The sequence below is a fragment of the Artibeus jamaicensis genome, unplaced genomic scaffold (assembly GCF_021234435.1).
Source record: "Artibeus jamaicensis isolate MK-2021 breed Jamaican fruit bat unplaced genomic scaffold, CSHL_Jam_final contig_476, whole genome shotgun sequence".
Lineage (NCBI taxonomy): Eukaryota > Metazoa > Chordata > Mammalia > Chiroptera > Phyllostomidae > Artibeus > Artibeus jamaicensis.
Window position 1 is genome coordinate 1 of NW_026521853.1, and position 72,089 is coordinate 72,089.

The following is a 72,089-nucleotide window of genomic DNA, read 5'->3' on the forward strand; positions in this document are numbered from 1 at the left end:
AACGGATGAAGGGGGGATGGGACAGGAGGCGCGAAGAATGGCAGCAAGACAAAGGATTCTGATCAAGCTGCAAATTTTATTTCAAAATGGAGGGAGTTATATAGAGGAGGGTAGTAGGGGAAACGCAGTGGATAGGGGGGCTTCAAGGCGTGCTCTAGCCTACGATTGGGCGGGGGCGCACGGTGGGCGCATGACCAAGGCACTGATTGGTGTGCTACCTGCATGTCCAGGAGGGGGGTTTTTATGGCTCCTGACTGCAGCATCCTGCCATTCAAGGCGTATCTCTCAGGTCTGATTGTACCAGCCTGTGTCAGGCTTATCCCAGCCCCCAACATCTCCTCCCTTATTTTTATTTTTAAGGTGAGGAGTGGACATTAACCGGCTAGGGGAGGCAGAGGTCTGGCTCCTCCGGAGCTCGTCCTGAGCTCTGAAGCGCCCTTTTCGGAGGAGAGGGTTGGGGCGCTGACCTCTATGCAAGCCGACTTGCCTCTCAGGAGACATGGCAGGGCCACCTTCGGGGTAGCTTCTCCTTGCGATGCTTTGCTCTGCACCTAGCGGTATCCATTACAATTCATATGTAAAGTATAATGCCAAGAGTTATACTGTTCCCGTAGGAGGTGGGGGTGTAAAAGGGAGTTTATGCGCGGGGACATTCTCGGAGAAAACGCTGCGAGTCAGCGCCAGGTTCATTCATTTCTAGCTGGTGATAATGTATCTGGATAGGCTTGCCAAGAAGGGAGTTAAGTTGGTCTCGGATGAGGTTTGTGGTGCGCCTGAGAACCCAGGGAGCAAAGGTCAGGAAAAGAATGATAGCTATTAAAGGCCCGAGGAGAGGGAGAAGAAAGGGGAGCAGTCCGTTGAAGGCTGTAAGGAAAGGGCTCTCAGTCAGAGCTTTTCGCCGTTTTTCCAGGTCTTCTTGAAGGGTCTTGATCTTGTCCCGTACGATGCCTGACTTGTTGGCATAAAAGCAGCATCGTTCCTGTAAAGCTAAACAGATACCTCCCTGCTCTGCTGTGAGTAAGTCTAGACCTCGTCTATTCTGTAGGACTACTTCTGCTAGGGAATCTAATTGGTCTTGAATGTCAGTAATAGTATTTGATAAGGCTTGTACATCATCGACAAGTTGTTTGGAAAGTTTTGTATAGGAGTGAATTGCGACTCCTAATCCTGTAGTTCCGGTAGCTACTGCTCCAGAGACTCCTAGACCAACAAGCAGGGGAATAACAGCTAAGGCTCTTTTGTGTCGTCCTGCGAAGTGGTCAAAAGCAGGGACGGGGACAGGTTCATCTCCTGGGATGATGTCTATGTCAGGTAATAAGGCAGCTAAGGCACATAGCCCTGTCCAATTGGCGGGCAAGGCGGTGAAAGCTAGATTATTACCACACACGAATGCTCGCCCTGGGCCAGGACAGAGGGATGTACTGTAATTAAGCGTGTGGCTACAATTGGTAAAGCTGGCGAAACCAACAGAAATATCAAAAGAATTATTTTGTGAACTTTTATAGATACAAGGGGAGGAGTCAAAGAGCATAGGCTGAACTCTAAAGGGTATGCTGAGGGTGCAGTTTTGTTCGGTGATATTCAGGGCTGATATGTTGGTGGAGACAGCTAGAGGCATAGGGGTGCCTTGGCTTAAGCATAACCAGCAATCTTGGGCTAGCGTAGGGTTAGAAATATTTAGCGCCCGATGGGTGGCTGTCAAAATGTCTGTCGTTTGGGTATCTAGATCTACTCCTCGTGACTTGGGAAGAGCTAGAGGGTGATGGGTGAGTTTAGGGAATTGATTTTCAATGAGCTGCTCTATTTGGTTCTGGACGGTGAGTTCTCTTATAATATCTTGAGGCCCACCTCCATCAGAAGTGTGAATAGGGGGAATTTGTTCCCAGCACACTGACTGTCCTACAGTGCCTTGGCAGCCGGCTTGTAAGTATTTGGTAGAACTAAGGCCAACGGGTGATGAGTTATCTCCCCAGTCCCCTATGTTTGCAGCATTTTTCGTTTTTTGGAGTATGGCAGTAAAATATGCCTTATTGCCAAGGGTACACTCTTGAACCTTATTGTAGCAAGAAGAGTGCATTGTTGAATAAAAGGTGGTGCATGGGCATGGTCCTGGCTTTCCATTAATGGCAGGTATGATAGGGGGCTTAGGTACGCAGGTCCATGTGGGTTTGGACATCCCCCCTGTTACTGTGGGTGAATAAGCTAGGTAAGCTGTTTTCGTGTTGCAGTCTACTGCCCGAGTGTAAGACGAGGGGATGGCACGGTCGGTAGTAGTTCCTCCACGGCACTCACACGGTGGCCCAAAGAGGACGTGGTAAATATTGCCAGGCGGCGCTTGAAGCCCTCCATATGTCCTTGGGTGTAAGAGTGCTTGTAGTAGCAGGAAGAAGAGCCATTGGGAGAACATATTTTACCTGAAATAGAAAGAAGAGAAAATCTCCTCAGGGCATATTATTATTCCCTGGGATTTGATTAGGTTTAACTGGTGGGGTGGGGCGATGATTGACATGTTTTATTAGCCTTTCGGGGAGCCATCGTGGGCCACCTTCTTTTTGATCATAAATGCAGGCTGAGCCTCTCCCCCATATGAGAACGGGGTCTGGGCCTTTCCAGGCGTGAGTGAGGGGGTCGCGCCACATGACTGTGGCTTGTCGTGATGCGGTCTGTGGGTGCCAGTGGCGGTCGGCTGCCGAGCGGCCCTGTATGTCTAGTGTAAGGAAATTAAGTTGAAAGAGGGCATGATTTAGAAGATTCCGAGGTTGTTGTTTTGAAAATCCAAGAGGAGAGTGTGTTAGGCGATTAATGGCATTCTTTAAAGTTTGGTGGGCCCGCTCTACTATACCTTGTCCTTGAGGATTATAAGGGATTCCAGTAATATGCTTAATTTGGAGTTGTTGGCAAAAGGTTTGGAAGTTTTTTCCTGTATAGCCAGGGCCATTATCTGTTTTAATGGTGTGGGGCTTGCCCAAGGTGGAAAAGCAGTGAATCATATGAGAGATTACATTTTTTTGACGCTTCCCCTGTTTGGGGTGTGGCAGCTATAAATCCACTAAAAGTATCAACTGTAACATGAATAAATTTTTGCTTCCCAAAGGCGGCGAAGTGGGTAATATCCATTTGCCATATAGCATTGGGTATAAGGCCACGGGGATTAACGCCTAAATGAGGCACAGGTGCTGAGGTTATACAATGAGGACAAGCTTTAACGATGTCCCTAGCTTGGTCTCTAGTGATTTTATAAAGAAGGCGAAGGGTATGGGCACTTAAATGGTGCAAGGTATGGGCTTGCGTGGCCTCAGTAACTGGGTCTGTAAGAATAGGGCAGATGGCCTGTGTGGCAGCGTCAGCCAGGGCGTTGCCTTCTGTTAGGGGCCCAGGAAGGTCAAGGTGAGCACGAAGATGTCCAATATAGAAAGGGTGTTGTCTTTGTAAGATAAGGTTTTGTAGTTTGGTGAATAAAGGGGTGGCATTAGTGGAGGGTTTGATGAAGGGAACTGTTTCTAGTAGAGGGACTGACTGAGCTATATAGGCGCTGTCAGTATAGAGGTTGAACGGTTGGTTGGCAAGCGAGGTAAAAACTTCAAGTATGGCAAACAGTTCTACGAGCTGAGCAGAGGAGTAAGGAGATTTAACTGTAAAAGTCTGTTTGTTAATGATATAGGCAGCCGTGCCGTTTGAAGATCCGTCGGTAAAGACGAGGGTGGCTTTAGGAATTGGAGCTGCTTTGGTGAGTTTAGAAAAGATGAATTGATGAGTTTTGGCAAATTGAACGAGGGGATCACTGGGGTAGTGACTATCAAGATTCCCTGTAAAGGAGGATAATGCTATAGCCCATTCATCAGAGGTCTGTAAAAGCCAACTTGTTTGGTCCTGTGTATAAGGAGTGATTATTGAATCAGGGTCTTTACCAAATAGTTGGCGGCTAGTGGATCGCCCTTTAATAATTAGAGTGGCAAGAAGGGAGGGATAAGTGAATAATACTCGTGAGGGGGAAGCCGGTAGGTGGATCCAAAGAAGGGGGTGGCCATTTTTTGTGAGGTCTGTGGTTTTCGATTGCCAGAAAACTCCAGTGGGTGTATGGGCTGTAGGGAGTAATATGAATACTAGAGGTAGATTATAGGAAATTTGTTGAGTGCTTTGCCGCTGTATGGCTTCATTAATAATGGTTAAGGAATGTTCTGCTTCGGGGGTTAAGGCACGCGGAGATAGGGGATCTGAGTCTCCTTTCAGAATGTTATTGAGTGGGAGGAGCGCTTCTGTGGGCAGTTTTAAGTATGGCCGGAGCCACTGAATGTCTCCAAGAAGCTTTTGAAAGTCGTTGAGTGTTTTTAAATGATCAGTTCTGAGGGATATTCGGGGGGTAAATACTTGTTGGTGACATAGTTCAAATCCTAGATAGGAATATGGATCAGATGTTTGCACTTTATCAGGGGCTATCTGTAGTCCCCGGTTGGCAAGGCATGCGATCATATGGGCGTGACAGGCTCTAGCGATGTCCCTGTCGGGGCAGGCTAAAAGGATATCGTCCATATAATGGAGGATATAGGCCTGGGGCCATTGCTTTCTGACTGGGGCGATGGCAGCAGCAACAAACTTTTGACACAAGGTGGGGCTGTTGGCCATGCCCTGAGGTAGTACTTTCCAATGGTAACGAGGCATAGGGCTTTGGAAATTGATTTGAGGAACGCTGAAGGCGAAGTAGGGTCTGTCTTCAGGGTGAAGAGGAATGGTAAAAAAGCAGTCTTTTAAATCTATGACAATTTTGTAATAATTGGCAGGAATGGCAACAGGTGACGGGAGACCAGGCTGTAGGGCTCCCACGGGGACCATAACTTTATTGACGGCTCTAAGATCTTGTAAAAGACGCCATTTTCCAGATTTCTTTTCGATGATGAAAATAGGGGTATTCCAAGGGGAGTTGGAAGGCTCAATGTGCCCTGCCGCAAGCTGTTCCTGCACTAACGTAATAGCAGCAAGGGTTTTTTCCTGAGTAAGGGGCCATTGATCAACCCATAGAGGTTCAGCGGATTTCCATAATATTTTATCTGCATGGGGTGCAGGACTGTCAATGGCCGCTAGGGTAAATTTTGGGTATATCCTAGACCTGTCTTATTAAGCTTTGGATTAATAGAAATGGGTCGAGTGATGCCTTGATGGTTTTTTCCTAGCCCCTGGCCGGGTATGAATCCCTGGTTTAGCATTTGAGCCATGGCAATATCACTGGGGCTACATAAGACTACTCTCATTTGGGCGAGAATATCTCTCCCCCATAGGTTAACAGGCAAGTGAGGTAGTATATACGGGGTCACGAGGCCCTGGTTTCCTTCATTATCTTCCCATTTAAGGGTTTTAGAGCTCTGTTGTGGATTGGTAGACTGTCCTATGCCACGCAAATGTGTGGCAGCTATGGTTAAGGGCCAGTTTCGAGGCCATTGAGACTCGGAAATAACAGTGGCATCAGCTCCTGTGTCAATAACACCTGAAAAAGTTTTACCATTAATTTTGAGTTCGAGTAAGGGACGGCCCTCAGTGACCTGTTGTACCCAATACGTATCTGAAGAGCCGGGGGGGCTTGACCCTCGAAAGGGTTTTTGAAAATTAGAATTAAGATGTTGAAGGGGGGAGGATGATTATTTGGGCTAATCTAGTTTCTTTGGGGATGGTAATTAAATCTGAAGTGGTGGAGAGGATAATTTGGATTTGTCCTTCGAAATCATTATCTAGAATGCCAGGGAGGACTTGTATCCCTCGAAGGGTGGAACTAACTCGGCCGAAAATAAGCCCGAAAGTGTTAGGCGGTAGGGGCCCGAAAACGCCGGTAGGGACTATTAGGGGGCTATTATCTGAGGTTAGTACTGTGTCGGTGGCGGCACAGAGGTCCAGTCCTGCGCCGCCTGCTGTGGCTCTCCACAGGTCTGTGACGTGGCGGCGTGATCGATTACCGGGAGCGCAGGGATCTGTGGGTGGAGCGATTGGGGGGTGAGCTGCGTAGCCCCGGAGCTCACACCCGGAATGGGGCCCTGGGGCTGGGCCCTGTTGGAGTTTCCCTGCCTTGGGGGGATGGGCTGTCCATAGATGTCTGTCTTAGATCTGCACTCTGAGGACCAGTGAAAACCTCTCCTACAGCGAGGGCATCTTGTGGCAGGGGCTCCTGGACTATTAGTATTAGGTCCTGTTGGGTTTTGGATCTGAATTTGAGTCTGATTCTGGCTCCTCTGGGGGCAGGCTCGGGAAAAATGTCCAGGTTGGTTACAGTTGTAACAAAGGCGATTAGGGGGGCGTGCCGGCTGTGGGGGGCATAAAATTTTGTAAGGCGGCGCCGATGGCAAGTCCGAAAGCATGGGCAGAGCCAATGCCGGAGCAGAGGCGAACATAGTCACAGAGCTCTCCTTGGCGATAGGGGCGGATGGCATTTTGGCAAGCGGGGTTGGCATTTTCATAAGCTAAGTGTTTAACGAAAGCGTTTTCACTTTCGCCCGCGCCAAAGAGCCTCTCAGCTAATTCCTGTAAACGGCTTATAAAATCACTGTATGGCTCATCTGGGCCTTGTCTTATTTTTGCAAGAGAAGTGGTTGCGGTGCCTTTTTGTGGAAGGCGCCTCCATGCTTTAAGACCCGCGGACTGGATTTGGGTTAAAAGTCCGGGGGGAAATTGAGCTTGTCTCTCATTGCTTTGATAGGGGGCGGAGCCAAGAAACTTAAGGACGGTCCAATTTTTAGAGGAGGATTTTCGCATATTGCGCCGGACAAACTGTTTAGCGGTGTCTTCATATTCGCTTTTCCAAAGAATAAAGTCACCTCCGCTCAGCGCCGCCTTTGCTAGAAAGAACCAATCATTGGGCGTGAGCCAGCGCTCACTAAGATTTTCAATTAGGGCAAGGGAAAAGGGAGCTGTGGGCCCGTAGTGTGTTACAGCAGCTTTGACTTTTTCTAGTGTTTTAAGACTAAGTTTTTTATACGTGTGAAAATAAGCTTGGGGGGTCGTAGTGTCTCTTGTACTGGGCTGTGCTTCGTCTATATCAGAAGGGGAGCTGTCAGAGTCTTCGGGGTCATCACTGTCAGGAGGGGGGTAGCTGCAGCCGCAGCTGAACTATCTACGTTCTCGGTCTTATCTGGGCGAGTCTGGGATCTAGTAACAGGGAATGCTAAAGTTTCGTGGGGAGGGGGGACCGATCGTAAGAGCGGAGAGTTCATTGGCAATGGTTTTAATATCTCGGATGAAAGAGAGGGTTTCCTGAAGGAAAGGCTTTGGAAACGGAGTGAGTGCGGCGGTGGCCGCCAGCGGCAAAGCAGTGGGTGCCTTGCACGCCGCGGGCGGAATGGGCGAAATGGCGGCGGCGGGTGCGCGAGGGGGACTGTAAGGAAGCGGTTTAAATGGCGGAAGGACTGCCGCTACGAGCGGCGGCCAGTCAGGATTATTGTAGCGAGCGGCCTCGTACTCTAACTCTGCCTGTTCAGAGGGGTTTAACTGGTCGCCGGGGTCCTGGGAATTGGGGGGTGGAGCAGAGGAATAGAACTCCTGAAGGGGAGGGTACAGAGAAGGGACTTGAGGGTCTGTATCTATTCGGATGGAAACAGAAGGACAGTTTGAAGGCGCTCGTGAGGGAGGTCGCGAAAGCGAGTCAGCACGAACGTCGGGAAGGCCGTGGACTGAGGGGGCTTTGGAGGGGGCCGGGGAGTGACTGCGGAGAATTTCTTGCCCTTCTTTGCAAAGGCGCTGTATGTCAGGGGAATTATTGTGGTTTTTAAGGATGTCTGTTATGAGATTATAATAGTTAAAGGCAGTTATAGGGATAGTCTCGGGGCCAAAAACCTTATAATAGTCATTTAGACAGTCGCCTACACGGCGCCAGACGCGGGAGTCAATGCTACCCTCCTGAGGAAACCATGGGCAGATTTTAAAAACGAAAGTGAAAAAGGAATTCAAATCTTTTTTACGAACTCTTATCTTGCGCACCTTGAGAGACTCTTTTAATTGAGCAACGAACAAAACATGTTGTGAGCATGCCTGTCCCACGGCTGGGTCTTACCTTTGAAATGCCGCTGTCGGGGAACGGGGTCCTCAGGGAATGCCGGGCGCGCGGCCGAGTAGCCGCGTGAGCCGGGCGAAACGCTGCGATCGAAGGGGACAGCGGTCCGCACAGGCGATCAGCGGGGCCCCACGTTGGGCGCCAGTCGCCTCGGCCCGCGAGGCAGTCAACGGGGTCCGCCGATATACCTGTAACGGATGAAGGGGGATGGGACAGGAGGCGCGAAGAATGGCAGCAAGACAAAGGATTCTGATCAAGCTGCAAATTTTATTTCAAAATGGAGGGAGTTATATAGAGGAGGGTAGTAGGGGAAGCGCAGTGGATAGGGGGGCTTCAAGGCGTGCTCTAGCCTACGATTGGGCGGGGGGTGCATGGTGGGCGCATGATCAAGGCACTGATTGGTGTGCTACCTGCATGTCCAGGAGGGGGGGTTTTTATGGCTCCTGACTGCAACATCCTGCCATTCAAGGCGTATCTCTCAGGCCTAATTGTACCAGCCTGTGTCAGGCTTATCCCAGCCCCCAACACTTTAGCATATGGCACAACTACAACAAAGAAACACAGTTTACTGATAATCTCAAACCTCATACTAAAGGTCAATGTATCTCAATTCTTCACTTTCTTTTATGGACTACATCATTTCCAGATTTTAAAGAATGTTAAATGATAAAGAAGAGAACAGAAATTTGAGAAAACAAAGCAAAGACCACATCTAGAATTGGATATGGCAGACATTTTGGAATTATTGGATAAGGCATCTGAAGTAGCTGAGATGAATATGCTAAGAGACCTAATGGAAAAAAGTAGACATCATGGAAAATATAAGACAGAGGTGAAAACTATAAGAAAAGGAAATGCTAAAAACTAACACAATATAACAGAAATAAAAACATTTGATGAATGAATCAGTAAACTGGGTATAATTAGGAAAATATTCAGTGAGCTAGAAGATATATCAATACCAACTTCTAAAATTTCAATGCAAAAATATAAAAAAATGGAAAATATGGACCAGAATAATCAAGAACAGGGGAAGAGTTCAAAAGTTTGAAATATATTAAAAATAAAAATACCAAAAAGAGAAGGTGAGAAAGAAAAATAAGAAATGTTTGAAGTAATAATGGCTGAGAATTTTACAAAATGAATGACAGACACCAAACCACAGATTCAGAAAATTCTAAACATAGTTAATTCATTTTCTAGCTGCTTATTTAACATGTAATTTTATTGCAAGTCCATTGTGGTAAAATATTAGTATAACTCTCTCACTAAACTTGGAGAGGGGATGAGCAACTACAAGGACACTAAAACATAGGTGACCTTGTTACCTTCAGCCTCATACTTATATTTTAAACTGGTATCAGTACCTTTCTGTGTGTGTTTTTTCAAAATGACCCAATACTTAATAATCATTTAAGACTTTCAATGCTTCTGGGATCTCCAAGATGATGGCCAAGGTAAACATGGCTTGCCTTCTTGCACAACCACATCAAAATTACAACTAAATAATGGGACAATCATCACACAGAACTGGCAGAAATTGAGTGGAATGAAGGTAATCATGCAACCATGGAATTCAAGAGGAAACCATATCCATCCAGACTAGTAGGCGGGGAAGAGGACACATTGGATCGAGGAGATATGGGGACATGGAACATGTTGATCCCCCACCCATGTGTGGCAGATAAAAATTGAGAGGCATATCTCAAGAGTGAAGGGTCCCAGCCCACACTAGGGCTCAGCTTATGGTTCCAGTGCCTGGGAGATAAGTCCCCATGGCTTCTGGTAATAAAAACCAGTGGAAACTGAGTCACTGGAAGAAACTGCTGGATTCCTTGGCAGTGCCTTTTAAAGGGACAACACAAGGTTTATTTAGCATCACTCTCACTGAGCTGTGAATATCAAGGCAAGAGCAGAGGGACAGCATTCTCCAAGAAAAAAAACAGCTGGCAGAAGCCACTGCTCCTCTTCTGAATCCTCCCCGCACATAACCACCGAATACAGTGGGCACTATATCTGAGACTCCATCAACCTGGCTCATACTGTTTGCCCCACCCTGGTGATTCCCTTAGACTCCACCCCACCCAATTTATGGGCCTAGACAAGCAGTTATCAGTGGCTTTTCCATACAAATGGCTTGTTTTGGTTAATGCTTCTGATCTTCCTATATCCACTTAAACAAGCATCAGCTGGCCTCATCAAGCCCCCATAACTTGCTGAGTGGCCCCTTACATTAGCACACCTGGATTTGGTTGACAGCCTGGCCTCACTAGGGCACCTCCAATCCCAGCACAAGAAGCAGCCAACTGCATATCACTTTACCCAGAAATAACATGAGTGGGCATCAGAAACATGATGAAGTAAGCCCTGCTCTGGGGAGTGGGCCTTCACACAGCTGGTTCTCCACAGAGGACAGAGGTTGGTAGTTAATGGTCATAACCAGTCTTTGCAGCTATCTGGCCTGGATAAAGCCCTCCCACTGAAATGCCAATAACAGTCAAGGCTCAACTACAAGAAGAGGGTGTTTCAGCCCACATGGAGGGCACACCTCAAGTACCCAGTTTGGGTGATAGGGGAGGTTGTGCACCTGGATGCCACAGGATGCCTACTGCATTAGGCAACACTACCAAGGCAAGCTTAGAGCTCTTTCTAATACATAGAAATAAACACAGAGAGGCTGCCAAAATGAGGATACAAAGAAATAGCCCAAATGAAAGAACAGAACAAAACTCCAGAAAAAGAACAAAACAAAATGGATATAAGCAATCTATCAGATGCAGAGTTCAAAACACTGGTTTTTAGGATGCTGAAGGAACTTGATGAGTACCTCAACTGCATAAAAAAAGATCCAGTGAGAAATGAAGGGTACACTAATGAAAATAAAAAAATAATTTACAGAGAATTAACAGTAGTGTGGATGAAGCTTAGAATCAAATCAATGATTTGGAACATAAGTAAGCAAAAAACAATGAACCAGAATAGCAAGGAGAAAAAATAATTAAAAAATGAGGATAGTAAAAGGAGCCTCTGGCACTTCAAACATACCAATATTTCCATCATAGGGGTGCAAGAAGAAAAAAAAAGAAAGAACAAGAAATTGGAAATCTCTTTGAAAAAATAATGAAAGAAAACTTCTCTAATTTTGTGAAAGAAACAGACATACAAGTCGAGGAAGCAAGGAGAGTCAAACAAGATGGATGCAAAGAGATCCACACCAAGATACTCAAAATGGCAAAGGTTAAGGATACAAAGAGAATCTTAAAAGCAGCAATAGAAAGCACATAGTTACCTACAAAGAAGTTCCTATAAGACTTCTAGCTGATTTGTCAAAAGAAACCTTAGAGGCTAGAATGGATTGGTAAGAAATATTCAAAGTGATGAAAAGCAGGGGCCTACACCAAGATTACTCTATCCAACAGAGCCATCATTTAGAATCAAAAGATAGACAAAGAGCTTCCCAGACAAGAAAAAGTTAAAGTAGTTCATCATCACCAAACCAATATTGTTAAAGGGCCTTAAGAAAGTGAAAGGGTCAAAACTATGAACAATACAATGGCAGAGAATGCATATCCATGAATAATTAAATCTAAAAATAAAACAAACTAAGCAAACAGGAAGAACAGAAACAGAATAATAGATAAGAATAAAGTTTTGATGGTTGTCAGATGGGAGAGGTTGTAGGTAAATGGATGTAAAGGTGAAGGGATTAAGAAACACAAATTGGTAGTTAAACAATAGTTACGGTGTAAAGTACAGTTTTGGAAATGGAGAAGCCAAAGAACCTGTATGCATGACCAATGGACATGAACCAAGGTATGGGGATTGCCTGATGGAGTAGAGGGTGCTGGGTGGAGGAGGGCAAAGGAGGAAAAATTGGTACAACTGTAATAGCATAATCAATAAAATATTAATTATAAAATGAATATAAAATTGAATATAAAATTAAAAAAAGATTTTTAGTGCTTGAAAATTTTCAAAACTAAATACAATCAATAATTAATTTTCTTTTTCCTGCAAGAATCTTTAAGTGATTTTATGTACTAAAAATTTGTGAATTTAGGATCTGTGATTTTATGTGCAATATTTTTTAAATATTGTGCATAAAATTCTCCCAATAGATATTTAATTCCTTCAAGAAATAATTTTATAGAAATGCAAATTTCAAGCATGTGCAATGAAATATTAAAAAGAGCGAAATTATTTATTATTGGAGAGTGAAAAAGTGCATCAAATTATTTTGGTCTCCTAAGCTCTGTGGATGCAGATTTGAAGGAAAGAGAAATATTTGAAAATAAATTTATCTGGCTACATGTATACCATTTAAAAACCAAAGCTGCAGTCTATCTGAATGTCTATAAAATTTTGAACATTTCATTTCTTCTATATATGGATATCTTTTCTCCTCTTGTATATAGTAATAAATATTTATATGAGATGTTCATTGAATTAAAACAGACTATGAGTAAACTTACTAAGAAGATGTCTGGCATTCAGGGTTAAAATGAGAACATATAATGGTATAATCATTATCAATGTTTCAATGAAATCTTTCTTAATATGCATTCTGGCAGACTGTTAAATTAATCTACATAAGCAAGAAAAAATATATACTGATAAGAATACAAGTAAAAAGAAACTCATACTAGGTTAGGAAAAAAAGAGCAAATGGAGCATTTGTTGGAATGCTTTCAGACTATTCTTGACATTATTGGATGATCAGATGAGACTAAATATCTACATTTTCAAAAGACAGAAAGTACTTCAAAAGGTTTTTTTTCCTACATAAAATTGTTGGATACAATGTTTCCTAATATCACCTGGTGATTTTTTATTCAAGTAATTTAAGTATTACCTGAAGCTTTTACTGCTTAAAATTATCATTTTGCTCATGTGGAATGAACTTTCAAGACAGGTACTACATCAGGCAAATATATTTGGAGGAATGATTAGTGAAATTAGGAATGCTAAATATAGACATAGAGAAAGTAGAATGATTTGAGGGTTACTGTATTTACTCAAATATCTACTCCAGCGCTTGAAATAGTGCCTGTTAAAATCAGTAGCATACTGTGACTAAATTTTGGAACTGAACTCTGGATGCCTATAAGAAAAGCTGCATTTATAATTCCTGAACACTCTCAGCTATGGAAATGGGAGTATGCAACATTTGCTGGGACAAGGAAGTCAGAGGTTGGACTGGGAAGATGCTGTGGAAGGACAGAGTGACACAAAATTAACATTTTATGTCTTAGAAGTATTGTGCCAAAGTTGGTATTATATTATTTGTTTTCTATGGATTAACAGATGGAACTTTTAATAAAATAATATCTACCGATACAAAAACATTTGTTCAAAATTTAATGCAATTTGTTTAAATAATAGTAAAAAGTACACTGTCATGAATGCCAAAATGTCAGAACTTTTTAAAATCATCAAGATAGTTATAAAGAGCTTTTTGTTTTCAGTGGGGTGTCTTGGCCTATGATTGATCCACCACCACCACCTGAAAAACATACCATCAATACATGTTATTATGCTCCAACTAGAGTGTTTCTTAATTTAAAAAATACATGCAAAGCATTTTGAACAGAATCTCTAGAGTAGTAATTTACTGAATTTTAAGAAGAAATTTCTCTTGGTGTATTTAAAATGTGTATTTCTGTGCATAATATAAAATTGTGTTCTCATTGAATGATATCCATAACAAAGATTACATGCACTTAAGATCACATAAAAATTATATTGAATGTTTGAGATATATAATGTAATTAAGGAACTGTCTAGAATCTTAGAATCCCTTTCATTTGATTGTAATATCATCATTGAATTTGATCTTGTAAAGTGAAACAAATGGCAAAAACAAATGGCTTATCTCAACATATAACACATGCAAAAAGTTAATTGAATTGCCCTATTTTCAATTCAGAAAACAAATATGCAATACTATTCTCAAAACATTAAATATAAGTCAAGGTACATTTTCTTTATAGGTCAACTCAACTAGTGCAGTTACATTAATTATTATAATGATTTTAGCTCAATTAGAAAGAAACACTTAAAATATTAATTTATTTAAAAAATCAAATGTTCTTCGACCTCTTGAAAAAGCATGTTATGTTCATAGCATTGTTATGCTCATGATATTGTTATGCCCATGGCATTGCAAATGACATTCAGATATGCTTTCACTCACTTAATATGACTGAAGAGCAACCCTTAACCAATATTGTGGTAATTTGTTGATCCGTTCCATTTGCAAAAGCCAATACAAAAATTTCAGTTCTGGGAAATTCTCTGAGGCAAAATTAACCCTGTAAAGCAAACTGAAACCATTGAAAATTCTGTGAAGAAGACAGTAATGTTGGCAGGCTCTAGTCTCTGAACTACATGAAGAACAAAATTAGTGAGAAAAGCCAATCCTGGATCATAAATTTCAACTCTGCAGTCAGTGTTACATATTTATATTTTCTTTCTTTTTTAATAGTTTTTCTCTATTATTCCTTCATATATTTCATTTCTGTAATTTTAATTAGCTCTATAAATGGAAATACCATATAAAATGCTTTCATCTATGTGTGAGTTGAAATATGTATATTATTTTAATGTGTGTCTTTAAGCTTAAACACTATCTTTAAGTTTCTTTTAAAAACACTCCTAATTATACTTATATTTATATTTCCAGTTTTGTGTCTGTGATAGAGATGGACACCTAGCGGTAGTTTAAATAATCTTTCTATAAATAAACTAATATTTAAGATTTTAATGTACCCTTTTTTTTAGAATACTTAGCAGTACTAAAAGAAGTATAGATGACAATGTTAAAATTTAATTGAAAATAGCCCTGGCTGGCGTAGCTCAGTGGATTGAGCGCGGGCTTGCGCACCAGAGTATTGCAGTTCGATTCCCAGTCAGGGCACATGCCTGGGTTGCAGGCCAGTTCCCAGCAGGGAACACACGAGAGGCAACTATACATTGATATTCCTCTCCCACTCTTTCTCCTTCCCTTTCCCTCTCTCAAAAAATAAATTAAAAAAAAGAAAAAAAATTAATTGAAAATATATTTCCAAGATCCATATTCATATTTTTAATTGTTACTGGGTATTACATGGATGCCCCAGTTGAATGTCTCAAAATTGAACTATAAAATCTCAAAATTAAATCATTACACAAATGCTTCAGTTGAATGTCAACTTACATTAAAACATACTACTTTATTTTTTCATGTATGATATAGTTACCAATGTCCTACTGTTAAAATCTCATGTCAATAAACTCACCATTAACTATGGCTCTGACTATGAATTTCCCAACTACTTCCTAAACTTGCCTAAAATGTAATATTGCTTAGTTCACTCCACTGCCTAAAGATGTCACCACATCTTAAATAATTTGTCCTAGCTTAAATGGAACCACCCTGTCTCTTTCCCACATACATCTGTGTTAGGCCACCACCATTTTTTATAACATGTTCTGTAGTTCTCCATCCCTCAGCCTTTCCTCCAAGTGTTCCTTCTAGTTGGGAAACTCTCTCTCTCTCTCCCTCCCTTTCTCTAAACTTTTCATTTACACTCATACAACTTTTATTAATAAATTAAATATATAAAATATCTTCTTTTTCTGACAAAACTGGGGAAAGTGAGTCCTAGCCACTAATAGGTACTTATATTTTAAAAGTTATTTTGTGGGTCATGATATATTATTGGCTATTAGACATACCCATTCACCACAAAAAAGTGAAAAGCTGGATAAGATTAGTGCATGTAGAAAAGAGCACCTATATAAGCATCTAAGAAAATGAAGGAAAATAATTTCTCTTAAAACAACTGAGAATCAGTATTGAGTTATAAGACTGGAGATTTAAAACTATCAGGACTGAAGATTTCAAACAAGAACTGTGATAAGGACAGTAACAATCGCCATTGATGAGTAAGCCAAGGAGCACTAAAGACCATCATGAGGAAGTGTTGAGACAGTGTTTGGATTTAGGTGGATGAGCACAAGAGAAACCCAGAGTATCTTCTGGCCTGTAGGAAACTGCCCAGGATCCTTTCATATACACATGGGGAAGAAAGGCTACCTTCATTTTGAGCAGATTTTATAGTTATGCCAGGCATACCCAATTCATATGCTAGAGCCCTTATAAAATCAACAACTCAACTGCATTTAAAGAGAGAGATAAAGGAGGACAAAGAAGAGGTAGAGGTATAGGAGGCAGAGACAGAGGAGGAGAAGCAACAGTTGTGTAATAATTTTGGAATAGTAAGATTCTTTGTCATACAAAAATAATTCCAGAAACAAAACAATAGACTTTATCAATACCTGAATTGTATGGATTACTGGTCCTCAGCAAAACTGGTAAGCCAGTGAACACTCTAATGGGGATTACTATATAGCATTCAGCCAATCACACATAAACAACAACTAATCCAACCTGAGAGCATATGAACAGTTTCCTATGACTTGATAGTTCTGTGTGAGTGTGTGTGTATGTTTAAATATATGCACTAAGTAAATGTACATTGTTATGCTTCTTAATATAAAATTCCTATGGTAGACATTCAGCTTTCACTAATGTTCAGTATGGTTGCTGTTGCACACATGGCACTACTAATGATACAATGTAAGTGGAACAGCTTTAAAAATTAAGAAATATTATATTAGAAAAGATCAGTAGACATGATTTTATTCTACCAACAATCCACATTCAAAAGGTCAAGTTGCTTGTCATTTTTTTTGTTTTTATCCTCCCAGGCATTTTAGCACTTGAATTGCCAGAATATGTATATTACATGTAATCACAAGTGCTCAGCATTATTAGATTTTACAAGAACTACATCAAAAAATTCACCTGACAAAAGCATGTGAAAGTCCTGTAGGCAATAATCAGTGCATTGAAAAAGGAGAAGCATTTTAAACAAAGTGAATGTTGATAATTACCAGTCTGAAAGTGTATTGCTTTCTAGAGATACTATATCTTATTTCTGAGGCTAACTAGACTATTCAGGGAAAGAAGAGATTAGAAATGTAGGGCAGCTTTTAGGTGTCTGTGCTCACTGAAACTCTAAAAATTGGAGATGATAGTATTGAACAGGTATCAGAACCATATTAGGAATGTATTGCTTGAAACAAAATTAAGTGCTTGTAATATGAAATATATTCACAACCTTACATTTCTTCAAATCAAAATAATAAAAATGGCTACTTTCTAAAAAGATTTTATTTATTTTTATTTTTAGAGAGAGGGGAAGGAAGGGAAATAGATAGGGAGAGAGACATTGATGTGAGAGAGAAACATCGATTGGTTGCTGCTCATACGTGTGCTTATGGAGGACCGAACCTGCAACCCAGGCATGTTCCCTGAGTGGGAACCGAACCAGCAAGCTTTGCTTTGCAGGATAATGCCCACCCAACTGAGTCACACTGCTCAGGGCAACAATGGCTTCTTATAAATCAAATATCTTGGCATTTTTACAGTTTGCTTGCCTTAAATTCATGTCAAAAGGGCAAAAAATTTATTTCTGAATATGTCCCTAATTTTATCATTTATATATCATACAAACATTATTAATATTTGTGCTTTAGTCTAACTGTCAATTCATCATGGTAGCATTAACATAATATAATGTGTTTAATTTTCTTAATTGATCATTTAAAAATTTTCCATTTTCCTCCTGAGAACACTTGACATTGTCAAAAATATCACTGTAGCACACTATAAATTTCATTAAAATTGAACTAAGTCAAAAAATGTTCAATTTCCCTGTATAATTATGAAAATTAATTATGATGACAATAAGCTATTAATTATTCATATGTGTGTCAGTATCTTTCTCCATGTCACATGATTCTGGCCAGCAATTTGAAACAGATTTTATGGTCCATATGATAATCTGAGCCCTCAGTAGATGTTTCTGGGTTTCTTATTCTATCAGAATTTCAGAAAAACTGCGATTTTCTCTTCTCCTTGAGGATAACAATTGTTGTCAGTGGAAATCAGGCTCTTCCATGGGATCACGAGGGAAATATTCCAAGGACCCCTGCACAGGAAATTGTAGTATGGCAACATGTTTTATTTGTGTGGAAGGTTGCCCTCTCCATCCATTCTGCCACGGAAAAAGTCTAACCTTGTCTTCAGCAAGGTCAAAACAGAAGCCAGTGAACAGAGTTTCTGCTTTATATTGAAGCTTAGTCCTTTGGAGCCCATGCAGTCTGCCACGGGCCCCAGGAGAAGCTAGACGCACATGGTTGCATGGTCCCTGCTGAGAGAATGTGAACATACAGGGAGACAGTGGATAACAAGAAAGAGGAGGAGGGAGAGGGGGAGAGAGTAAGCGAGCAACAGAGCACTTCTTTGTACCCCTGGGATTATATTTAGCTTGGGTATGAGATGGACCAGGTGTTTTTTCAAAAGAACCAATCACAACTTTGGTTGTGAAAGCATTCACAGATTTTGATAAGTTCAAAACCCCTAGTTAGACTGACAGCCTCTATTGTTCAGCACCTTCCCTTGTGCTATTTGGTTTCTATTGCATATGTCCTTGGCTCCCCCTGCTCCCCTGTGGCAAACTTGTACTAGAATGGAGAAGGGAGGGGTGTTAATCTCCTTGGAACACAATGCTGTAATGTCCTGGGGTGTAATACTGTAGCTTCCTAGTGAAGCAAACAGGCTAATACTCCCATTTATTAAGCTCAATGTTTAATTCCCTTTCCTCATGCTTATTATTATTAATTAGCTAACCATCTACAGTAACAGAATGCCATATCAACCAGCATTCTATCCAATCTTCAAATAAGAATGCTATTGATATGAATAATTCTCAAGGTAAATGCTCTGTGAATTTTTAAAGAAGTAGTTAGCCAAGCCATCAGGTCCCCAATGAGACTTCTACTACTATTTCCATTAAGCAATCCTAGCAGCTGTTCTTGGAAACAAGCCAGCAGCTTTTTGTCCCTTTTGAGGCTGTCAGTGGCCCCCAAATTAGTTTGGATTTGCTGCTTACAGCCCCATTTCCTCTTCCTGGAAAGCATTTTTAGTCAGAGCTGCAATAACTCCTAGAGGTAAATGCATGTTTTCCAGTATCCCTTCCTAAAAAGTCCCTTGGATTATTAGAGCTAAGAATTGCAGAGTAACTTTTTCAGCAATTTTCTTCAAAGAAAGCCCTTAATCAAGACACTATAGTTCCTTGGCAACTCTTTTAAAAAATATATTTTTGTAATCTGCTCAAAATTACCAGATGTTGCATTAGAAAAGCAATCCTTTCATTCTTCCTCCCCATTTCTGTGGCTATCTTATCATCTTCAAGTATATACTTTTGTTTTTTCCCATTTGAAAAATACCCTTTCCCTACCCCATTTTCTAGGTGAGAATTGTGTACCTTTGTTACCAGGTTAGACTCCTATGAATTTTAAAGACCAGAATATAGCCCATATGTTCCTTTTTCCACTTTCTTTCTACTGAATCACATTACCTTTCTTACTTTCTGAGATTAACATTACTACTTTATGGTGCTACTAAATATAAGTTGCTCTTTATAACTGCAAAAATGTGTTAAGCAAGTTTTTTTAGAGGATGCAATGGTAGGCACCATTATTTTCCAACCCAACATCAATTTTCTCCTATATTCTTGTAACATCTTAGTTTTTAAAAATATTTTATTTATTTCTTTTTAGAGAGAAGGGAAGGGAGTGAGAAAGAAAGGGAGAGAAATATTGATGTGAGAAAGAAACATTAATGAGAGAGAAACATCAGTCAGTTGCCTCTCAAACGTGCCTCAGCTGTTGACCAAACCCACAACCCAGGCATATGCCCTGACCAGGGATTGAACCTGCAAACTTGGTTCATCTCACTTTGCACTATGGTGCCCAACCAACTGAGCCAAACTGGTGAGGACACATCTTAGTTTTATCATAAAGAAGTAATATGCCAAATATTGTCTATTAAAAAAATAAAATCATGTAATTTTAAACTTGAAAAAAATTGTTTTCCTAATTAAAGAAGTTGAAGTTTAATGAGGTCAACAAGAAAATAAAGGAAAAGAAGTCAAGAAATAAAGAGAAAATCATTATCTACACATCTACAGCCTAACCCCTCTCCCTGTCTTTAGATGCATTTTTAAATAAATGTCATGATTAGAACTTCAGCAGCCATCATATAATCATGAATGTTAACCATAGTGATATGGGAAACTTTGAAGAACCTTTGTTTAACCTTTATTTGCCCAGGCCCCAGGTGCCCTGGGGAGAATGATGGGGCTGTCTGGGATAAGTAAACAATGGTGCATTAGCTAGGACTGAGATTAACACCCCTGCTGTTAAAAACTGACCTTCGAATTTAGCCTTTGTGTTTTCGCCTCATAGCTAGGACTAACTTCTGCATTCCTGCTTCTGTATGTTACTTTACTACTCCGAAGGCTATATAAACCCCAAGAATCCTTTGTTTGGTGCTCAGAATTTGGAGATTGACTCCTCTGAGCCCATGCACGTTAATAAACCTTTTACTCCAGAAACCCTCGGTGTCTGGTTGCTTCATTTTCCTGCAACAATAGGAGGAAAGTTGTTATTACCAAAAATGGCAAAAGCCTAGGAAGAGTTTTGGTCTAAATGGCATCATTGACATCCTGAACTGATCAGTTTTGTAACAACCAAGCCCTGTAAGATGTGAGAAAATTGCCTTGATAATGAGCTAACTTTAGATACATATTTTCTGTCTTGCAATTAATGGTGGTCTCTCTGAACCCAATGCTTGTGATAACAAAGAATATAAATGTAGATATAACATAAATATAGTAAAATATCTCTAGGAAAATAACATCCCTAAAGAGAAGAGTTTGGCCACACATTTGATAGCAAGATATTCTGAGATCATTAGTAACGATAGCACTAAGTCCTAAATTAGTCCCGGATTTTAGGCTTATGCATACTTAAAGACTTCTCTACAGTTGATTCTCAGCTTCTTAATTATAACGGCTATTTCTTAAACTATTCTTTGGGCTAAAATCTAAAAATAATTGAAAGTTTAAAATTGATACAAAGCCATCACAAAATAGTTATCATATATAATTTTAAATGTTTTATTATTTTCATTTATCGCTAATAACTAAATTCATGGAGTTGAATATGAATATCCTCCACGTCTATGTGTATGTGTGCATGTGTAAGGGGTATCCATGAAAATGTTTTTGGGTAAAAGACAAGAAAATTTCAGTATTTTCTAACTTCCTAGTAGGCACAATTTAGGACAAACATGGGTCAAAAGTTATTTTTTACTTGCATCTCTTTCAGTTGTTTAGAACAGGCTATTTTTGGTTAATTCATTTTCACAGCTCATTGAATCACGTTCACCTTCTAAGTGTCACTTTATCTTTTTCAGTGTTTGTTTGCACTTGAATGATCTATGTTGCCACCTGAAGCTTGGTTTGTATCATAGTGTTAATTGTAATTTCTATTTCAGGTGTAAGTATTCTAATCTTAGAATTTGCTGGGTCAAATCAGCTTTCCTTGTCATGGTTATTTTGGTATCAAAGAGAGAACAGAAAATTCTCTAGAGGCACATGGTTACTTGAAATCCAAAATGTACAAAAACTTTTAAAATATTAGCTATAAAGTTTAAAATACTTTGCAGCATGTAATATTATACTTAAAGTAAAATGAGTCTCATCACTCTTGGTAACCAGTTTTGGCAAAATTCACCAACTTTAAAAGAGTGACAGACTATTTTAAAAACTTAGTAAGAAAGTAAAGAAAACATTGCTGAGTTGAATGGAAAAACTATATTCAGTAGTTAAAATAATATTGCTTTTAAATAAGATGTTAAACTTTGTATATAACACATCAGAATAACCTAAATATCTCAATAATTTTCCAATGGTGTTAATTACTATAACTATATTTGAAATTTATTAATACTTGGTTTGGAAATGTATAAATATTTGGTTGAATATTAAACTACATCAATGTATGTGAAACAAAGATATTTCAGAAAACATTAGAAGCTGAAATAAAGATTCAAATTAAGGAAAAAGTATTTTCTTTGCATAAATAAAATGTGGATAGGCAGAATTAAAAAATTAAGGAAAATGTGTGCAAAAATACTTGTGTATTTTCAATCAATAGCTACTGTTAAAGAAATAAACGACATGTCACCATGCAGGAAACTGAGTATCAGTGAGCCATAAACTGATGTATATACCAATATTAACTTTATTAAATGTACAGTGTGCATGAAATACACATTGTGGATGATGTCAACAGTGGTTGTGTTGTCTATGATATGGCTGTGTGAAGAGAGTTTTATCCCTTGTCCCATACGAGCACAGCAAACCCTGTAACAGTACATGATTTTGTGAGTCTTTGCTGACCATCTGGCCCTGACCCAGGTATAATTGGTCACCCTCCCTTTTTACTACCTAGTGACACTCAGATATCTACTACAGCTTCATTCAAAAAATTATTACAATAACATGTTACATGGCCCTTTAGTTTTGGTAAATCTTATGAAGGCTTTAACCACTTCCTATTCTTTTCCAGACCATTAACTTCTAGGCAATACAGTGCCCGATAACTTAAGCTCTAATAAATAATTAATAGATAAATACATGAATTAAATCTAAATATCCAGAAAATTTCACTTTCTGGTCTTAATTGAACATGATGCCACTGTGAATACATTTATCTCCTATCTGTATATGTATCAATGCTTAGAAAAAATATGGAAAAGGAAAAGCTACATAAGTAGATTGATATCTGCTTAGGTTCAAACTCTTTTTCTCTTCCTTAATTTGTTTTGTGACTACACCACTAAGAACAAATCAATGATAACTTGAGGTTAAGTGGGCATTTGAAGAAATGAAGTGGTGGTTTCTTTTGGATAAAATCTAATATTTTATTGGTCATTCATTAAGTAAGCAAGTATGAGAAACTAACATCCAAATATATGTTCAAGTTAAATGTCAGTTCACATTTTTAGACATTAATACTGATCTATCAATAGTACAATAACTGAGAGAGAGGTAGAGATTTAGGCTATTGTACTTTGGAATCCTTCCAAAACTTGATTCATCCAGAAATGGATATGATATTTCTTTTCCAAGCTGCTACAAACAATAACAGTGCCTTTCTCTCATTGATCTGTCTTATATATTTTGCCCTTGGAAAAGCCATATCTGTCCCATAACCTTGAGCATAGTATGAAACTTTATCTCTGTCACTCAGAATTATTCAACATCTTAAAAGTTATGATTCAAAAGTGCTGGTGAGGAATTTTCCACTGTATCTATGTGAGGATATTAGCAAATCCTTTGCACAAAGACAACCATACAGACAGACAAAATTTACAAAACAACCATTTTAGCATTCCATATATCAAACAGAGGTTTACACATTATAAGATAAATATTTATTCTTGAAAAATTGCTGAATGTCAGGTAGGAAGAGTGATAGTCTGTGACATCTTGTTCAATCTACTCCTCTCGAGTACCTTCCCTGCACCTCAGTCAGCAGAGACAGGGCAGGCAAGTAATGACAGGCAGGCTTTACTGACATAGTCAGAAGGAACTCACTCAGTCTGGATTGGAAAATGATACCCACACTGAAGAGCATTATTGCTGGAAGTGACAGTGTTGGTGGCAAATCATCAGGGAACATCAATGACTCTAATAGCTAGCTGGAGGATACTATGTGTTAGAGCAAGCATACTTCTAGCTGAGGCTGGGTGTATGCACAATGAGGATAAGAAGAGATGCATATTTTGATCCCTACAGAAACCATCAAACTGTAACCAAAACACTGTAGGAAACATGAACAGAAGCATTTAAAAGGTAGATTAAAATAATTATGTAACATAAATGAAGTAAAGAAAAAGACACTCTGAGTGCTGTGGCTTAGTGGACTGAGTGCCAGAATGAGAAACAAAGGGTCTCCAGTTTGTTTCCCAGTCAGGGCCCATGCCTGGGTTGTGGGTCAGGTCCCCAGTAGGGGGCATGCAAGAGGCAACCATGCATTGGTATTTCTCACACTCTTTTTCCTTCCCTTTCCCTCTGTCTAAAAATAAATAAATAAAATCTTTAAAAAAAGAAAAAACAAAAAGACAAAACAGAAAACAAAGAGCAAAATAGTGAATGCAAATACAACCATATCAATGCCAACCCTAAATGTAAAAGGTCTAAACACTCCACTCAAAAGGCAGAAATTATCAGAGTGGATTTAAAAGGTAAGATGAACTACATACTGCCTATAAAAGACATTCAACAGATTGAAAAGTATAACTGAAAACACAGATTCAGCTGCCTGCCACGACAAAAGCCAAATGTGTGACAGGTGTGCTGGTGTAAAAGGAAATAGGTTTATTCAGGTGCCATCTGGGAAAATGGTGGACTCCTATTTCAAAAACCATCTCCATTCCTGTTCAAGAGAGGTTCTTATAGGGATAGGGAGAGGGGGACTTTTTTTCTATCCAGTTATCTGTCTAGCTTTTGTCACACTGGAGCTCTATCCATTCCTTTTTTCCAGCTTTCAGTGGCTAAGGACCTATCTATTCATCCTTCTAGCTTTTGGCATGTACAGTGTGAGAAATTGCCTCTAAACCAGTTGACCAATGGGGAAGACTCTCTTGTACTCCCTGTTTGTGGTATCAGGGTCAGTGGAAAGGGAATGCTTAAGATCCACTGTCATGAAACCTAGAGGTGCTGTAGCCCTCTACCTGTCTCCCAGCATTGCACATGGAGGTAGCTGGTTGGAGTCCTCCAGGGATCCCCTGAATCCCAGCTCAGCCCTTGTGCTGCTTACCCTTTGTAAGTGGCCAGCTGTTCCCTGGCTCACTTGGCTTCTGGCTGCCCATGCTCTATCTATGGTAACAAAAGAGGAACTTTTTGACATAAAATGGACTTACATCATATATGTGTGCATTAAAAATAGAAAGGCATTAATTCTACAATATGGTTTCTAAGGAAAGGTGACCAGATATTCAACTTTTGCTGATAAATTTGTTTATTTAAACACGCTTGTAATTTGTTTCTAAACATGTGTCTCCCCCTAATTTTTTGTTAACCTGCTCAGTGCTTTATAAATAAAAATATATGTTCAAACTTTAAAAGATGGCAGCAAGGTAGGTGAGAGCAGAGCCCAGATCTCCGTGTGCCCAGCTGGAACACCTAGCCAATCTTCTGAGGAACAGAGTGAACAGCCAGTGGGATCCCAGCTTACATGAAGTTTGGAGGACAAAAATTGTAAAGGACATTGATAAACAGATGATGAGGAGACTTTGCTGGGATGGTAAGGTGGCTGGGATCTGCACAGGGACCTAGGCTGCTTTAGCCCCTGGCCCAGTGCTTTCAAAAGGATATGGGGAGGAGAGTTAGATCACCAGGTGCCTTCCTCACTAGAGCAGGGAGGGCAGCTCAGCACTAGGAGGGACCTCGATGCTGGAGGTTGCCAGGGGCCATAGAGACAAAGTGCGAGACACACAGAGGCGGTATACATCCCTTGGAACTATGGATTCAGGCACCAGAGAAATTGGGGTGCCAGGTAACATCTGGAAAAGGGAGGAGTTGGGTCGTGTCAGACCCTTACTCAGATAGTCTCTGGACTGGTTGGAAATTAGGGCTGTGTGAAAAGCTGTGCACTTGTTAAGAAATGTGGGCATCTGCTTTGTAAGGAATTCTACAGTAGCAGCTGGCTTCCCCAAAGGGTGATTTGAGCTGTGTGTGCCCAGAGACTGAGTGGTTAAGTGAAACTGTGTACCTGAGCTAGTCCCACCCTACATGCCCAGAGGCTGAGTGGCTGAGTGAAACAGGGTGCTCAAGCTTGAATTACACTGCACCCCAAAGACTTCATGGCTTATTTGAGCCTGGTAGCTCACGGAGGACCTGGACCAGAGGCTGGGCTACTGTGAATATTGCAGCCCAGACCTGGTCCTCAACCTCTTAAAACCATAGGAAGGGAAAAAAGCAAAGCCCAGCCTCCCTTTCCAGTGGCATACAGGAAGACCAACAGAACTTGCTGAATGGGTTTAAAGTCAGCAGGAGGCTTATTTTTTCTTTCCTCTATCTTTTTTTCTTCCCCCAAGTGGGACAATAAGATGTTCAGTTATGAAGGTTCCAGAGAAAGATCCAAAGGGGGAGCACAAAGCTAACCCCCAAAACTAAGTAACTGAGACAACTGTCACATTGCTATGCCATAAAGTTGGCATTTTATTGTTTATTTATATTATTATTTTTCCTTATTTTACCACTTTTATTAGCTTTTTTTTTAAAAGATTTTATTTATTTATCTTTAGAGGAGAAGGGAAGGAGAGAAAATTGCCCTACCACTACCTCTTCCTTATCTTTGCTGACTCAATCCACTGAGCTACACCAGCCAGGGCCCTTTATTAGCTTTTTTAATTTTTCTTCTATACATTTAATTTTCCTCATTTTATTTCTCTGTATGTATTTTATTCTCTATGTATTTTAATTTTCAGAGAGAATATCTGTTTAATTGCATTGTTTGACTGGTTTTTCTTATTCTCTCTTTGCTGTATTTTTTAAATTAATTTTATTTAGTTATTTTTCAAGTACAGTTTTTTGTCTATTTTTCCCTTCCCAGCCTTCCCCGCCCCTTGCTCCCCACCTCCCTCCAATTTCCACCCCCCTTAGTTCTTGTCCCTGTGTCCTTCCTATTTATTCCTCGAAATCCCTCACCCTTTTTCCCCTTAACTTCCCTTCCTTCTCCCCTCTGGTCACTATTCCCTTGTTCTCTATTTCATTGTCTTTGTGTTTTTTTTTTCTGCTTGTTTGTTTGTTTTGTTGTTTAGCTTCCTGTTAAAGGTGAGATCATATGGTATTTGTCTTTCAACACCTGGCCTATTTCACTCAGCATAATGCTTTCCAGGTCCAACCATGTTGTTCCAAAAGGTAGTAGCTCCTTCTTTCTCTCTGCAGCATAGAATTCCATTATGTATAGGTACCACAATTTTTTGATCCATTCATTTACTGATGGACACCTAGGTTGCTTCCAACTCTTGGCTATTGTAAATTGTGCTGCTATGAACATTGTGGTGCATAGGTTCTTTGATATTGATGTTTTAGAATTCTTAGGATATAATCCCAGCAGCGGAATTGCTGGGTCAAAAGGCAGGTCAATTTTTATTTTTCTGAGAAAATTCCATGCTGTTTTCCATAAGGGTTGTACCAGTCTGCAATCCCACCAACAGTGAACTAAGAACCCCTTTTCCCCACAACCTCTTCAACATTTGTTGTTTGTTGCTTTGTTTATGATAGCCATCCTGACTGGTATAAAGTGCTATCTCATTGTGGTTTTAATTTGCATCTCTCTGACAGCTAACAATATTGAGCATCTCTTCATGTGTCTCTGAATGTTCTGTATGTCCTCCTTGGAGAAGTGTTTGTTCAGGTCCTTTTCCCACTTTTTAATTGGGTTGGGTGTCTTCTTAGAGTGGTCGTGTAAGTTCTTTGTATATTTTGGAGATTAAAACTTTAATCTTATCATTGGAAAATATGTTTTCCCATACAGTTGGTTGTCTTGCTAATTTAATACTGTTTTCTTTAGCCATGCAGAAGCTTTTTATTTTTATGAGATCCCATTTGTTTATTCTTTCCTTTACATTCCTTGCTCTAGGGGACATATCAGTAAAAAAGTTGCTGCATGAAATATCTGAGATTTTCTTGCCAATGTTCTCCTCTAGGACTTTAATGGTGTCACGACTTATATTTAAGTCTTTTATCAATCTTGAGCTTATTTTTGTATATGGTGTAACTTGTTACTCAAGTTTCATTTTTTTGCTCGTAGCTGTCCAGTTCTCCCAACGCCATTTGTTGAAGAGGCTATCTTTACTCCATTTTATGTTACTGCCCCCTTTGTCGAATATTAATTGACTGTAGAGAGTTGGGTTGATTTCTGGGCTCTCTGTTCTGTTCCATTGGTCTATGTGCCTGTTTTGATGCCAGTACCAGGCTGTTTTGATTACAGTGGCCTTGTAATACAGTTTGATATCAGGTATTGTGATCCCCTCTATTTGTTCTTCTTTCTCAAAAGAGCAGCTGCTATTCGGGCTCCTTTATGGTTCCATATAAATTTTCGAAGTGTTTGTTCTATGTCTGTGAAATATGCCATTGGTACTTTGATAGGTATTGCATTGAATCTGTATATTGCTTTGGGTAGTATGGACATTTTGATGATGTTAATTCTTCCAATCCATGAACAAGGTATATGTTTCCATTTGTTTGTGTCTTCCTTGATTTCGTTCTTCAGGGCTGTGTAGTTTTCTGCATACAGGTTTTTTACCTCCTTAGTTAGGTTTATTCCCAGATATTTTATTTTTCTTTTTGCTATATCAAATGGGATTTTTCTCTTCATTTCTGCTTCTGCTGATTCATTGTTTGTATACAAAAATGCCTTTGATTTCTGGATATTGACTTTGTAACCAGCTGTTTTGCCAAATTCATTAATTAGTTCGAGCAGTTTTTTGGTAGAGTCTATAGGATTTTCCATGTACACTATCATGTCATCTGCAAACAGTGACAGTTTTGTTTCCTCCTTTCCTATTTGGATGCCTTTTGTTTCCTTTTCTTGCCTGATCGCTGTGGCTAAAACTTCAATACTATATTGAATAGAAATAGTGAAAGTGGAAATCCTTGTCTTATTCCTGATCTTAGTGGAAAAGTTTTTAGTTTTTGCCCATTGAGTATGATATTGGCTGTAGGTCTCTCATATATCGCCCTTATTATATTGAGGAATGCTCCCTCTATTCCCACTTTGCTGAGTGTTTCTATCATAAATGGGTATTGTACCTTATCAAAAGCTTTTTCCGCGTCTATTGATATGATCATGTGATTTTTGTCTTTGCTTTTGTTTATGTGATGTATTACACTTACTGATTTGCGAATATTGAACCGTCCTTGCATCCCTGGGATGAATCCGACTTGGTCATGGTGTATGATCTTTTTTATATATTGTTGGATGCGATTTGCCAATATTTTGTTGAGGATTTTAGCATATATGTTCATCAGCGCTATTGGCCTGAAGTTTTCTTTCTTTGTTGTGTCTCTATCTGGTTTTGGAATTAAGATGATGCTGGCTTCATAAAAAGCATTTGGGAGTTTTCCATCCTTATGAATTTTTTGTAATAGTCTGTGGAGAATAGGGGTTAGCTCTTCCTTAAATGCTTTGTAGAATTCTCCTGTGAAACCGTCTGGTCCTGGGCTTTTGTGTGATGGGATTTTTTTGATTACTGCTTCAATTTCTTTTGCTGTTATTGGTGTATTTAGATTTTCTGCTTCTTTTTCACTGAGTTTTGGAAGATTGTATTTTTCTAGAAATGTGCCCATTTCCCCTAGGTTTTCAAATTTCTTGGCATACAGTTCTTCATAGTAATTTCTTACAATCCCTTCTATTTCTCTGGTATCAGTTGTAATCTCTCCTTTTTCAATTCTGATTGTGTTTATTTGTGTCCTTCCCTTCTTTTCTTGATGAGCCTACTTAAAGGCTTGTCTATTTTGTTTATCTTCTCAAAGAACCAACTCCTGGATTCATTGATCCTTAAAATTGTGCTTTCAGTTTCTATGTCATTTAATTCTGCTCTAATCTTGGTTATTTCCTTCCTTCTGCTTGTTCTGGGCTGTCTTTGTTGTTTGTTCCTTGAGTTCTTGCAGGCGTAGGGTTAGGTTGTTTGTTTGAAATTTTTCTATGTTCTTTAGGTAGGCCTGTATTGCTATAAACTTCCCTCTCAGGACTGCCTTCGCTGTGTCCCATAAGTTTTGCGTTGTTGTGAGATCATTTTCATTTGTTTCCAGAAACGTTTTGATTTCTTCCCTAATTTCATTCTTGACCCAATCATTGTTTAATAGCATACCATTCAGTCTCCATGATTTTGGGTGCTTTGGGTTTTTTTCTTTGGGGTTGGTTTCTAATTCCAGTCCCTTGTGGCCAGAGAAAATGCTTGGTATGATTTCCATGTTCTTGAATTTGTTGAGGCTCATTTTGTGTCCTATCATGTGGTCTATCTTTGAGAATGTTCCATGTGCATTTGAAAAGAATGTGTATTTAGCTTCTTTGGGATGAAGGGCTCTATATATATCAGTTAAGTCCATTTCATCTAGGGTGTTGTTTAATGCCACAATATCTTTGTTGATAATTTGTTTGGAAGATCTGTCCATTTTTGATAGTGGGGTGTTCAAATCCCCTACTATAATTGTGTTGCTGTCAATATCTTTCTTGAAGTCCTCTAAGATTTTCTTGATATATTTGGGTGCCCCTATGTTTGGTGCATATATGTTTACAATGTTAATGTCTTCTTGGTGGATTCTTCCCTTGAGTATAATGAAGTGACCTTCTGGGTCTCTCTTTATAGCCTTTTTTTTGGAGTCTATTTGTCTGATATGAGAATTGCTACCCCAGCTTTTTTTTCTTGTCCATTTACTTGGAAAACTTGTTTCCAGCCTTTCACTTTTAGTCTGTGATGGTCTTTTGACCTGAGGTGAGTCTCTTGTAGGCTTAATATGTGTGGGTCATGCTTTCTTATCCATTGAGCTATTCTGTGTCTTTTGATTGGAGCATTTAATCCATTTACGTTTAAGGTCATTATTGATAGGTACTTATTCATTGCCATTTTTGTACCTGTGTTCCTCTCTGTCTCCCTCTTATCCTTCCTTCCCTTAAAGCAGTCCTTTTAGTGTTTCTTGTAGAGCTGGTTTGGGGGAGGTGTATTCTTTTAGGCTTCTTTTGTCTTGGAAGCTCTTTATTTGGCCATCCATCTTGATTGAGAGCCTTGCTGGGTAAAGTAGCCTTGGTTGAAGGCCTCTGGTTCTCATTACTTGGAATATTTCTTGCCATTCTCTTCTTGCTTGAAGTGTTTCCATTGAGAAGTCGGTAGCTAACCTTATTGGGGCTCCCTTGTATGTTATTTCTTTTTTTCTCCCTTGCTGCCTTTAAGATTCTCTCTTTGTCTTGGAATTTTGCCATTTTGATGATGATGTGTCTTAAAGTGGGCTTCCTTGGGTTCCTCTTGACTGGGACTCTCTGTGATTCCTGGATTTGTGAGACTTTTTCTCTTATCAAATTAGGGAAATTTTCTCTCATTACTCGTTCAAATACGTTTTCTATCCCTTGTTCTTCTTCTTCTCCTTCTGGTATTCCTATTATTCGGATATTATTACGTTTCATAGTGTCTTGCTTTTCTCTTAATCCCTCTTCATTCTTCCTGAGCCTCTTTTCATTTTCTTGCTCTTTCTGTGAGATGCTGTCTACCTTGTCCTCCAACTCACTAATCCTATCCTCCGCTTCATCTATCCTACTTTGGAAACTTTCTGCTGTTTTCTTCAATTCGGAAATTGTATTCTTCATTTCCTCTTGTCTCTTGCTGATAGTCTCCATTTCCTTTTTCATGTTGCTGTAGTTTGCAGAGAGATCATTATAGTTCCCCTGTAGTTTCTGGTAGTTCACTGTGAGCTCTTTAAACTTCATAATAACCAGTGCTTTGAATTCACTATCTGATAGTGGATCAGCCTCTATTTCATCTAACATTCTTTCTGAAGTTTCTGCTTTTTCTTTCATTTGGGGATTGTTTCTTTGTCTTCCCATTGTTTGAGACTCTTCTTGTTAGTCTCTGCTTCTAAAATTGATCTGTTCTGAAACCCTGGTTTTATGGTGTAAACTTCTGTGGTATGATCCTTGTGAAGTTCAGTGGTGCAGACTCCTTGAAGTTTCTTGATGTTCTTCATCTCCACCTACTCTCACGCTGGTCCTCGCGCTGGTCCCTGCGTTGGTCGCCTACCACTGCTTCATGTCCCGGCTCTAGTAGCTGCCTCCTGAAGCACCCAGTCCCGTCACTATGTCCATGGCACAGAGGCTGGGAATGTCCCAGCTCCCATATCTGCCTCCTCTGCCACCCAGGGCCGTCACAGGGGTTTGGAGAGTTCTGGCTCCCGTACCTGACTCCCCAGAGTCCAGTCCAGTCACTACGGCAGCAGCAGAGGGGCTGAGAACGTCCAGGCTCCCCGGCTCCCGTAGCTGGTTCCTCAGGGCCCAGGCCTGTCTCTATGGCGGCGTCACAGGGGCCGAGAATGTCCCCGCTCCGGTTCCTGACTCCTCTGTCTCTCAGGACCGTCACAGGGGCTTGGAGTGTCGGGCTCCCGTACCTGACTCCCCAGCTCCCAGGCCTGTTGCTCTGGCACCAGCACTGTTGCCGCATGAGACCCAGCCCCAGTAGCTGACTCTGCCGCCATCTGGTGTTTCAGCATCGGTCACAATCTCTGGTCTTTTAATTTCATAAATGCTGGGTAACCGATGGTTTATTGTGCTGTTTCTCTATAGATCTGCCAGGATTTTCACCCATGAATACAGGAGCTAGCATCAGCTCCATCTTACTCCGTCGCCATCTTCCCAGCATCCTTCTCTCTTTACTGTATTTTAATTTTCCTTCTTTCACTTCACTGGTATTCCAGTAACACACTACTCTTGAATGTGTACTTTCCGTGCTGGTTGTCTAAATCATGTATTTCTTGTCATGTTATTGTTGTTCCAGTACTATTGTAAATAATAATGTTCCATACAATTGTATGTACTACACAGCAACCCTCCATGATCTTAGCCCATTTCACTTTATTCTTGAGCATTATTATTGTTATGGTTAACTCTATTCCATCTAACACTATGCCTACTTTCTATCCTTTACTCTCACTATATCTCATCATCTAATTTTGCATAAGCACTCTTTTCTGGATTCATTTACAATCATCCTCGCCTCTAACAAGAGTCTTATCTCTCACCTTTTATAAAAAGCGGCTAGTTGGGTAAAATATCACAGTTAATGCTATACTTATCCAAAGAATCTACTATCTCTTCTCTGCTTGCTGGCACTTTAAATCCCATAAAATACTATCCCACTGTCTTAACCCATTTTGCCTACCCTCTACCACTGATCACATGCAAGAATAGGTGGGAACTGCAAACATCAGTATACCTGCTGGAGGAGAGAACCCACCAACAAAAGAACCACAAAAGGGTAAAACTGCAAGTGCAACAAGAGAGCCCACACAAACAGAAGAAAGGGCAAACCTAGAGTGTTCAGACAAAAAGATAAAGAAGACCACATTACTGAACTCCATAGAATTCCTACCATAGAAGTTTACCCTACAAAGTTAGCTAGCAAAGTGAAACATCAGGAAGTTCAGACACAAACAAAAGAAGTCACCTAAAATAGGGGGACAAAGAAGAACCTGCAATAAAAAGGAATGTAACACTTCCCATTAAAAGAGCTAAACAAAATTGAGGTAAGCAAATTATTAGATATAGAATTCAAAATAATGGTTATAAAGATGCTCAAGAAACTCACAGAAAACAAGGAACTGAGTGAGAACTACAACAGTATGAAAAAGGAAGGAGAAACTATAAACAAAAACCAAGAAGAAATGAAAAATAAAATCTCAGAAATAAAATACACACTAGAAGGAATTACAAGCAGGCTGAATGAAGCAGAGAATTGAATCAGTGAGATGGAGGAGAAGGTAGAAAAAAATTCCCAGATAGAGAAAGGGAAAAGAGGCTCAGAAAGAATGAAGAGGTGGTAACAGAGCTGCAAGACAATATGAAACATAATAATATCCATATACTAGGGATACCAGAAGAAGAAGAAAAAGAAGAAGAGCAAGGGATAGAAAACCTGATTGAAAAGGTAATGATGGAAAACTTCCCTAATTTGATGAGAGAAAAACTCACACAAATCCAGGAAACACAGAGTCCCAATCAAGAGAAACCCAAAGAGGCCCACTTCAAGACATGTCATAATTAAAATGGCAAAATTCTACAATAAAGAAAGAATCCTAAAGGCAGCGAAAGTAAAAGAGGAAGTAACATACAAGGGAGCCCTGATAAAACTAGCAGCTGACTTCTCAATGGAAATGCTCCAAGCCAGAAGGGAATGCAAAGAATTTATCAAGAAATAAAAACCAAAGCCCTGCAGCCAAGATTACTCTATCCAGCAAGGCCCTTAATTAAAATGGAAGGCCAAATAAAGAACTTCCTGGACAAAAGAAGTCTAAAAGCAAACACCTCCACCAAACCAGCTCTGCAAGAGATGCTAAAGGGACTGCTCTAAGAAAAGGAAGAAAAAGAACAAGAGAGAGAGGAACACAGGTACTACAATAAAATGGAAATGAATAAGTACTTATCAATAACAACCTTAACTGTAAATGTATTCAGTGCTTCAATCAAAAGACATAGAATAGCTGAATGAATAAGAAAGCATGATCCACACATATGCTGCCTCCAGGAGATACACCTCAGGACAAAAGACCTACACAGACTGAAAGTGAAGGGCTAGAAACTAATTTCCCAAGCAAATGGACAGCAAAAGGAAACCAGGGTAGCAATACTCATATCAGACAAAATAGACTCTAAAAAAAAGGGCCATAAAAAGAGACCCAGGAAGACTCCCCAACTTTTTTTATGAATCTAGCATCATCCTAATCATCTTTATCTGGTTACCAGATAAAGACACAACAAAGAAAAAAACATCAGGCCAATATTGCTGATGAATATAGATGCTAAAACCCTTGACAAAATATTGGCAATACATTAAAAGATCATACACCATGACCAAGTGTGATTCATTCCAGGGTGCAGGGATAGTACATTCTTCACAAATCAATAAACATAATATATTACATAAAAAAAGCAAAGACAAAAAGCACATGATCATATCAATAGATGCAAAGAAAGATTTGATAAGTTACAATACCTATTTATGATTAAAACACTCAGCCAAGTTGAAATAGAGGGAGCATTCCTCAACCTAATAAAGGCCATATATGAGAGAACTACAGCCAACATCATACTCAATGGGCAGAAACTAAAAACTGTCCCACTAAGATCAGGAACAAGACAAGTTGTCCTCTTCCATCATTTCTGTTCAACATAGTATTGGAAGTGCTAGTCCCAGAAAGCAGACAAGAAAAGGAAATAAATGGTATCAATATTGGAAAAGAAGAAATAAAACTGTTATTGTTTGCAGGTGACATAATAGTAGACATAGATAATCCTATAGACACCAAAAAACTGCTCAACCTTATAAATGAATTTGGAAAAACTGCAGGATACAAAGTTAATATTCAGATATCAAAGGTATTTTTGTACACCAATAATGAAATATCAAAAACAGAAATCATAAAAATACCATTTGATACAGCAACAAGAAAAATAAAATACCTTGTAATAAACCTAATCAAGGTAACAAAAGACCTGTACTCAGAAAACTACACAACACTGAAGAAAGGAATTAAGGAAGGCACACACAAAAAATGGAAGCATATACCATGTTCATGGATCAGAAAAATTAATATCACCAAAATGTCCATACCACCCAAAGCAATTTATAGATTCAATGAAATACCTATTAAAGTACCAATGGCATATGTCACAGATATAGAACAAACACTTCAAAAATTTATACAGAACCATAAATGACCTCTGAAACACTGGAGCAATTTTGAGAAAGAAGAATAAAGTAGGAGGGATCACAATACATAATATCAAAGTATATTACATGGACCCTATAGTCAAAACAGTCTGGTACTCACATAAGAATCAACACACAGATCAATGGAACAGAATATAGAGCCCAGAAATAAACCCAAGACTCCATGGTCAATTAATGTTTGAGAAAGTAAGAAGAAGCATAAAATAGATTAAAAATAGCCTCTTCAACAAATAGTGTTTGGAGATCTGGACAGCTACATGCAAAAGTATGAAACTTGACCACTAACTTACACCATACACAAAAATAAACTCAAGATAGAGAAAAGGTTAAATAGAAGTCATGATACCATAAAGTCCTAGAGGAGAACATAGGCAGAAAAATCTCAGATATTTCAAGCAGTGATCATTTGCCAATGATACCTTAGACAAGGATTTGATCTTCAAAATACATGAAGAACTCACAGGACTCCACTCTAAGAAGACAACACAATTTAAAAAATGGGCAAAGGACTTGAACAGACACTTGTCCAAACAGGACATACAGAAGGTCCAGATACATATGAAAAGATGCTCAGTATTGCTAGCAACCAGAGAGATGCAAATTAAAACCACAATGAGATACCACTTCACACTGTCTGAATGATCATCATAAACAAAGCAACAAATAAGTGTCAGAAAGGTTGTGGAGAAAAGGGAACCCTAGTGCACTGTTGGTGGGATTGCAGACTGAAACAACCACTATGGAAAGCAGTATGGAATTTTCTCAGAAAACTATAAATGGACCTGCCTTTTGACTTGGCAGTTCCACTCTAGGATTATATACTAAGAACACTAAAACACCAATCCACAAGAATCTACGCACCCCAATATTCACAGAAGCACAATTTACAATAGGCAAGTACTGAAAGCAACCTAAGTGACCTTCAGTAAATGAATGGGTCAAAAACTATGGTACATTTACACAAAGAAACTTTATGCAGTAGAAAGAAAGAAGGAGCTCCTACCCTTTGCAATAGCATGGATGGAACTGGAGAGCATTATGCTAAGTGAAATAAGCCAGGTGGTAAAAGACAAATACCATATGATCTCACTTTTAACTGGAACCTAATCAACAAAAGGAAAAGGCAAGCAAAATATAACCAAAGACATTGAAATTAAGAATGAACTGACATTCAGAGGGGAGAGGGGCAGGAATAATGGGGAAAAAGGGTGAAGCGTTTACAGGAACAACTATAAAGTACACCTGGACAAAACAAGGGGGGACTGGAATGAGTGGAGGGAGGTGGGGATGGCTGGGATTGTGGGGAAGGGTGGGAGGAAAAGGCAGAAAACTGTACTTGAACAATAAAATTCACAAGTATTTAATAAAAATATATACATATGTTGAAATAAAATATTATTAGTTGCTGTAAAAATATGGAATAGATATATCAGAGGTTACATACACAAGTTCTGTTATCAATCAAAATAGACATAATATTATTATATCGACAATATAGATATGCTATATAAAACATGATACTTCAGGAAAAAAGAGTTACATTTCATAATTATTAAGTACTCAATTGATTAGGAAGATACAATATTTATAAAAGTATACACATACAACAGTCTTAAAGTACATAAATAAGAAACTGGTGGAATTTAATTAGAGATTTCAACTCTTTATTCCTTTTTTTAAATATACTTTATTGATTATGCCATTACAGTTGTTCTATTTCCCCCCTTCATTCCCCTCCCCCCTGCACACCCCTCCCCCACCATCCCCCCTTTAGTTTATGACCACGTGTCTCAAGTTCTTTAGATTCTATATTTACCCTATTATTCTTGCCATCCCCCCATCTATTTTCTACCTACCGTCTGTGCTACTTATTTTCTGTACCTTCTCCCCCCTTCTCCTCCCACTCCCCTGTAGCTAACCCACCATGTGATCTTCATTTCTATGGTTCGCTCCTGATCTAGCTGTCCTCTTAGTTTGCTTTTGTTTCAGGTAACTCCTTATTCTTAATAATCCGTAAAATACCCTGGCTGGTGTAGCTCAGTGGATTGAGCGCGGGCCCGTGAAGCAAAGGGTCACTGGTTCAATTCCCAGTCAGGGCACATGCCTGGGTTGCAGGCCAGGTCCCCAGTGGGGGACACATGAGAGGCAACCACACATTGATGTTTCTCTCTCACTCTTTCGCCTTCCTTGCCCTCTCTCTAAAAAAAAAAAACTAAAATATTTAGCCCTGGCTGGTATAGCTCAGTGGATTGAGCTCGGGCCTGCGAACCAGACAATCGCGGTTCGATTCCCAGTCAGGGCACATGCCTGGGTTGCAGGCCAGTTCCCTGCAGGCCACTTCCCAGCAGGGGATGCACAAAGGGCAACCATACATTGATGTTTCTCTCCCTTTCTCCTTCCCTTCCCCTCTAAAGATAAATAAATAAGTTTAAAAAAATAATCTGTAAAATAACTAGAAGTACAATCAGCAAGAAGATGAAATATGTATTATTAATCAATTTGCCCTAATTTACATATAAACACCACCAGAAATCACTAAGGCAAGATGGCAGCCACCAAGAGCAAACCCAGCATGGAGGCTTGGTGATTCAAGCAAAGAGACAAAAAAAAACAAACAAAAAGATGGCAGGCTGCCAGCTAAGCAGCTGGACTCTACAGAGGAGGTGAAGGAGAAAGATAAAGATAAAGACCAACCTTATCCAAGCTCTTGTTTGCAATGGTAAGTGGAAAAAATAAGGAACAGAGTATCATCTTTTCCTCCAGGGGAATACATTTTACAGCAAAGCATCAAATGCAAAACTTAAGAATGTTGATGCCTCATTCTAAAGCATATCCTAAATGGGTCATAAAATAAGTTATTTGACATGAGTGGGCTTTGTAAAATGAAAAACTGCAGTAAATGTATCTATTTTGAGGTCAAGAAGAAATAAAATCTCTACATGTGTCTTTAAATTTCACCTCATGGACCATTTGCAAAATTACTACTTCAAAGTATTTTCATACTCTTGCCCAAGTAAAGATAACTGGAAACTGTTTGAAAGGCTCTCAGGCCCCTTTTGTTTTTTGGCCTTGCTTTTGATCAATTACCACATTATGCTTTTTTAGAAGAATCCTTAGTTCAGATTTTCAGCATACCAGGTACCATTCCAAAAACCAATCATTTGTGGACCATGTTTTTACTCTCACAGTTTTGGATAATTGTAAATGGTTGCAGAACTCTGAGATCATAGAAGATGCTGCTTTTGTAGACTAGGTCCTTGTTTTGTCTTAAATCTCATATAGATTTTCTTTTATTTATGTTTTTATTATTTATTTATTTATTTATTTATTTATTAACATTTTTTATTGATTATGCCATTACATTTGTTCTATTCCCCCCTCCATTCCACTCCACCCTGCATATTCCTCCCCCACCATTCCCCCCTTTAGTTCATGAACACGTGTCTCAAGTTCTTTAGATTCTGTATTTCCCCTACTATTCGTACCCTCCCCCTATCTATTTTCTATCTACTGTCTATGCTACTTATTTTCTGTACCTTCTCCCCCCTTCTCCTTCTCCCACTCTCCTGTTGCTAATCCTCCCATGATCTTCCTTTCTATGGTTCACTCCTGATCTAGCTGTCCTCTTAGTTTGCTTTTGTTTTAGGTGTGGTTGTTGATAACTGTGAGTTTGCTGTCCTTTCACTGTTCAACTTTTTAATCTTCTTTTTCTTAGGTAAGTCCCTTTAACATTTCATATAATAAGGGCTTGGTGATGATGAACTCCTTGAGTTTGGTCTTATCTGAGAAGCACTTTATCTGTCCTTCCATTCTAAATGAAAACTTTGCTGGATAGAGCAATTTTGGTTGTAGGTCTTTGGTTTTCATGACTTGGAATACCTCTTTCCAGCCCCTTCTTGCCTGTAAGGTCTCTTTTGAGAAATCTGCTGACAGTCTGATGGGAACTCCTTTGTAGGTGACTGCCCCCTTATCTCTTGCTGCTTCTAGGATTCTCTCCTTCATTTTAATCTTGGCTAATGTAATGATGATGTGCCTTGCTGTGTTTCTTCTTGGGTCCAACTTCTTTGGGACTCTCTGAGCTTCCTGGACTTCCTGGAAGTCTATTTCCTCTGCCAGAACGGGGGAGTTCTCTTTTATTATTTGTTCAAATAAGGTTTCCACTTGTGACTGTTCCTCTTCCCCTTCTGGTACCCCTATAATTCGGATGTTGAAACGTTTAAAGATGTCCTGGAAGCTCCTAAGCCTCTCCTCATTTTTTTGAATTCTTGTTTCTTCATCCTTTTCTATTTAGTCATTTTTTCCTTCCTTCTGGTCTACTCCCTTGATTTGAGTCCCAGTCTCCTTTCCATTACTATTGGTTTCCTGTGCATTACCATTCATTTCAATTAGTTTAGCTTTCATATGTTTCTCTAATTTGTGACTAAAATCAACCAGTTCTGTGAGGATCCTGATCACCAGTGTTTTGAACTGTGCATCTGAAAGTTTGGCTATTTCTTCATTGCTTAGATTTATCGGCTCTGGGGCTCTGAGTTGTTCTTGAGCCATTTTTGGTCTGTTCGCACCCTTTAAGTATGAGGAACGGAGCCTTAGTTGTTTACCAGGGTAGGGCCACCCAGGTTGCTGGTTTGTGACGCTGTATGTGGGGCAGGTGTTAGAGAGGGAGCAATGGCGGTCCTCTTTGCTAGCCCAGTCTGTCTCTCCACTCCCCCCGGCCTGTTTATCCGATCAGAATTGTGGGAGCCTGCTGCCCCGTGCTGTGCGGTCTCAATGCTCACCTCTTCACTGGTTTATCTGCACACAAATGCACGACCTACCGCAGACAGCCAGCCGCGCCTCTTCCCTGTGTGCGCCCGTAGCTAGCCTACACCTGTGATCCTCGCCTTCGGCTGCTTGCACACCACCCAGTCAGGGATCTTTTTGGTCAACCCGCTCCACTGCTGGCTTCTCCCCTCTTACCAGTTTAGCTGAGCATTTCATTTTTTTCGGACTCTATTGTCGATTTTCTGTGTGGTTTGGTTGTGTTTATTGTTGTTAAAAATTTGTTGTTCTTAGATTTGGTTGTGTGCGGATACAAGGTGTTTCCACCTACACCTCCGTCTTGGCGAAAGTCCCTCAAGATTTTCTAATGAAGATTCTGAGGAACAACTTTATATGAAGAGCATTACTACCAGTCACAAAACATGCGCTGATGGGTCCTAAGATCCATCACGGCTCCAAAATACAAAGAGAAACAGCAACTTAAAGTGCAACAGACACTAAGAAAAAATGAACCAAAGGCTATTCTTCCACATGATCCTACTGCACATGTTTTTCTTATACCTGGTGTGAAAGAAACCAATAGAAATACAATGGGTAAAACCAGAGCCAAAAGTTGACCTGAAAGCAAGAAAGAAAAGGGTTTACAAATGACAAATTTAAAAAAAAATGAAATGAAGGTAAACAGTGGGAATCCACAAAAATCAGTGAATAACTATTTTTTCAGTTATTTTATATTTATTTTGTATTTAATGTGTAATATTTTTATTACCCAAGACTATCTTATATCTAATTAGTATGGCATTTAAAAGAAAGAAAAAATTAAAATCTTGAGATTTCATTGGTATCTGTTTTTCTAGGTAAGATATCACCAGAACGCAAATAAATTAAATTAAATACACCACTCAACAACTGTACAATATACATTCACTCAAGCACTCATGGAACATTCTCCAGAATAGATCATATGCTAAGATAAAGAACAATTCTCAACATATTTATAATTATTCAAATCATATAAAGTATGCTCTCAGATCACAAAGAAATTAAATTATAATTTAAAAATAGGTTGGAATCTAGAATATCCCAAAATATCTGGACATTAAACAAAATACTTCTGAATAACCCATAGCAAAAAAGCAATTATAAGGGAATTCAGAAAATATTTTGAGCTGACTAAAAGAAAGGCAATGTAACAAATTTATGGAGTATTTATAAATTTGAAATCACTGTATCAGAAAAAAAAGGATTAAAGCACCAATTGAAGGTTACAGAATAAGCAACTAAAATAGAAGCAAACTAGACATAAAGAAGGAAAAAATAAAAGAAATAATGAAAATTAAAACATAGGTCCATCAAATAGAGAGATAAATAAAGAAAAATTAGTAAAATCAAAATTTGGTTCTCTGAAAATATAAACAAAACTGACCAACATTCAGGCAAAATAAACTGTAGCAATACAGTAAAATATCAAAATATCAGAATTAAAAATTAAAGATTCACACATAGAGAGAAGCTCTGGAGGTGAGGATTGGGGGAGTGGAGGGATCAAAAAATGAAAACATCCTCATGGACACAAAAATAGTGTAGTGATTGATGAGAAAAGGTGAGTGGGTGGAGGTAGAAGAGTGTATGAGGGAGATAGATGGCAATGGAAAAAGTGTAAGAAAAGAAATAAAAAGTCACTTTGGACCAAAGAAATTATTAAAGAGAAGATTTCTATACTGACTATATAATTAAAATGGGAATATTATGAAAATTGAAGAAAATAAATTAAATAACTTTGATGACATAGAAAAATTCCTTAAAGAAAACAGATCAAAAGCAATTCAAGAAGACATAGAAAACATGCATAAACTATATAACATATTCAGAAATAGAATTATTTATTAAAAATTTTCCCCAAAGAAAATCACTGATGGCTTAATTGGTACAGTAGAAATAAGACCCAATCACCAAGCACTTTCAAAAAAGAAAAAGAAAAAAGGATTGAACCTTTTCCAACTAATTTATTCTGAGGCCAGTATTTATTACCTTAATGTCATCACCAGACAAATATATTGCAAGCATATAAATATGTCTAAATTCTCCTCATGAACATACCTGCAAATATCCTTAATAAAATGTTAATATAACTCATCCCATAACATTATAATAGGTATTAGCACTAAGACCAAGTCAAATGAAAGGTTGATTTAATATCTGAAATCATTTCATGTAATATACCATATTAATAGAACAAAGGACAAAAATCATATCTGAGTAGATGCAGATAAAGCATTTGTCAATAACACACTTCTTGATGAACTAGTAGTGGAAGAAATTTCCTCCACCAGATAAAAAGCATTTATGGAAAAAACAACAGTTATCATTAAACTTAATGATGAAAATGCTGATTGTTTTATCCATAAGATCAGAAATAAGGAGGGAAATTCTCTTTAATCACTTTGATCTAACATTTTACTGGAGATTTCTGTCAGTGAAATAAGGCAAGAGAGAGAAAGCAGACAGATTAAAATGAAGAGAAATTTTATTTGCAAATGACAGAGTCTCATAGGTAGATAATCCCAATGCATTAAAAACCAAACAAAGCAAAATAAGCAAAACCATATGCCATAAAATAGAGTTTAAAAAGTCACAGGTATTTTGAAATACTACCAACAATTAATTGGGAAACAAAAGTAAGAAAATAATTTCATGAAAACGGAATTGAAGAGATAAACTTCTTAGAAATAAAATTAAACAAAATTAGTTCAAGGCTTGTAAACTGAAAACAAGAAAACACTTAGGCAAATTTTTAACGATGTAAATAACCATCAATAGGTTGAAGGATATAATACTGTCAAGAAAGAAATTCTTCCCCAAAGTGGTCTAAAATCAGTGCAATTCTTATCAAAATGCCAATAGGCTTTTTTTTTTGTAGTAGAAATTGATAAACTGATCCTCAAGGACAGACGGAAATACAAAGGACCTAAAAAGGCAACAACAAATTTGAAAAAGAACAAAGTTGAAACACTTAACTTTCTTATTTCATAGTCACTCTAAAGGCAGAATTATCAGACAGTTAGATATTGGGGCAAGGTTTGGAAAATAAACAATAAAACAAAATTGAGAATCCATAAATAAGCATTTATATTTACATTAAACTAATTTTTGATAAATGTGCCAAGACAATTAAAAGCAGAAAGGACAGACTTTTCTACAAAATTGTACTGGGAAATGAAAGACAAGAAAAACTGAGACTGTTACTCTCACAATATACATAAAAATTAACACAAAATAAGATTGCTAAAACTATAAAACTTCTGGAATGAAAGATGGAGCTTTTCTTCTATTTTTCATTCTAGAAGCTTTATAATTCTATATTTGGTAAGGGACATGTACTCAGGATATACACGCAGAATGTTTTCAGGTTAATAGTAAGAAAAAAACCACAAATATTAAAATGGGTAAAATAATTTATTAGACATTTTTCAAGAAGATAGACAAGTGACTAATAGCATAAAAAGTTGCTCCACATGATTAGTGATTGTGGAAATGAAAATTAAGACCTCTTTGAAATGTTATTTCACTCTTCCCACAGTGACTACAATGAAATGACAGACAGTATTAAGTATTGACTATCATGTGGGGAAATTGGAATTCTCATGCATTTCTGAAAGGAATGTAAAAATGGTAAAGCCATTATTCAAAAACAGTTTGGCAGTTTCTCAGAAACTTAAACAAACAACACACAATATACCAATTCCATTTCTAGGGTCAAAGAAAATCAAAACATATAAACATGTACAGAGATGCAGGCAAATATTCATATCATTTTTTGTAATCACAACAAAAACCTACCAATTAACTGGTGGAAAACAAAATGCGGTTTATCCCCACAATGGAATAATATTCAACAATAGAAAAAGGATCTAACTACTGATACATGCCACAATATGGATGAATCCAAACACATTATGCTAAGTGAAAAGAGCCAGATTTACAAGATTATGTATTATATTTTCAGTTCATATCAAATGTCCATTAAAGGCAAATTATACAGCCAGAAACAGATTATTGATTGTATTGAGTAAGATGTGGGAGCGGGGATTAACTGAAAATTAGTTAAGGTGACTTTTTGAGAAGTTAGGATGTTCTCAAACTGGATTATGGTAATTGCACAATTCTATAAGTTTAGTAAGAAAATATTGATTGTACACTCACAATATATGAATTTAATAATATGTAAATTATTAAGCATCTTGTAAAACAAAAAGTTACAATGAACTTCTGTATAAGAAAGATTGGAGAGAATATGGGACTATGTGGTGAGGCCAACTAACCAAAGGAGAAAACTGAGGATTTGTTGCCGAAACTGTGGCATTGTTATTACTGATAATATTTTTGAGTCCAGTGTCAACATCATACATACATATATAATTTTCAAAATCATGGCATTGTTTTAGAACAAGGCTGCTATTGTTTAAGTGTGTGTTTCCTTCCAAAATTCGTATGTTGAAATCCAAAGCTGCAGGTGATGGTATTTGGAGATGGGGACTCTGGGAGGTGATCAGAGAGCCCTTATAAAAAGGTCTGAGAGAGCTCCCTTGTCTTTCCTGCCACATGTAATTACTACTAGTATATGCCTCCTATGGAGCAGAAAGCAGCACCTTGCTAGACATGTAATCTGCTGGTGTTTTTGATCTTGGAATACACAACTTCCACAACTGTTAGAAATAAATTTCTACTTTTTACAATCCAGCAGTCTGTTATACTTCGTAACAGAACCCAAATAGACTGAGACAAAAGAATGCAGATGTGCAAAACTGCCTTTCTGCCTGAATCTACAGGTTGTAATTGTCATTCTTGATTTGGATAGAATTATCACTTCTTTCAAAAATTACAAAGATGGTGTATTTCTTAACTTAAATTATCTCTTCTCACTCACCCCAACAAAACAAAAATTTAACACCAAATATGTATTTTTATAACCATTGCTTCCTCTGCCATTGTTATTCGTAGTCTAGTGGCCAAGCACAAAACATCTCTGCTATATTTTACAGCAACTGTGTAATCTTCAAGCCTCTAGTTATTTTTGCACTTGTCTGTCTAAAATGCAAACCTGCTTACACTCCTCACAGGTAAAAACTCATTGATGGCTTACATTTCAATCACTATACATTCTAATTTTCGTAACAGGACTGCACTGCTGTGTGACTACTTATGCTACAGGGGGTATCTGGCCAGATCACTGGGCAGAGGGAAGGGACCCCTAAGGCACGTTGGGAAGCACCAGAGATGGCTGGGAAGCACCAAAGGCAGCGCATGTGACAATTTTCATACCCACAAGTAAAAGGGTAAACAAACCAGTCCTACTGCATGTAATTCCGGAAGCTGTGTGCATGAAAACCTCCCAGCTTGCAGATCTTGGACGCAGGAGAAGGGGCAGAGGCGCTGTGCAGGCCGATTAATGTAATGGACGCTGGCTTCGATTCACAGGGTTTGGGGCCCAGACTTTTAAGTGGAAGGCAGGCAGAAACTTGCACTTTTTTTCTTAACCCTGCTGGACCAGTCAGGGGCCGCCTGGTGGAGACCAGTCCCATGTCGGGCCACTACCTTCCTGGAGGTAGACCGAAGGGACACTGCGGTGCCGCACCACACAGCATGGGTGGTGCTTCTCTTCAGCACATGGATGGATGCTTAGGCAGAACGCTCTCTGGTCCTGGGGGCACAAGCGGCTTGAGTGCCCAGGGACCCCATGGACAGAGCCCCTGCTTGACCAGCTGCAGTGATCTGGCATCTGGCTCTGCGTCTAGGGAGAGGAAAAAAGCTGCAGAGAGGCAATAGCAATGCTGGCCCCACAAGTGTGCATTCCAGGGAGGAGGCAGTCTAAAGCCAGACAGCTAGAGATCTATTTGGGTAACTGCCCTGGGTCCCAGAGGAGAGATGAGAATAGAGTGGGGGTATCTAGACACTGACTCTGGTTCTGGGGGTGGCTACATTCTTTTTTTGTGTTTTGCAGAAGAAATTGCCCTGGAGCAGAGGAGTCTCTAACTCCCCCCAAATGGGCAATCTTTTCTTTTATTTCTTCTTTTTTTTAATACATTTTATTGATTATGCCATTACAGTTGTCCCATTTCCCCACCTTCATTCCCCTCTACCCTGCACACCCTCTCCCACCCACATCCCCTCTTTAGTTCATGTCCATGTGTCTTAAGTTCTTTAGCTTCTACATTTTCCACATCAATCTTGCCCTCCCCCTATTTTCTCCTCATGGTCTATGCTACCTGTTCTCTATATCTTCTCCTCCCCTGAACTCCCTTGTTGCTAACCTTCCATGTGATCTCCATTTCTGTGGCTCCGCTCCTGCTTTAGGTGTCCGCTTAGTTTGCTTTTGTTTTAGGTGTGGTTCTTAATAACTGTGAGTTTGCTGTCCTTTTACTGTTCATATTTTTTATCTTCTTTTTCTTAGGTAAGTCCCTTTAACATTTTATATAATAAGGGCTTGGTGATGATGAACTCCCTGAACTTCACCTTACCTGAGAAGCGCTTTATCTGCCCTTCTATTCTAAATGAAAGCTTTGCTGGATAGAGCAATCTTGGATGCAGGTCCTTGCATCTCATGACTTGGAATACTTCTTTCCAGCTCCTTCATGCCTGCAAGGCCTTTATTGAGAAATCAGTTGACAGTCTGATGGGAACTCCTTTGTAGGTGACTGACCCCTTATCTCTTGCTGCTTCTAGAATTCTCTCTTTCATTTTACTCTTAGGTAATGTAATTATGAAGTGCCTTGGCGTGTTTCTTCTTGGGTCCAACTTCTTTGGGACTCTCTGAGCTTCCTGGACTTCCTGGAAGTCTATTTCCTTTGCCAGATTGGGGAAGTTCTCTTTTATTATTTGTTCAAATAAGGTTTCCACTCGTGACTGTTCCTCTTACCCTTCTGGTACCCCTATAATTTGGATGTTGGAACATTTAAAGATATCCAGGAGGTTCCTAAGCCTCTCCTCATTTTTTTTGAATTCTTGTTTCTTCATTCTTTTCTGTTTGGTTGTTTCTTTCTTCCTTCTGGTCCACTCCACTGATTTGAGTCCCAGTTTTCTTCCCATCACTATTGGTTCCCTGTGAATTTTCCTTCATTTCACTTAGTGTAGCCTTCATTTCTTCATCTAATTTTTGACCAAAATCAAATAATTCTGTGAGCATCCTGATTACCAGTGTTTTGAACTGTGCATCTCATAGGTTGGCCATCTCTTGGTTGCTTAAAAGTATTGTTCTCTGGGGCTTTGATTTGCTCTGTTTGAGCCATTTTTGGTCAGGTCATGCCTATTATGTATAAGTGGCAGAGCCTTAGGTATTCATCAGAGCGAGGCAACCCAGTGTCTGGGTTGTGATGCAGTATGTGGGGGTGGGGTCAGAGAGGAAACAACGACAATTGTTCTGCTTTCCCTTGGATTTCAGTCCCCTTTACTGCTGCCCACAAGCAAATCGGGCCCTTCTGGTGCTGCTTCCTGGGTGGGTGGGCTTGTGTACATTTTAGGACCCTGTGGGTCTCTCAACAAACTCTCCTGTGAGGCTGGGAGTCTCTCCAGGCACCTTTTCAATTGGTGCCTTTAAGCTTTATCTCCCATTGCTGGAGCCCTGGGTTTCGAGGTCTGTCTTGCTGCCCATATTTGCCTAGTTTATTTGCGCACAAATGTGTGACTGAGGTCAGCCCTGGGCCACCTGCACTCCAGGGTCTGGCAGCCACAGCCTTTTCCTGCCCATCCCTCTCCACTGGCCACCAACTGCACCCCTCTTACTGGTCCGGCTGACTGGTTGTCAGACTTCCGTACAGTTCAATTTTTTGTCTGTTCTGGTTGTTTTCGTTTCTAAATCTTTGTTGTCCTTAATTTTGGTTGTGCAAGGAGGCACAGTATTTCCACCTAAGCATCCATCTTGACTGGAAGTCTCTTGGGAGATCTTTTAATAAACATTTTTTTCCTTCCTCACCAATCTCTATTTTATGTCTGTGTGGTAGCAGGCAGCCCAATCCCAGTTTGTTAGGTAACAGTTGAATCATGTTTCACCTCACATTTTCACGTCAGTTAGCTGAAATCAGAATGTGCCACATTCTTGCTTGCTTCAGGTCTTTATAGTTATTTTCTGTCTGAAACATCCACTTCCTTATCCCATTCAACATCTTCTCCCTTATTCCAGCTACTTTATCTGGTTAATTTCCAGTCATTCTTTCAGACTTATCATAGATATAGTGTTTTCTGGAAAGCCTTTCTTGAACTCTTTAAAAATAAAATCTTCTGCTATGAATTCCCATTGTATTATTAACTGCTGGGGCAGTCAGACCTCTACAGCACTGTACATAGTAAATTTTCAATAATTATTTAGTGGGTAAATGAATAAATGAGTGAATTTTAAATATAGTTTGAATATTTCAGTTGAGCAAAATTTAACATCAAACCCTGTGAAACTTGGCATATTAGTTAAAGTCTGTGTGCATTTCCCAGCTCTGGCCAACTTTCTGTGATTAAAGCCATAAATTAAAGAAGCAACTTGCTAACACTTGTCAACATTCAATCAACTTCCCCAAGTGATTGTTTAATTTTCTTCTCGAATAAATTTCTTCTTCCACATTCCCTTTGGCAATGGACTGAGTAAATACATGAAACTTGATCTAAATTCTATAGGATACTGAGACTCTTTGAATATGGAAAATCACTTTTAAGTTTAGAAATTTACAATCTTACTTCATTTATATTAACATTTTTGTGCCTGTGAGTGAGATAATTACAACAACCTAATTTCGTCATTGGTAGATTAAACAGTTGTCTTAATGTTATCTATTAATAAATTTACATTAGTATTATAGAGAACTAAGAATTGGTATTGAGAGCAATCCTCATTGCTAATAAATATGTTCTGAAGGGAAAGTCATCAAATGACTTTTTAAGCCCAGGAATAACTTATTAGCTTAATATGTTCTACTTTTCATAACTGAGGTATTTAAGAATATAAGAATGAATATATCTAAAAAGGCATTAGGGTGAATCCTGACTAATGAGCTCTTCTATGTGTAAAAAAGAGAAATTTCATTATAGTTATATAGCAAATAAATTATATATTAATATAAAATATATGTCATTAAAACCTGAGAATTACATGTATTTCTAACAGTAGTGATTAAATAGCGGATTATACTAGAGCAAAATTTTTTCATTAAGAAATCTTTCATTTTATTTGTTTTGTTTATTTACATAAAAATAGCTCTTTCCTCTAGCAAAAACAAACAATGCTGAAAGAGCACACTAACAATTTTATTAAAGTCAAGAAGAGAAACAAATAATACTTTTATGTATTCTATTATATTTATATGTGATATGTGTATATCTATCTAACATATGCATACATTCATCAGTGAGAGCAATGCAAAAGTAATCTTAAATATTAATTTAAGCTTGGAACATACAAGTAAATGGAGGAATATTCTGCTAACTTTAGTAGATGTTGGGTGAGATGTTGATGGTGAAGATGCCTGTTAAGAGTTGAATTATACTTTCTTAAAATTCACATATTGAAGTCCTAGCCCCCAGTACCTCAGAATAAGACCTTATTTGGAAATAAAGTCATTGCAGATGTAACTGGTCAAGATGAGTTCACATTGGAGTAGGGTGGTCCCTTAGTCAGTATGACAGATGTTCTCACACACATGAAAATATTATATGACAAAAAAGACAGAAAAAGAAAGACAACATGAAGACACACTGCACATGCCATATACAAGCTAGGGATGAGAAAAATCACCAGAAAACCACTAGAAGCTAGGAGAGATGGATAGAACAGATTTTGTCTTACAATCCCCAGAATGGAGCAACCCTGCCAACATATTAATTTCAGACTTCTGTGAGAGAATAAATTTCTGTTGTTTAAACTAACTGGTTTGTGGTACATTTGACAACTGCCTGAGAAAACAAAACAATGTCTTAATACTGTGTTGTTTTATATGAAGTATAACAGGCTAATGAAGACTTAGCTGACTTGAGCTCTAAGTTCATTAGTCAAAGGTGCATTAACTCAAGGATAACCAGGGTGTGACTAGCTTGACCAACATGCATGCACTAATGTGAGGTGTGCAGCAATCTTCCACATGAGTCAGTGACAATGGTCATCTGTGCTTGCTGTCTCTTTTCAAATTATGGGTTGTGGTTTTTTTGCCTTTTAATATGTTTATAATTTTTCTTAGTAGCAGTACATGGTGTAATTGGTAGCAGACACTGCTTACATAGGCCTTTAGTAATGTGGTGATAAGGTGTGGGGGAAGCATTGTGTAGTCCTATGATTGATATAGCAAACCTATGACTTTTTGGACTGTGAACTTCAGAAGTGTTGCTCAGTTTTTTCTCTTCCCCTTACCTGGGATAGGATAGTCCAAATGGGCTGAAGATGGTATTTTCCTTCTCCCACATGGAAGGCTAGAATGGGCTGGATTTTGGTATTTCCCTTCCTGTAGGTGTGTTATGCTCTCATAGTACCCCAGCAACAGGTTAGCTCTGATTAACTAGTTTCTCCTAAAGACAAACCGTGTTAAGAAGAATAATACTCTAGCCTATTTCACAGTGGCGTCCCTGCCCTGTTTCCCATTGAAAGTATCAGGATTTTTTTTTTTTGGGGGGGGACTGATATTATCTGTGAGAACCTGACTAAGCTCTTGGAAGTAAATCTCACAATATTGTGGGAGCTCATCTATCACTGGGTCTCCTGGAGTTTTAATTCTCAACGTTTTCCACCTTGAGACTCCAGCAATTCATAAATTACAATGCAGGTTTTCCTGGCCTGGCACTGGTTTCTGTGGAAGTTTATGTTTATTTCCAATAAGCAGTAATTCCCTTTACCCTCCAGTACCTATCCAATCCTGGGGGCACTAGTTTGTCCTGTGTCCTCTCTTCTCTTAAGAATCCAAGAAGAGTTATTGATTTTTACTTCCTTTTTTTCCCACTTGTTATTAGGGTAGAGTGGTAACTTCCAAGCTTCTTATGTGTGGAACTAGAAACCAGAAGCCCATTTATTTGGTTTTTGAATACTTTGAAGCTTCTTATAAAATGAGAGGCCTGCATTTTATTTTGTATTTTATAATTTTGGATGGTATAGAAAAATCACACTGTTTAATATTTAGATTTATAAATTTGAGTCTAGAATATGATTCAGCTGCATAAAAATTAATTAAAAATATTATTTTATTATTTTTGCTGAAAATAACCATACATTTATTACCATCAAAATCATCATAATTCAATAATTATTTCTATTTATCAATTTTAGCCCAATTTTTATGAGATAATTCTAGTTTTTAAACATTTTTCTACTCTTTAAAATTAACAATTAAAATTAAAATATCTGAGCAAAATACAATCAAAATTGTAAATTAGAATAAAAATAAAGCCACAGTATATGGAATTTTGTGTTTCCACTGGATTTTGTTAAAAAAATGCAATCATAATTAGTATAGTTCTTTGCTTTTCTTCTCTTTTTTTCAATACTTTAAACCATAACACAAAATTATACTTATTTAATAAGCAAAATACTAATAATGGAAATAGATATCAAGTGAATATATTAAGACAGACTTTAAAGTGGTAGTATTTATAATCTCATCTATTTCCAAATACTTATGTAATAAACCATCTTTTACATATCTTCTTAACAGTCTGTAATTTCTTATAGTTCAAAAATTTGGAAAAAATGTCAATCTTTCAAATTCTTTTCTACTAATATTACTTGTTTATGGGGATATAAAATGTATCTTGTTTTATTTAATTTGGGGATCACAACCTTGCAAAGGAGAAGCAAGTGCAGGGAAATTACATGGCTTGCCCAATTTTCAAACCTAGAAGGGCAAGTCAGACTGGAGTTGAAATTTCCTTATACCACCTCTGTCCTCAGTCTCTGCCACATGTCATCTTCATGTACAGAGTGTCCTGGTGGCAGAATCAGAAGCAGAGCAAAGGCAAATGTATCTGGTGGTTTCATCATGACACAGACACTGCCAAAGCAGTTTCTGAATAGCTTTTAGTGCTCCATGTAGCAGTACACACAACTATTACCAAGCAGTAGCGGGGAAAGTTTAATTAAAATGCATATAAAAAATTATCCAAGAAAAGACAGCACATTTCAGCTGTGTAACACCATTCACTGCTTTCCAGATCACACTGCTATGACTTTCTTTTTATTTAGTAAACTCTTTTCACATTGGTGTATCTTAAAATAATGGAAGTTACTATATACCACAGCACAAGTAAGCTACTAAGTAGATTCACAGAGTTGTTTCTAAAATCTTATTGCCGAGATGATCAGGGCTGTTCTGGGATCTCTTTGGAAGTATTAGGGATGCTTTTTGTGAAATATCGCTTCCTTGTAGAAGGTTTTCTTGATCCCCATACACAAAGTTAATCTATAATCCTCTTCTGCCCCAAACCACCACAATACTTTGCAGATGTTTTTGTTATGACTTCTGAACTCTTAGGAGGGCACATCTCTCTCTCAGACCCCATTCTCACTCCATTCTCCTTCAGTAGGTTAAGAGTAAGTCTTTAAATTATGAAGTACCATAGTCAACTTTGCCTTTCAAATGGTCTCTTGTATGACTTTTTTTTCCTTTATAGGAAGCTGTAGAAATGGGAAGGTTTCAGAGTGCACCAGCTAAGAAGTCTCCAGATACTCCACCCCACTCTCTCTCTTTCTTTCTCAATCCCTTGATCTCCTGTCTCGTTGTCACATAGACACTTCCTTTCCCGAGACATAATAAACACAGAAGACAGGGCCTGTGTGCCATCCTTCTGTCCTAATGGTCTAGGGTAGGGATTGAAATTCACCACTATACAAACAAAGCAAATCTTCCTGGCTCTCCTGTGTTTGCACTTTCTTTCTGCATAGAATGTTCTTTCTGGGCAGACATTTTCTTATGATCATTGTTTTGAAATATAAAGGGCTGAAGTACAACTGTATGCTTTTTTAAAAGTTAGCAAAAGGAAACTATTTGGCTTGCTTTGCTCTTGGCCCTAATATGATCACTATTCTCACAGAAAAATATTCTATGTTCCAATGTCAATCAGTCTATGAGTCTGTTTTTGAGATTTTAGACAAAATGATGTTAGTCAATAAAGCTCAAGTAGACACTATTTGTTTTATTTTTTCTTAATCTTCACCTCAGCATATGCTTTATTGATCTGAGAGGTAGAGGAGAATGGGGTGGGGAGAGAGAGAGATTGATTATTAGTTGCTTCCCATATGTGCCCCAACTGGGGATCAAACCCACAACCTAGGTATATATGCCCTAACCCAGAATCGAACCCTCAACCTTTTTGTCCACCAGATGGCACTCCAAACACTTGAGCCACTCAGCCAGGGTTGGTTTTCTTAACTTTGTCATATGTATATGTTGTGTGTATGTAAATATGTAGCCTACAAAAATAGAATTTAGAGTTTCCAAAATCTGTGTCTCAGGCTCCATTTTTTTCACACGCTAAACAATCTTATATTGAATCACTATTTTGATTACTCACATGTTCATCTTTTCTCTGAACTAAATGCCTAGAAGGTACATACCATATATTATCTATCTTCTTTTCATGGATATTTACATATCTGCCAGATACTTAATTCTTATTGAGTGAAAATTCTGAAGATTGACTGAACTACTGAATAAGCTACTGAATGAACAAAAAAATGGATATGATAGTAACCTGACTAGTTCAATGTCGGCATTTATGTTACTCTCTGTGGGTGCTGAGAATAATTAGAAAGTTGCTACTAAGTCATTGTAATTGTGTATATGTGCTATATTTTAAAGATTACTGCTAAATAAAGATCAAGTGAATGTTTGTATTTCCCCAAAGGAAAAAAATTGAATCTCAAAGACAGGTTATTGCCTTCAAGGTAGTAGATGAGTTTTAATTGGCAAAGGGGAGAAAAAAGAGCAAGAAATTTAATCTTTTACCATTTCCAAGCTAAATTGTTTTACCCTCTTAGATACATTCCTCATACTGGTCACACAGGGAAAAGGACAAAAGTAATGCCCAGCACTGCTTCCCCCTCCCTGGCAGTCCCTGTGTGAGGGACATGGGCCTGTGTATCCTCAATGTTGAGGGATGCTATTGACCTCATTCTCTCCAAACACAGCAAGGCCTAGAAATTGTCCTTCTTCACTTTGGTATCTCAGGCTCTATTCAGAACAGCCATGCAGTGATGGTGTTTACACTGCAAAGAATCATCAGAATAATGTCAGTCTTCAAGAGGTGGCTGCAGGCTGATTTTAAAAGGAAAGCTGCCTATGAGTCTGCCAGTGCATCCTTTCTGAACTGTGGAATTTTGGTGTTACATTTGGCATAATGGGTTTCACATATATTTTTAAATATGGTAATTACCTCTAATAAATTCATTTTTATCCACATTTAAGTGTATGAAGTCATTCTAAGAAGTATAATTTTCCCAAAGTATTATAAAATCAGATAATCGATTTACAAAAATAAAAGCACAATGAAAACCACATACTTTGTTATGTAATTATTATGTCAATAGATGTTGATTTAAATATTAAACAAAAGAGTTTACAGAATTTTAAAATAAATGTAAAATTTTTAGAATTATTAAATTTATTAGTTTTTTTTAAGATTTTATTTATTTATCTTTAGAGGAGAAGGGAAGGAGAGAGAGAGAGAAACATCAATGCATGGTTGCCTTTCATGCATCCCCTGCTGGGAACTGGCCTTCAGGGAACTGGTCTGCAACCCAGGTATGTGCCCTGACTGGGAATCGAACCGTGATTGTCTGGTTCGCAGGCCCGCGCTCAATCCACTGAGCTACACCAGCCAGGTAAATTTATTAGTATTAATTTATAATTTGTAAAACCACCTGGCAGTTACTATTCAGAATTCTGTTTTTTTGTATTGAATATAAAAGGGCTAATGTCAGTGAAGCCAATTTATTCTTCACACTCCAGGAAGACAAAGTACTGAGGTGATGAAACTTAACCACAGATTTGCATAGCAAGGGTCTCATTTTCAATCCTGACCCCTCTGGCTGTAGTAGAGTGGCAAAGGTGACATGATTTCTCTTCTCAAGGTCTCTCAGTATCCCATTTCACACTGTACTATTTCTACCTTTTTGAGTTTATTATTGGCCTTTGGAAAACTGAGTTTGATATGCATCATTTCATATCTGAGAAAGATCTCTCACTTATTTTCCTTCAGATGACGTCTTGAGCAGACAGAGCAGAAAAAGAAGTCAACCTGGTGAGCATTTGACCTGTGGCATTAAAAATCTGCTACTTGATACACTTTAAATAAAATACTTGGCAAATCATATTTAAGCCATGCATTTTGTAAAATACAATATAATAAAGTATTCACTTCTCCTTCTATTTTTATGTATCAGGAAAACACTTTCCATACATTCATTAGTTGGCTGATGATTGTATTAAAATGTGTGAAGATAAAACAAAAGCCTTTATCACAGAGAATATGAAAGTCTACTATGAAGTTACTTTTTTCAAGGTCAATCTGTCTGTACTATTTATGGATTATGTTTTCTACCAAACCTTAATGAATCAGAATAGACATTGCATCTGTTCTCACATTCTTTAAAGTTATTAATAACAGGTGTCTAAGAAATTGATGCTTTTTGTCATTTTGTTATATTATATTCAATAATGCATTCAAGTTCTGCTCTAGAAAAAATGAATTTGGAAGAGCAAAGGATTATTGAGAAGAGTGAACTTAATTTAGAATGACTTTATTCAGCAGATTGCATGTAGTGAGATGTTAATGCTTTTTTAAAATTTTGAAATTTAATAATTTCTGTGACAAATTATTTTTAATAATGTGTACATTTATATTTATGGTTTGTAGAGTGTATTTTTATTTAGTTTGGAAATGATATTTATTTATATTAAAAATGACCTCGTACTAAGTGACATAAGGTGAATATTGAAAGGGACAGGCCAGATCCCCAACCCCCAGACTGCTAATGACCCAGTCAGGCCAGTTTCCAACCCTCTCGACTGACTATGACTTAATTGTCCTGACTTCCTTGGTAGCCCACTTAATTGAAACTTTCTCCCACCTCCAGCAATAGACACCTGGTGCCAAACACAATAGCCAGTGGTCAGACTGACCTTCCTGTACCTGGGAACAGCCCACCCTTTACCCATTGCCCAGACTCACATCCTGGAAGCCTGAGGCACCTGACCAGAAGAACAAGAGACTAAACCCTCCCTTACCTCCCCACAAATCCCTCACTTTTTCTTTTTTTTTAAACATTTTTTTATTGTTGTTCAAGTACAGTTTTTTCCTTTTCCCCCCAGTCTTCTCCACCTCCCTCCCCTGTTCCACCCTCCCTTGTTATTGCCCATGTGTCTTTTATAGTTGTTCCTGCAAATCCTTCAGCCTTTTCTCCTACAATCCCCTCCCTTCTCCCCTCTAGTCACTGTCAGCCTCTTCTCGATTTCAGTGTCTCTGGTTATATTTTACTTGACTGTTCATTTTGTTGATTAGGTTCCTGTTGAAGGTGAGACCATATGGTATTTGTTTTTTAAAAATCTCACTCTTGCCTTCCCCCAGTGCTGAAGTCAACACAGACTCAGATTGTGTCTCAGTGCAGCATCAAATAAAGGCACTTGGATTAGATCACCAGGTTCCTCTCACCCCTGTTTCTTGCACATTTCTGACAGATATGTAAACTTGAAAAAAAAAAACAGAATTTAGTACCCTAAGGTAGTAAAAAACAAAGACAATTCTTTGAAAACTTTTTTTAAAAAAGTCACTGCCAACTGTAGAAAAAAGGCATTTACTGAGTTGATGGCTACAATATTCATCTAGTGCAATATATAAGTTGGGTGCAAATATATAATTTTGATGTTATGATATTCAATGAAGAAATATTCAGCCATAATAGAATCCATTAACCAATTGGAGGTAACATCAACATTTTTATTGTTTTGAAATTGATTATTCAGCTGACCAGGTGGAGATTTTGCAATAATTGTGTTGAGATATCTCCCACTTGATAGATGGTTTTCCTTCTGATTCTGTCAGAAAATGTTTCCTAGCTAGCTCTTCTGTCCAAAAATATCTTGAGGTGGCTCATGTTACTAAACACTGCTTCATTTAGATATTGCTCTTCTCAAATATTAATAAACAGAAACCACATTTAGAGTGAAGTAAGGAGGTCAGTCAAAAGGGAGGTACTCTCACACCCTACATTGCTAGCAAAGCAAACTAATGATAAACTGTAATCCTCCTTCCCAGTTTCCTTTCCTATCTATAAAAGAGCTTCCTCTTCTTTATTTTAGTGAGCTTGCACTTGATCTTCCATGGTTGTATGCTCCATATTTCACTACCTTCTTGGTCCTGAATAAACCCATTTTGCTGGGGAAATATCCGGCTGACTTTTTGTTTACAGCCAATATTGTTGAATAAAAAAGAGCTGGAATGATTTGCTCAGGTTTGAGAAGAAAAGTGAGTAAGTTTGTAGCCATATAAATGTAATCTTAGAGATCAGCAAATAGCTCCAAATAGCTTCAGCCATCCCCTTGTTTGGTGACAAATCATCAATAGTTGTTTAACTATTTCAAAGAAATGTCCTTTCAGCACAAGACAAATTGTACTGCTGACACTACATGTCTACTTTGTGCTTTTATTTAAAGGTCTGCTCTTCTGTAATGGCATTTATCAACTAATTTCTCCCACTTTTTTGCCACTCATTCAGATTTCCAGGCTATTTGTGAAGGATATCTCATTAGCAACTGCTATTAAGATTAATGCAGAAGTATATTTTGAAATTATTTCTGATATTTTCCTGAGTTATTATATATTATAAAATATATAACAACTGAATCTCCATATACCTTCTAAACCATAGATATTTTTAAATCAAATATCATGTTCTTATTAATGTACTTTTAAGTAAAGTATATATGTATCTTATAGTCACTGCAAACTTTATTTTAAAGGAAAACTGGCATTAATTTTAGGAGGAAGACTGTTTTTCTTAGTTTAAGAGGTTAATGATTTAGTTATTTACATATGTATAGTACACGCTGAAGACATACACAAAACAATGTTTTCTTATTTTATTTAGTGTCATAAAACAACAAATAAAAAATTCATATGGAGAGGTCACATGGCCATAGTGACTGAATGTTACTCCATCACTTAAAAATTGTGCGTGTGTGCATGGAAAGGCACAGATATGTTTCTGCAATATGGTGTTGTGTTGAGATAATAAATATTATAATTACCTCAGTTTTCATAATAAATATTCAAATGTCAGTATTTTGAAAGTTCTGTTTCAGGCTTATGTGTATGATACCAATAAACATTTGAGAGCCAAGTATACTTGAAGCATAAATATATATATATATATAGTCTTTGTTTCTGATTCTAGCACAGGGCTCCAAACATCATTGAAATTTCCCAGATGAAAGGAGTGTTTTTTGTTATTCATATTGGCTCCTTTGATCTCTGCTGACTTTATGTTAAGGAGGTTACTTAGGGATGAGGGAGGTCACCAGAAAGACGAAGTGATGAAAGTTGAAAATTTCAGTTCCACTTACCAAACTCTACTAGAAAAGGGAGAGGAAAGGGCTGGAGAAATCTCTATAAAAACTTTTGAACAATGAGATTTGGAGAGCTTCTTGGTTGGTGAACACATATAAGTGCTAGGAAGGTGACATGCATGGAAATGTCATGAAAGTTCGGTACCCTAACACCTGCACACCAATTTATCTTCTTGTATGCATCTTTGCCATCTGACTTTTTGTTTTTATGCTCAAATTATGCTCAGAGACTGATTTTGTCATTTCCAACAATTTATTTAAAACAAGTTTACGGCAGGACTTTCACAAGACAGTAGCACATAGGATACTATCTCTTGAGCTAATAAAAAAATACCATATTTTGCCATGTATAATGCAGACTTTTTTTGCCAAAATTTCTGAGGAAAAAAATAAGGATGCACATTATACATGGGTAGTAATAATTCTGCATCTACATAAATGTTTTAATTCTTTTAATTTTGCTTACGTGTTAAAATTGTAACTCTAAAAAGTAATAACAATATCCATATGCAAAATAATGCCCTGGAATGCTATAATTAGTTTTGTTTCTAAATCTAAATAAATAAAATTAAATTAAAAATTAAATGAAAGATATTTTTTCCTGAAAGTTTGGACCAAAACATGGGTGCAATTTATACACAGAAAATACAAAAACACACTACGGACAAATGTCAGATTAATCACACTATTGTTCTAGGCAAGTGGACATGAAAGGAATAAAGTTCAAATTTAGTTTGAGGTGTATCTTTTTTTTTATCAGTAAGCACTTGGGAGAGAAAGCTTTAACCAACTGGGAGCTGATTTTCAGCTGCCAATTTAAAAACTAAGTCCCTTGTTGCTAGGGAAAGGAGGTACAGGTGCTAGCAGGCAGGCAAGGCTTCCCCTATGGTTATCACCTCAGGGACCATTGTGTAGTTGAATCCTTGCTCATGAGGAGCGCCTTGCCAAAGCAGGAACCCTTTTCCCTTCTTTTCTTCAGACTGCTGTATGGTTTAGTGTCACTGCTAAACAAAGACTCACCTTGGCCATGCCAGAACAAGTGTATCTGAATATCTTCAGAGAGTTACACATGTTAGCTTAGTATGCCTTTCCCAGACTAAAACTCTTGAATAATTCTCACAGACTCTCAGTAATTATAGTGTAAATGTCCCCTTGCCATAGTTGCTTCTCCACATGTTCTTTTTTTAAAATTTTTAAGCTGTTATGACTGTTTCCATTTTTCTCTCCTTTCCTCCATTTCCCAGCTCCACCCTCTCCCCACCCCAAGCCAATCCCCACATTGTGGTCCCTGTGCATGGGTTGTACTTGTGTTCTTGGTTAATCCTTTCACTATCTTTCATCCTATCCCCCTCCTTTCCAGCAGCTGTCAGTTTGTTCTATGTATCTAAGCTTTTATTACTACCTTGTTTGTTAGTTTATCGTGTTCATTCTACCTACAAGTGAGATCATGTGGTATTTTTCTTTCACCTACTGACTTAATTCACTTAGCATCATTTTCCCCAGGTCTATTCGTGCTATTGCAAAATTTAAGAGTTTCTTTTTTTGTTGTTTACTACTGCATAGCATTCCATTGTGTAATTATACTACAGCTTCTTTATCAGCTCATCTACTGATGGGCACTTAGGGTATTTCCAAATATTGGCTATTATAAATACCACTGCTATATATATAGGAATGCATATATATATTTTTGTATTGGCATTTTTAGACCTTTGGGGTATATACCTAGAAGTAGAATAACTGGGTCAAAAGAGAGTTACATATTTAATTTTTTACAGGATAATCCATCTTGTCTATAGTGGCTGGAACAATCTGCATTCCTACCAACGGTTCACTAGGGTTTCCTTTTCTCCACACACATGCCTGTGCTTGTTGTATGCTGATTTATTGATGGCAAAAATTCTGACAGGTGTACTGTGGTATCTCATTGAGGTATTAATTTGCATTTCTCTGATGAGTAATGGTGTTGAACATTTTTTTATATGTCTACTGACCCTCTGCATATCCTCTTTGGAGAAGTGTCTATTTGAGTTTTTTGCCCATTTCTTAACTGGATTATTTTCTTCCTGGCATTTAGTTGCATTAGCTCTTTGCATACTTTGAAGATTAAACCTTTGTCAGATATATCATAAGCAGAAATGTTCTCCCATATAGTGGCTTTCAAATTTGTCTTGCTGATGGTTTATTTAGCTGCACAAAAGCTTTTTAAATTGATAAAGTCCTATTTGTTTATTTTCTGCTCTGTTTCCAGTGCCTTAGGAGATATATTGTCAAAAATATTTCTGCAGTGAATATCTGAGGTTTTTACTCCTTGTATTTTCTTCTAGGATTTTTGTGGTATCGTGACTTAATTAAAATTTTTTAAATCCATTTTGAATTCATTTTTTTGTATATGGTGTAAGTTGGTGTCTAGTTTTATTATTATTATTTTTTGGCATGTACCAGTCCTGTTTTCCCAATACCATGTATTGAAGAGACTATCTTTGCTCCATTGTACACTATGGTCAACTTTGTCAAATATCCATTGCTCATATATATATATATGAGTTTATTCCATGGTCTTGTATTATGTTTCATTGATCTATATATCTGTTTGTGTGCCAGTACCAGGCTGTTTTTATTACAGTGGCTTTATAAAATAGTTTAATATGATGAGTTGTGATATCTCCAACTATGTTCTTCTTTTGTAAGATTACCGAGGCTATTCAGGGTCTTTTTTTATTGTTGTTCCATATAAAATTTTGGAATAGTCGTTCTAGTTCTGTGAAGTATGTCATTGGTATTTTAATAAATATTATTTTGAATATATAGATTGCTTTGTGTAGAATGGCCACTGTAATTATATTAATTCTTTCAATCCATGAACATGATATATGCTTCCACTTATTTGTATCTTCCTCCATTTTTTTCTTCAGTGGACTATAGTTTTTGGAGTACAATGCCTTTACCTCCTTGGTTAAATTTATTCATAGCTACCTTATGTTTTCTGTTGCAATAGTAAATGGAATTGTTTTCTTAGTTTCTCTTTCTGATTGCTTGTTGTTGGTGTATAAAAATGCCATCAATTTCTGAGTATTAATTTTGTAACTTGCTACTTTGCCAAATTCATTTATTAGGTCTAGTAGTTTTTTTGTGGAGCCCTGGGCTTTTGTGTGCCAGAATTTTTTTGATTACTGCTTCAATTATGTTCATCATTATTGGTCTATTCAGGTTTTCTGCTTCTTCCTGATTCAGTTACAGGAGATTATATGTTTTGTTCATTATAAAATTTTGTTCATTTTTCCCAGGTTGGCCAGTTTCTTGGCACATTCATAGTCGTTCATAGTAATTTCCTGCAATACCTTGTATTTATGTCATATCAACTGTTATCTCTCCTTTTACATTTTTTAAAAATTTATTTGGGTCATCTCTCTCTCACTCTCTCTCTCTCTCTTCTGTTTAGTCTGTTTAAAGATTGGTCAATCTTGTTTATCTTTTCTGAGAACCAGCTCCCTTTTCATTGATCTTCTATATTGTGTTTTTCTAGGCGCAGGTATTGATTTATGCTCTGATCTCAATCATTTCCCTCCTTCTACTTTCCCTGGGCTTTGTTTGTTTTTGTAGTTCTTTTAGGTGTAGTATTGGATTGTTTATTTGAGATTTCTCTTACTTCTTGAGGTAGGCTTGTAGTGTTATGAAATTTTTTGTCAGGACTGCTTTTGCTGTGTCCCATAAATTTTGAGTTGATGCATGTTAATTTTCATTTGTTTCCAAGAGTTTTTTAAATCTTCTCTTTGATCTCATTGGTTACACATTCATTATTTAATAATATTCTATTTAGCTTCCAAGCATTTGAATGTTTTTGAGTCTTTTTATTGAGGTTAATTTCTAACTGCATGCCTTTGTGGTCTGAGAACATGTTTGATATGTTTCAATTTTCTTGAATTTGTTAAGGCTTGTTTTGTGGCCTAGTATGTGGTCTATCCTTGAGAATGATCCATGTGAACTGGAGAAGAGTGTATTTACTTCTTCTTTGGAGTGAAATATTCTGTAAATGTCAATTAAATCAATTTGATCTAGTGTTTTGTTCAATACTATTATATCCTTTTTGGTCTTTTGTATGGAAGATCTGTCCATTGTTGACAGAGTGGTGTTAAGTTTCTTTATTATGACAGTATTGTTGTCAATATCTTCTTTAAAGTCCCCCAATTTTTTAATGCATTTAGGTGTTTCTGTATTGGCTGTATATATGTTTACAAAGGTTACGTCTTTTTGTTGGATCAATCCCTTCAAGATTACAAAGTGCCCTTCTTTATCTTTTTTATGGACTTTGTTTTGAAGTCTATTTTGTCAGATATAAGAATCTACAATTTGCTTTTTTTTTACTTAATTTACATGGAATAATTTCTATCATATATTTTCCTCTCTGCCTCTGGAAATGTTTTGCTCTGAGGTGGGTCTTTTGTAGATAGATAATGTATGGGTCATGTTTTCTTATCCATTTGGCTACTTTATGTTTTGAATGGAATATTTAATTCATTTACATTTAAGATTATTGTACTGTACTTATGAGTTTCTCTCTTTTTCATACAGAAGGTCCTTTAACATTTCTTCAATGCTGATTTGTTGGTAGTGAACTTCTTTAACCTTACTTTGGGAAGCTCATTATTTGGCTTTCAATTTTAAATTGCAGTCTTGCTGGGTTGAGCAATCTAAGCTGCATGTTCTTAGTTTTAATTTCCCTGAACATTTCCTGCCAATCTCTTCTGGCCTGTGGTGTTTCTGTTGAGAAATCAGTTGAGATTCTAATAGGGGTTCCCTTGCATATAACCGACTGTCTCTCTCTGGCTGCCTTTAATATTCCCTCTTTGTCTTCAAGATTTGCCATTTTAATTATAATGTGTCTTGGTGTAGGTTTTTTTGGATTCATATTTATTGGCACTTTCTGTCCTTCCTGAATTTGCATCACCTTTTCCCTCACCATGTTGAGAATGTTTTCTGCCATTATTTTTCCAAGTACATTCTCTGTCCCTCTCTTGCGCTCATCTCTTTCTGGCACTCCTATGATGCAGATGTTTTTATGCTTGATGTTATCGCAAAGGTCCCTTAGACTTTCTTCATTTCTCTTAAATCTCTTTTCTTTTTCATTTTCTCTTTGAGTGCTTACTGTCATCTTGTCTTCTAATTCACTGACTCAATCCTCTGTTCATCTAATCTACTGTTGATTCCTTCCAGCATATTCTTCATTTCAGGTATTGTATTCTTTATTTCTGACTGGTTCTTACTTATGGTTTCTATATCCTTTTTAATGCCTACTATCTTTTTAAGTTATCACTGAAATTATCCATTCTTCCCCCAAGGTTTTTGACCATCCTTATAATCATTCTTTTGAACTCTGCATCTGGTATTTATGTAGTTTCCATTTTGTTTATATATTTTAATTATTTTTGTGGAATCTTCTGATTTTGTTTTGCTGAGGACATTGTTCTGTGTTGCCCCATTTAATCTCTGTGTGTTAGGTAGGTGTGGTACATCTCCTACTTTGACTCTTTTATGATATAGGTGTCTTGCTGGGGATAGTTGTCCAATGCTGAACTCTATGATTCAAGAGTGTCTCTTACAGGTTCTTTGACCCTCTTGTAGTTGTTTCTTAAATACTGAAGACTCCCATGTGTGTAGAGTTATATTCTCAGGCAGGGAAACTCTTAAGAGTAACCCTGGATATTCACATATGGGATGTTGTGCATTTGCCGCCCCTTGATGTGGGATTGTTCCCATCAGGGTCTGGAGCCTCCAGGAATCTCTGTATAGGTGCACTGATTGTGTGACTAGTTGGCTTTAGCTTTGTTGTGGGCTGAAGCCTACCATTGGTTTTCTCAGTTCTGGGTCTAGGATGAAGTTCATAAATAGATCACTGTAAGATGTGTAAAACCAGCTCTGATCTATCTCTATGTTGCTATTAGGGTGTTTTCTGTTTGTATCTGTATTTTTTGGACTTGCTTTGCACATGAGGGGCCAGTCTGTGTGAAAGAGTCAGCTCTTTCCTACTTGGAGCTAGTAGCAGCTCTGTATAAGAACTGATGCTCCCCAAGGTAGGCCTCCCCATTTCAGTCTCTGTGCTCCTCCATGAGATTGTCTGGTTTTTCTCCAGAGACTTTTGATAAGAGTTTGTAAGCTGAGACCAGGTCTGTTGAGATAGGGCTAGCAGGTTTCCACTTTGTTAGTCCTGCAGATAGTAGAGTAGCCCTTACTCTAAGCCAGTCCCTTCAGTTTGGGGCAGAGGCTCTTAACAGTTGCTTCCTCAGATTGGGACCATTCAACTTTCCCCTTTGCAGGAGTAAGGTCAGCAGTTCTGGACTTCAGGTGACAGATTAAAAAGGCCTCCTATTGGAGTTGGACTTGGGGCAAGACCAGACTGCAGGTGGGGTCTAAACTCTCTCATTCCAAACCCTCAGTAGGAAGCTAAGCTCTCTGTCTTGCTCCCAGGCAATATTCTCCAAAATTCTCACACTTTTGAGAGTCTGCATTTGGACTTCTCTCCCTCTGCAAAACTGCACCCAGCACATACAAGTTTAGTCTGTCAGGGCTATTCTGCAGAGTTTCCCCAATGGAGGTGGTACCTGTAACTATGTAGGGTGGGGGTGGACACGCCCTTCCTTCCCCAGGGGAATTTAGACTATAAGGAGTTTTGTATTGCTGGAAAGTATCCCAGGCACACAACTCTCACCTGTCTAATTTCTAGCCCCCAGCTTTTGTAGGAGACACAGTTCAGAACTCTCTATTCTATGAAGCCCTTAGTTTACTTGCAAGCAGAGCTGTGCCAGGCCCAGAAAAAACCTTCATTGCACAAATTTCTGATCTCTCTCCCCAGGTAGTCTCAGTAGGAAAGGACCCAAAGATCCAGTGTGGTTTGGCATGGCTGAGAAAAGTTCAGCACAGGTTAAAAAAAAAAAAAAAAACCACAATTTTCCCATCCTGCAAGGTCCCTCTCTGTAGCCATAGCAGCTGCAGCTGGGGTAGCTCACAATGGAGATCGGAGTACCTCCAGCAGGATTGAGAGTGGAGAAACTGGTTCTTTTTCCTAATCCACCCAGCAAGATCTCTGTTTTTCTCTCCCCCACCATCTGTAACTGCTGTCTGCCACTCTCAGAAGTCCTGTTGCATCAGCATGGTTTCTGTCTTAGTCTGCACTCTTTAGCCTGTCACCCAAACCATAAAAACACTTCACACTGAATTGGTATCTCTGGTTTTCACACCCTAACTGCTTACCACCACTAGAGACCCCACAGCTTCCCCTTCTCTCTCTATCACTGTACATTTATGGGTCCACAATTCAAAGGGGAGGGTACTATGTAGCTACAATTTCAATCTGGTGTTTTTGCTGGCAGAGCAGCTGCATGGGGATCCTTACTCAGCCATGTTTCAGTTCCTTTAAAAAGTCTTTATGTGGTACCCACATCATAGGACTGAGTCACTGTCTGGTTCTCCATGCATATAACCTCCCCCAAAAGTCCCAGCTGGCTGAAGCTGCTGGTGCCTCTGACAGACTCAGGTGTGGCAACCTGATCCCCGAAGCAGTTTCAGTCCCTATCTGGATCTCTCCAGGTTGGTGCTTCAGCTATGGAAGTGCTGCTTGCTATGTGTGTGTACTGCAGATCTCATAGACTCAGTGGATCCCCCCAGGTTAGCCGTAATTAGTGTTAGGGATCCCTGTGTGGAACTAAATCTCCCTGCTCTGAGAGGGGAGGGAGCTCCAAAGCTGCAATTTCTGTCTTACTGCTACAGGACCCATGCACAGGGTGTTTTCCCATCAACTTATAAAATCCCCTTACAGGCTGCTACAGAGCATCTTCTGTAATCCTTGGCTTTAAAAGTTCATATCAGCTACAATTCCATTAAGTGTTCAGGCTGACTGTCGGAAGATCAACTGTGGGGGCAACTTTTCCCGCACATCCCCCAGTCCACCACATATAAAAGTAAACATGACAGAGACATGATGTGATCTGCTTGGGGAGGAGAGGTGGCCAGTTTCCCAGAGGAAAAAGGCTGTGAGCAGTGGCCAGTTTCTTAGGGGAAAAAGGCCTTGAGCCCCTTTCTCCAAGAACTTTTACTGGGTTGTAATACACAGGGATATAGGGCCGCAAGGATTAAATAGTAGATAACATTTCAAAGAAATCTCAGGGCTTAATGTGAGTCAGAGTCTGTCAGAACAGAGATTTAGGGTTTCCTGCTCAAACCCTTAACATATGAATGAAAGCACTCTTAGCAGAGCAGATTTCACAGGTTTATCAGGAAGTCTTTGTGATGCCAGATTTTCCCCCAGGACACACTCTAGCAAGGCAAGGAGCTGCACCCCTCTCCAACAGGTATTCATGCTTAAGGGGGATTAGAGCCAGAAAGCGCTTCTCCCAGAGAACATGGGGACTGGGGGGGTGGCGAGAGTCCATTGCTCTTTGTTGCAGTCCCCCCACCCAGTCCTCCCATGATGGCCTCCCAAGTGATCAAGTCTGACTTAGGTTGCCCCCCTCTGTGAGGGGTCTTACCCATCATTGACTTCTGACCAAGCTTTGGGGGCAGGGAGAGGAAACTGAGGCAGTGTTTGCTACCAGAGACAAGCTTTGTCTCCTGGGGCTTCCATTCCAAAGGTCATCCACTGCCCCTTAGCCACAGGGGATTGAGCTACAATTCCTGAAATCAGGCAGAGGGATCCACAACAATCAACTAATAATCTAGGTTGGGACAGGAGCTAGAGGACTCAGCTCCAACTACTCAGTTGCCAGCTTCAGTCCCCACATGTTCTTACTGATTACCCCTCAGTGGGACCTCAGAAGCTGAGCCACTGAGTGCTTATCAAGGACAACAGATGAGATGACGACATCCTGATACAAGTTACTTTATTCTCACATCAAAAAAGAACTTAACTTCTAAAAACAACTATTTTTGTCTTTGTCATAAACAAGTAGCTTTACTAAGCCATAAAAAGTAGATTTTAAGCCATTCTAAAACAACACATAACACTGTTCCTGAGTTGTAGTTTTTATAACAAACCAGTAAACGTTAAGTAAACTATCTTCCTAAGTTCTGTTAGTCTTAGTAACAAATTGTCAAACCTGAAAGGTGGGGAGGATTTGGGGAACCACCTGACTTTATAGATAAGTCAGATAGAAGAGTGAGTAGTGTGGAGGCCCAATATTTGTGACTAGCACCTGAAGTGAGGGTAGTCTTGTGGGGCTAAAACCTGTGGAGTCGAGTGCTAGAATTGAATTAAAATGTAGGGGGGTGTCTAAAGAATTGGAGGATGTTTTTTGGTGTTGTAAAACACACTCAAGCATTTTACACTATTGTATCTGGAAAAGGGGAAATAGAGCATATTTGGAGCTTAAGCTGATCCTTAGGCTAAATGAAACAAGTTATTCCTGGTTCCCTATGAAAACTTCTCAGCAATTATTTAAACCAAAACTCAGGCATAACAACATATTGTATAATTTGTCAATGCATAAAAATATTATTTATTAAGCTTGAATTTGGGGACTCTAGCCCCCAAATTTTGTAGGCTTCATTACTAACCTAATTTTGGCCAGTCTTAAAGAAGCTCTGAAACTCATTCTCCTCTGTTTGCAAAAAAATACTGAATAAATTTATAAAAATATGCATGAACATTTCTGATATAATTTTTAAAGGATTTTATTTATTTATCTTTAGAGGGGAAGGGAAGGAGAGAGGGAGAGAAATATCAATGTATGGTTGCCTCTTGTGTGTGCCCTGCCGGGAACTGGCCTGCAACACAGGCATGTGCCCTGACTGGGAATCAAATCACAATCCTCTGGTTGATAGGCCTGCACTCAATCCACTGAGCTATGCCATCCAGGGCCTGAAATAATTTTTAACATGCTTATTGTAGTAAAAAAAAATATGTGTTTCATAAAGAAAATATACTTAACTCCAAACTCATAAAACATTCAATACTTAAACATTTGTTGCTTTTCTCAAGAATGTTTTTATCAGCACCCATGTATGCTCCTATTTTGTCTACCAACACACTCCTGAACAAGACTTAGAGAGTTCCAAATTAATTAAAATTACAGTGAGTTTTGTACTTATTTTTATACAGCAAACATGATTTCTACAAAATAAATCAAATCAATAGCATGCAAATCTATGTAAATCATATTTTATAAAAAATACTATACTTTTTATAAGTTTAGCTCTATTTTAAAAGCTTATTGAAATATTGTTAATCTTATACATTTTTATTTTTATTTACATTTTAAAATTGATATTTATGTCTTTAGGCTATTAGTAGTCACATATTGAAATAAGATTGAATTTTAATGATAAGGTACAATTTATAAATAAAGCATATTTTGGTTATAAAAGTTTTGAAAAGTTTAAAGTATGAAGAAAATGGACCTTAGAAAATACTTAGTAACTTTAATAGATACATTTATAAGTTATATGTTGTGAAAAGATTGGAATTAATGAGTTGGGTAACTGTGAACATTTTGGTGGGAAGCTAAAGTGAAGACTCTGGCTCAGTGGAAGTGTGATTAGCTATGATGTATCTAGGCTGAGACTACGCACCTCACTGGGGAGGGGTATCAAGGTGAGCCTGGAGGAGCAGAATGAAGAAATGTGTAATGACAGAGAAGGGTGCAATGTGGCTTGCTCTGGGGAACTGTCTTCCTACACATATCACATTTGCATAGACCTCATCTCCATTTTCATTCTCAATCATTGATCATTTACATGAATAATGCTTCTTTCTTGCACAATTCTCTCTCTACTTCAAGAAAAAAAGTGCACACATATGCTTATGGCAAAATTTCTTAACCATGATCAGTCTTAAATATATTTAAAATACAAGCACAATGGAAAAATGTATTATGTTCATGCATAATACCTTGTCATTATCACAAGTTCTATTAGGGAGCATTAGTATAGACCTTCTTTTCCATTCCATCCATCCCAATAACTTTTGGATGCAGTGTTGAAATTCCCCCATGTTTTAATGTGTTATTATCCAAGAACCTTTAACATATTAAGCCTAGCTATTTTTTAATGTCTTGTGTGATTGACTTCCTTTTTTTTTTTTTTTTGTTAGCCTACGTTGTGAGGGATTGAGTCATTCTAGTCAAGAGTTGAGCTTGTTTTCAGTTTTGTTGTTGCTATGTGCCACTATATCCTTCATGTTCTTCTAATATTACACTGAATTTTGGATAATAGCTGGATTGCCTAACCCACTTTCCCTCAGTGGTTCCCTTCCACTTCAGTTTTAAGTACTCCTTATAACCTAGCACCTCAGAGATGTTCACTAAGCTGTTTCCAGTGCCTTAAGCCTTTCGTTCTATAGGAATGATAGGGGAGAACGATCTAGGTAGAACTGTGAAGTCATCTGCAGCTGCTGTTCCTTGGCTCTCATAAGTCTTCACTGAATGGGAGGCCTTTCCCTAGTTTCCTGTCCTGGGACCAGTATTAATATAAAAAAAATTACTCTTCACAACAGCATGGGTGGACTGGGAGAACACTATGCAACATGAAATAAGCAATCAGAGAAAGACAAATACCACAGGATTTCACTCATATGTGGAATCTAATGAACAAACCAAACTAACAGGCAACATAGAGACAGACTCAGAGTGCAGGATGACAGTTATGGGGGGTTAGGGGGTAAAGGGATCAAGCAAAAAGGTAAAAAGAGTCACAGACATGGAAAACAGTGTGATGATTGTGGGAGGCAGGGGATGTAGGGAGACAAAATGACAATGGAAAAATATAACAAAAATAGAAAAAAGGTCTCAGATTAATAATGCACATTTCCCTTGTTTTTATAGTTCAGAATTTCTATCTTAGGCTATCCTTTACTCAGCTTTAAGCAATTAATTAAATATGTAGATAAATTATTCTTTCCAGTTTGTGTAGCACCCAGTGTGTGCCTCGAGTAACCAGAGTTCATGTTTGTATCTCTCCTCAGTGATGCCTCCTTTACCTAAAATTTCAGGTTAGTGGATTGTGTTGTATCTTATTTCATACTGCCATTATGAAATATCATAGGCGGTTGGTTTAAATTAGAAATTTATTTCCCACAGTTTGGAGGACAAAAGTCTAAAATTAAGGTACTGTGGATTTGTTCCTGGCAAAGACTCTTACTCTGGTTTAGATAGTTGCTTTGTCATATAACAGTGTTTTCAAATGACAGAGGGAGAGCTCTTTGGTATCTCTTTTTATAAGGGCATAAATCTCATCATGAGACATCCACCCTCATGACATCATTGAAACTTAATATTGAGTGATAGAAAATGGGCCATCTCCAAATGCCATCATATTTGGGGTTGCAACTTCAATATATAAATGGGGAGCACTGTTCAGTCCATAGCATGCTGATTTCTGTAACCTCAGGTGTCTCATAGTATCATGAAATCCTATTGTTATTCCTTGCTATATTAACTGGAGTGATGTTCCTTCCAGTATTCTGCATCCTAACTGGAAGTTAAAATATGTTCGTTAATTTTAATTAAATTTATTAAGGTGATATAGGTTAGTAAAATTATATAAATTTTAAGTGTATACTTGTATGTTTAAATGCACATATTTTTAATTTTAGCTTCTCTCTTGAACCATAGGGTAAAATATCCCATTTTTCTACTCTATTTTACTCATCCCATTTTTCTCTCTTTATGTCTTCCTCTGAAATGCTTTACTCTTTTTAGCCTTCTAAGGTAGACCTGGGGTATAATGGTGATTATCAAACTGTGCTATATTTACTTCCATTACAGAGAAAAGGCACTTGTTTTTGTCTAAATATGGTCGTTATTTTTTGTCTCACTTTTTCAATACATGAGCATATGCTCAGAAACACCACAAGCACATACAAACACATCACAACTCGTCATTGCTTATGTCCATTTAAAAACAGAGGCTTGATCAAAACTTACAATGATAGCCCCATATTGAATGAGTTTATTAACTTTCTAGTTCATTATCAATTAGATAAAATATATGCTCTTTAAGGTACTTGCCTAAACTATATTACATCCATGTAAATTCACACTTCCCTCCCTGAAGTGGTTTATTCAAATTGGTTTCTCTTGTTTTGTTTGGTTAGTTTTGTATATGTTTCTAAAAAGAACACACTGTATTGTATAAATATAACAATATGGCAAAGTAAGGCATAAATATGTATGGTAAAGTAAGGCAATTATGATGAACTAGAAACTATAGAGTATCTTTTATTACTCTCAAGCCAGGACTATGGAGGTTTATCTGGATCTCACTCTTT

The 72,089-nt window shown here is 38.2% G+C and overlaps 1 protein-coding gene and 1 pseudogene across 1 annotated transcript; one reads left to right on the top strand and one right to left on the bottom strand.

The window, feature by feature from the left end:
• Positions 1-710: 710 nt before the first annotated feature.
• On the bottom strand, positions 711-2,435 carry LOC128627845 (syncytin-1-like; the record flags this gene model as incomplete). The annotated part of the gene is made up of 1 exon (XM_053668025.1): positions 711-2,435. A coding segment is annotated over exon 1 (1,697 nt), but the record flags the coding sequence as incomplete, so codon positions are not given.
• A 23,008-nt stretch (positions 2,436-25,443) lies between these two features.
• Positions 25,444-40,904, top strand: LOC119058993 (ribosome biogenesis protein BRX1 homolog; annotated as a pseudogene).
• The last annotated feature ends 31,185 nt before the right edge of the window (positions 40,905-72,089 follow it).